Source organism: Mixophyes fleayi, chromosome 3, assembly GCF_038048845.1.
Source record: "Mixophyes fleayi isolate aMixFle1 chromosome 3, aMixFle1.hap1, whole genome shotgun sequence".
Classification (NCBI taxonomy): domain Eukaryota; kingdom Metazoa; phylum Chordata; class Amphibia; order Anura; family Limnodynastidae; genus Mixophyes; species Mixophyes fleayi.
The window spans coordinates 72548950-72621038 of record NC_134404.1 but is presented as its reverse complement, the minus strand read 5'-3'; the positions used below and the strand labels follow the sequence as shown (position 1 = coordinate 72621038).

The 72089-nt window shown below is 41.8% G+C and overlaps 2 protein-coding genes across 4 annotated transcripts in view; one reads left to right on the top strand and one right to left on the bottom strand.

The window, feature by feature from the left end:
* Positions 1-18364, top strand: part of LOC142143694 (coagulation factor X-like) — a 19069-nt gene extending 705 nt beyond the window's left edge. The window contains exons 2-10 of one of the 2 annotated variants that reach the window (XR_012689565.1): positions 2843-2913; positions 5062-5216; positions 5738-5762; positions 8340-8453; positions 12109-12243; positions 12411-12850; positions 13518-13635; positions 16616-17654; positions 17685-18364. Coding sequence is in view for 1 of the 2 variants with exons in the window: in XM_075201749.1 (XP_075057850.1) it covers positions 2853-2913; positions 5062-5216; positions 5738-5762; positions 8340-8453; positions 12109-12243; positions 12411-12850; positions 13518-13635; positions 16616-17193 (1626 nt within the window). In the remaining variant the exon portion in view is untranslated. Of the gene's footprint in view, positions 1-2842; positions 2914-5061; positions 5217-5737; positions 5763-8339; positions 8454-12108; positions 12244-12410; positions 12851-13517; positions 13636-16615 lie in introns of both variants that reach the window. The other variant, XM_075201749.1, reaches the window with a different exon arrangement.
* An 18329-nt stretch (positions 18365-36693) lies between these two features.
* Positions 36694-59464, bottom strand: IWS1 (interacts with SUPT6H, CTD assembly factor 1). 2 transcript variants are annotated; one of them, XM_075201727.1, is made up of 15 exons: positions 59271-59464; positions 56475-56587; positions 54421-56050; positions 53442-53634; positions 52671-52728; positions 51531-51631; positions 46920-47070; positions 46214-46296; positions 43494-43623; positions 42598-42715; positions 38866-38977; positions 38375-38431; positions 38041-38152; positions 37668-37797; positions 37031-37119 (listed from the first exon to the last, which is right to left on the bottom strand). In XM_075201727.1, the coding sequence occupies exons 1-14, from the start codon at positions 59302-59304 to the stop codon at positions 37669-37671; spliced, it is 3021 nt and encodes a 1006-aa protein (XP_075057828.1). In that variant the 5' UTR covers positions 59305-59464; the 3' UTR covers positions 37031-37119; position 37668. The 2 variants fall into 2 exon arrangements, with proteins under 2 accessions (XP_075057827.1, XP_075057828.1); XM_075201726.1 differs by lacking the exon at positions 37668-37797 and having other exon boundaries at positions 36694-37119; positions 59271-59463.
* Between the last annotated feature and the right edge of the window lie 12625 nt (positions 59465-72089).

Here is a 72089-nt window from a genome sequence, read left to right as displayed (position 1 = left end):
AAATTATTGGCTTTATATATGGTTAGATAAATTTTCAATCACAGTACTCATGTTGCGATTTTATAATAAATGACCAGATTTTTTTAAAAAAACTACCAGGTTATTATTGAATGATTGCTTCACACATTATTGTTAGATTTTTGTTGGCTAATTAGAAAACACTTACTTCAAATAACTTCCATTCCACCGCTTCAGATTAAAATCCTCCACCATTCCCAATCATATTATTGATTGATTCAGGAATCTATATCTAATTGTGTTTTATCGATTGTCTCACACGTGTTGATTTCCTTACATTTGACTACAATCTATTTAATCTTAAAAATCAGCATTAAAGGTGTATAAACAGTATGCTAACTTTCACTGAAACACTGAAGTCTGATATCTAGCCACAGTAACAGATTGTAAGAAACATTTTCATATATTTACAGGTATTATTTGTCACAGACATTTTGCATAAACTTAAATCAGGTATCTGAAATACACATTCAGTTTTATAATAAAAACAGTATTATGAAAATAATTTATTATACAATCATGTCCAAAAGTTTTGAGAATGACACAAGTATTGGTTTTTTACACAGTTTGCTGCTTCAGTGTTTTTAGACCTTTTTGTCAGATGTTGCTATGGTATACTGAAGTAAAATTACAAACATGTCATAAGTGTCAAAGGCTTTTACTGACAATTACATTAAGTTTATCAATATTTGCAGTGTTGACCCTTCTATTTAGAAGACCTCTGCAACTCACCCTGGCATGCTGTCAATCGACTTCTGTGCCACATATTGACCGATGGCCACCCATTCCTGCCTAATCAATGCTTGGAGTTTGTCAGAATTTGTGGGTTTTTGTTTGTCCATCCATCCCTTGAGGATTGACCACAAGTTCTCAAGGGGATTAAGGTCTGGGGAGTTTCCTGGCCATGAACCCAAAATTTCGATGTTTTGATCCCAGAGCCACTCAATTGTCACTTTTGCCTTATGGCAAGGTGCTCCAGCATGCTGGAAAAGGCATTGTTCATCACCAAACTGTTATTTGATGGTTGGGAGAAGTTGCTCTTGGAGGATGTTTTGGTACCATTCTTCTGTGTTCTTAGGCAAAATTGTGAGTGAGCCCACTCCCTTGGCTGAGAAGCAAGCCACACACATGAATGGTCTCAGGATGCTTTACTGTTGGCATGACACAGGGCTGATGGTAGTGCTCACCTTTCCTTCTTTGGAAAAGCTCTTTTCCAGATGCCCCAAACAATCTGAAAGGGGATTCATCAGAGAAAATGACTTTACCCCAGTCCTCAGCAGTCCAATCCCTGAACCTTTTGCAGAATATCAGTCTGTCCTTGATGTTTTTCCTGGAGAGAAGTGGCTTCTTTGCTGGCCTTCTTTACACCAGGCCATCCTCCAAAATTCTTCGCCTCCCTGTGCGTGCAGATGCACAAACACCTGCTTGCTGCCATTCTTGAGCAAACTCAATCCCACAGCTGAATCAACTTTAGGAGACAGTCCTTGCGCTTGCTGGATATTCTTCGGTGCCCTGACGCCTTTTTCACAACTTTTGAACCTCTCTCTTTGAAGTTCTTGATGATCTAATAAATGGTTGATTTAGGTGCAATCTTAATAGCAGCAATATCCTTGCTTGTGAAGCCCTTTTTGTGCAAAGCAATGATGACTGCACATGTTGCCTTGCGGATAACCATGGTTAACAGAGGAAGAACAATGAATTCAAGTACCACCATCCTTTTAAAGCTTCCAGTCTTCTAATTCAATCAAAATGACAGAGTGATCTCCAGTCTTGTCCTTATCAACACTCTCACCTGTGTTAACAAGAGAATCACTGACCTAATGTCAGCTGGTCCTTTTGTAGCAGGGCTAAAATGCAGTGGAAATGTTGTTTTTGGGATAAAGTTCATTGTCATGACAATAAGGGACTTTGAAATGAATTGTAATTCATCTGATCACTCTTCATGACATTCTGGAGTATATGCAAATTGCCATCATAAAAACTAAAAACTAAAAAATACGGCTGTCTTGAGCCTCTTTAATTATGAAGGTAATCATGTGAGTGAGGAAACATTTCTACAGGCTCTGCTGTACGTTTCAGTCTGCTCACTATTGTACGACACACGATCACCAGCACTTCAGCGTGTGTAAAATCAAAATGTAGGTCATATTTTGGGATCCACTGCTAAAGTGAGAATGCCCTAAATGCTCAATCTCCTTCACTTAAAGCCATTAAATGCCTTGTCCCACAGCACAAAATCCTAACCCATATTCAGCAATGATTTTCTCCATCCACTCAGTGTCCATATTCAGGAAAGAAAGCTGCCTACTACTAATCACTGCAACTGCTCAAACCTTCAGTCACCTTTCACACTGATTATGGATATAACACCCCCAAATAGTCTGCACAATGTACCTGTTGCTGCCAACATAATATCTAAGCATGCTCTTATTAAAAGAAATGGTCAACACTCTAAATGACACATGATTAACATAGCCAAATATCAGTTATTTTCTATAAAAGCTTGTAAAATGAATTTTGAGCATCAGGGATGCCAGTTCTTGCATTTACTGGAAAATCATTGCTCTTGTACATTATTATGAAAAATAAATAAAATTGACATTCGTTGAAAACATGTAAACCTGCAAGTAGATTTCACACAGCTATATAGTCTGAGATTGCTGATGGCAGTTCCTGGAAGACCACAGCAGATGAGATATTCCTGATGAAATATGTGGCAGGCATGTGCTTTATGTGTCTAATTATATGTCTCTCCAAGAATTAGAGCTAATGATAGGTCTCTGCTTTTCCAAGTAAAGTAAATGCTGGATTTAATATATTCTAGATACATCACGATGATGAGATACCTCCTGTATGTCACAGTGTTCCTGCTATCTACCTCATCCTGTTATGCAGGTATATTACATTGTTTTATAAGGATATCATTTTCTTTTTTTAAGTATTTTATACATCTAGGTTTTCACTATACCAGTTTAAAATGTATGTTTTAAATGCACATTAATGTATCATTTATCTTACAATTATAAAGTAGACGACAATAGCGGGCTGAACATTTTGCTGTTTTTTTGTATAGAAGCTTTTACACTAAACATGTAACAAAACAAAGTGGGCCTGATTCATTAAGGAATGTAAATGCTGATATGTTGCGTATTTTGCGTAAAAACACTCTGCAAATGCCAGAATCGAACCATACGCAGCAATGTCCAATTCATCTTCGAGCACAAAGGACCCTTACTACATCCTACAATTTCATGAGGGTAACGGGAGGGGTCTGAGTGTATGCATGTAGTCAATGTACAAGGCCAAGCTCGAACGCACACAGCAGCGTCAGATTCAAACTGGGCATCTCAAAGGTGCGTGTCTTTCTGTCGTATCACTTGAACCAGCTACAGGTCTGATGTAAGTGCCGATTACTAGTGATGATGCACAGATGCATGCTGGAACATGTGTTTGCAATCAGGAGCAACTGTAAAAATGCATTTTCTGTACAATAGACATTCAGAACATCCTAATAAATGTATTTTATGGGGAGAAAAAAACTGTCTTTTTTATTATGTTTGTCATTAATGACTATATTAATAATAATAGTTTTTTTTCCTTCTGTGCGTACTTTTGGGACTTGATATTCCACATATGTATTAGGTGTATGCAGCAGTGTAATGTCTGTTAGAGCGCACCTATACCCGTACTGAACCACAGACGTATCTTTACAACCACTTCTTGTTGAATACGGACCTGCGTATGCCCGAATTACGTGGTTTGTTTGTTTTTTTAAAAAACATACATTACCTTAGTTTTACGTGCCTTAATTAATCACGTCCACTGTGTCCCCCTGTTCATCTGATGCCCTGGGATAGAGAACCTTTCACAGTTTCCGGTTTGAGCTTTAGACTGTGCTGTGCTCTCTCCCAATTGTCCTCCTCCTGAGTTGTGACACAGGGGAGCTGTGAAATTTGGAAAATCCCGACCTTGTGTAGTCTGTAGCTCAGCTCAGAAGGAATCTAGCACTCAACCTACTGAGCACTCTTTGGGGCAGATTCAGTTTGACGTCAGGTGATGCGACTTGTCTCCAGAACAATATGCGCTGACTTATAATTTTTACTAAAATCTCCACTCAATTTTCCTTGCTTCCTATTGAGATGTGAGGGAAAATGAGCGGAGATTTCTGTACCATATTAGTCGTCAATCTGCGCAGCCAGACATCTATGCAGTGTCCTACAGACCATTGCGGCTATTGAATCCCCCCCACATGTATTACCAGCAATTACGGTAACAAAAACCTTGCTTATTTAAGAAGAAATAGCTACCCACAACATCACATGGCAACATGGCAGCGAGTTTATTACGGAACCTTAGCATAACTGCGAGGTTAGATAAGAAGGACAGATTAACACAGTTTGGTTTGCTAAATGCTTGGTGAAAATTGAGTTAGCCGTAAGGTGGCGCTGGATATCGCCTGGGACACAAGGGAAAATAAGAGTAGATTTGAGAAAATAATATTTTTCGATGTGTCTCCGCAGACTAATCTGGAGATACATCCTCCGAATCTGTGAATATTGCAGTTTACCACCAGACTACAAACTGAGCTTTGGCACTGTTGCTGGCATGACTACACCAATGTGGGTGTCTGCAACATCTTATGCCATTGCTGAGCAGGGTTGAATGGGCTAAACATGAAATAAATAAAATGTATTAATATAACATTGGGACAAGTGAAGCAATTATACAGTGAAGCAATTAAAATGATCTATGCACCGTGATCCTATTAATTAAGATAAAAGATCTTTACAATGTGATAACAGATAGGGAAAGATCTGGCTAGATCACTTTGGGGCCTGTTAATGCAGATGGGAGATCACCCCGGACACATGCTGATTTCAATAGAATAAGTCCTGTTGTACCAATCATATTGAGGGCAATATCTGCCCAATATACTATCTATACTGTACTACCTACTGTATAAACCACTGCATGTGTGGCCAACATTACACTGGACTATAGTCATGTACACCAATTTGAATACTTTCTCTGTGTATCCCTCAGTGTTTATAGGCAAAGAGAAAGCTCATCATGTCCTACAGAAACGTGCTAATCATTTTCTAGAGGAAATACTTCCAGGAAATCTAGAGCGAGAATGTTATGAAGAAACATGTTCTAAGGAGGAGGCTCGAGAAATCTTCATTTCCCGGGAGAAAACGGTAAGCAGAACAAACAGTACATGGCATTATATGGGGCATTATATGGATACGGGGGTTATTCACTAATAACGTGCAAATGCGCAGTAAACAAAATCAACTAATCAAATGTTAACTTTCATTGCCTACGCTAATGTGTGGGGCGTAACTATGGACTATGGCCCTCAAAGAGGGAATCTTCATTTTCTGGTAAAGTTAGATACACTATGCACGAGAATGTACAAGTAAGAAGTGATAATTTTGTTTAAGCATCATCACTTTTCAGTGGAGTGAAATTTTAATTAAAAACTGGGCTTACGTTTGGGAAACAGGGCTATTTGCACAAACCAAAGGTTTGCTTTAACTTCCTAAACTGCATTAGAAAATTGATAGCTATATTGTGATTGGTTGCTATGGATTACAGCACATTTATACACATAAAATAAATTCCCATGCGTAGTATATTTGATATATTACATTTGTGTGCTCTCAGTTGTTTTTGGACATGTTGTGATTTATTATTTCTCTTCCTTGTGCCTTTGCAGACAGAGTTTTGGTTTCACTATAAAGGTGAGTTGAAAGACCACTACAAAAGTGGACAACATAAAAACCAAAAACACTTCAGTCATTACTAATGAAATAAAAAATATAATTCAAAATGCTAATCCCAAACTGACCATAAAAGAAAATACATTGTTACACTTATAAATAAGTAAAAATACTGACGGCAATCTTCCATATAGCTCTTTGTGTCCATTACCGGAGATTACATTCAAAAATTGTGCCCTAGGTGATCTCCAATATCTTCAGTTCACTCATTTATGTAAAGCACCAGGGTGCAATTACTGATATGAAAGGGACATACTCCCTTTATAGTAATCTAAAACTATGAGGCCAATACTGCAGAACCTCACCGCCCCTTCTATAGAGCACCATGCATTTTAGGAATAGTGGATCTCTAACAGTTCTATATATGAGATAATGCAAATTGTACGGATATTAGAAATCTCCAAAGAGTTATTTGACCATATACAATCAAAAGGCTGCAGGTTTGCGTGGTTTAATACAGGTCACAGGAATCCTAGGTTATTTCTATTAGCCATAATAATTTACAGTAGTGGATGTACTATTCCTTTTTTTGCTAGTTTTACTAATAAACACCAAAGCAATGTCATCAGAACTTGCTGATTATGCAGATATTATTTGCAGGAGTTTTACTTCTTTATTATATAAAAATTATTGGTCTGTTTGTTTGCCTGTCCGGTTATGCATTCGGACACCCCTGCACCGATTGGGATGAAACCAACACAAGGTGGTCCAGTTGGATCCTGGCCAGGTATTAGGGGGGTTAGGGTCCCAGTCGGACTTCCCATTGGTGTACGCTGGGCAGAACTTTTACCCGGGGAGCCTGCTCTAAGCCTGCATTCAGACACCCTTGCACTGATTGGGATGAAAAAAACACAAGGTGGTCCAATTGGACCCTGGCCAGGTTTAGGTGGTTTAGTTTCCTAGTCGGACCCCCTGTTGGTTTGTGCTGGACAGAAATTTGACCCAAGGAGCCTGTTCTGTGCCTTCCACTGGATGGATTTGGACGAAAACTTCACAGACTGGTATCATTGGACCCCAAAAGACATACTACGCGGTTTAGGCCCCTGTTGGTGTATGCTGGGCAGAACTTTGACCAGGGAGCCTGTTCTGGGCCTTCTACTGGATGAATTTGGATGACATTTAATATAAAAACAAAAACGATACAAAAAGCCACCTCTTGGCTGTGTTGGAAGAGCTGCTAATTATTTTTATAATGTAGACAGTTACATCCAACTCATTGATTACTCAATAACTTGAAGATTTAAAGCCGGACAAAGCTAGGTATTTCAGCTAGTTGGTAATAAGTGTCTGATCTAGCCTTTGGTGGCCGAGTCCCCCCAGTTATATTTTAGCTTGACTTAGGGTCAATGTCAGTACTTCATCTAATTGAGGACTGCGATTCCTTGTCCATGGAATTTGAAGTACCTGGCATGGGAAACAAGTTAAAGGGAGGATTAACCTGGACTGGATTGTTTTTTAATAACCACCGATCTTTGGTAATCTGCTGCCACTCTGAATATGACTGTCTGAGAGTTTCCTGATAAAGAGGATATACTGTATACAGATGAATTTACAATAACTGCTTCTCTTATCTTTGTTCCATGTATTTGTGGCTGATCCTCTGGTGGCAACTTGGGATCTGTTTAAAAAGCCTCATCTGTGGGCCGGACCCATGGCTCTCAAAATCTGACCTCCTGAATTTTGTTTGCTCTTTTGAGGTCTAAAAGGGATTTTCTGGCTTTATGGCATGCTTTGACCTCTTCCATAAACTGAGACCAAAAAGGGTCTGCATCTGTCAGATTTGGAATTCAAGATATTTTGGAGCAAGGACTGCTAAACCTGTTCTGGTCAGCCACCTAGACCTGTGGCTATTGGTAAAGTAATTAAATGATTGGGCCTATTATAAGAGTTGCTCTGCTAATGGCTTTAAGTAGGGTTAGCTTGGATGCCACTCGTGAATCCAGGGAACATCCAGAATCCCCTCCTCGCTCTGCCTTGTCCAATATGAATAGTAAGGCTCAGCTGCATCCGCTATTTTATTGGATCTTCCTTAATGTGTAATCTATAGGGTCATTGTGTCTTTTTCCCCACTATTGAGGTTACTGCTGGTTCAATGTCAGGGGAAAGTAATATGGGTACATCTGGTAACCCAATATAGGTGCACAGTACCAACTAATCCTCCCTGATGAGTGTTGCTCTAAAGGCCAGCTATGCACATTTTTGGGCCCAGTGTGCGATGTACAATTTTGTTGGAGGGGTTTTACCCACTAATGCCACTGAAAAGCAGAGGCAGTTGATTACTTCAGAATCAGCTGCAATCTCTCATTGTATCTATAGTAGGTTTACCAGGTCAATGATTCCACACTGTGCAGGAAATACATGCTGCAATTGTCCTGTAAAGCATGGCTCTAAAAATAGGCAGATGAAGAATTTGTAGATCTAAGAGCACTGATATTATGTGTATTTATTGCAGGATTATATGAGATTAGTCAATATGGTATAAATAAGTTTTCTATGAGTATTTCTCATTTTAAGATAAATGTTATTCTCTCTTTTTAGATCTCAGTCCATGTAAAGAAAATCCATGCCATAACGGGGGAATCTGCCAGCAGTATCACTACACTTACACGTGTCTATGTCCCCCACGTTTCTCTGGAAGGCACTGTGAAAATGGTGAGGAACCTATTTTTCTATGATGTAAACCAGTGATTATAGAAATGTTTCCATTAAAGTAAAAGGTTGCCTGATAACAGCAGGGCCCATTTATAAAGCAGTGTTGGTAAATGAGATGAAGAAGGTAGAGTACATAGTAATACAGGTGCAATGCCCACCCCACCCAGAACAAGATTGCAGCCTAATAGTACTGATGTCATTAGCCTGGCTCCGGTGAGTGGCGGGAGATGGAAAATTATTTAAACAGTCCCATGTCACAGGGTGTTTCTTCTAGTCCATCTGGTGTGGTGAAGTGGAGCAGAGGTTTTGAATATAGTACCAGCCCCCTTTTAAATAGGTTTTTACCAATCCAATCTAGGGTTGTGTGGTTCTGGGGAATAATGACATGGAAGTGAGAGGCTCCTAGGACATATTATGTTACACTTACTGTACTCCACTTACGCTTGTCCACACATGCCAGACACTGTTGCCGCTCTCCAGGCATAAGGAGACGCAGGTCTACGATACACAAGAAGCTAGGTATGGAAGGTGCGTATATTGTCATATGCCCAACTATAAATGAGGCTCATTCTGTCTCTTTTTCTGATTGGTCAAACCAGGGATGGGCAACTTGATACATTTCTGGAGGGGGTGGGGGCATGGTAAGGCCTTTTAACCTTCAAAAGGGCCGCACATTACACTTAATCTCAGAAATAATTTAGAACAAGACATTTAACCAAAGAAAGAGACACCTTTCTGTAATAACATATGAGCAGTGCTTTTAAAAAAAGTGTTACGAGCTGTAACAAACAAATCTGACAATAAACCAGGAAGGGGCCACAGGTAGATGACAGGAGGGCTGCATGCAAGCCTATGGCCTCCTGTTACCCACAACTGGGTTAAGCCTTTCAATAAAACATTGTGCTGGTTCCTCCCATAATATTGTGCAGGTAGTGTGCCAGGCAGGAGCATATCCTCATTGCCACTATATCGCTGAGCTGAGACAGCAATCTTCTGCAAATTTGGTGCTTTGTAGATTAAATTGATTAGGGTATATTAAATAAATCTATCCTGAGAGAAAGGTCAGCCATGGAGCCTGATACACTTACTCCGCAGAGAGCCTGTATCTGAGATACTGGATGGGGATGCAGGAAGTGAAGACAATAATGAATGGAGCATGAACTACAAAGAAGAACAAGGTTGAACAGACACAAGATACTTTACAATGAAAATGTCTTAATTGATGTGGCAGCTTCCATAAAGAAGCCGTGGGAAGTGCTGCTGCTGTTGTAATAGATGGGATCACTTAGTAATTGGTTTGGGCAAATGTTCACAATTTAGAACAATCTGACCATAGTTCTGACATTTATACAGCAGGATCTTTAAGTTCTGCAACTGTATGAAAGGAATATGGGCACAGGTTGTTGTGTAACAGAAACATTTCCTTAAGTGGCGACAGTGTCGGACTGGGGCATGAAGGGCCCACCGGGGGAATGCAGTGATAGGGGCCCACTACATTGGGGTGTGGCCAACTGTGAGAGGGGGTGCGGCCAGTCGAGGGGGTGTGGTCAGCCCATGTAGGGCAACATATATATATATATAAACACACACTAAATTCTCATTCAAGCTTTAATATAAGTGGCTGGCTTATGTGATTACTTTACTAATGAAACATTAATTTTAATGTTCAGTGTATATTTATTGAGATGTAGCTGATAAATAATAAACATATGTATATACATATTTAAGAAGACCCTTCATAGCATGATTATTACTTGACTGCTTGATTAAATATGTAAAATGTAGCCACCTATAGCAGCAAGAAAATATATATATTCTCACTGCTATAGGTGACATATTTAATCAAGCAATAAACATGCTATGCTGTGAAGGGCCTTCTAGATATTTATTTATATATGATTTATGTTTTTAACGGTATAACTCTGCACAGTGAAACTGACACTCACCTGCTAACTTTCTTGTTGCTTCCTGAAGCTGCTGCTGCTGCCAGGGCCGGATTAAGACATTGTAGGCCCCTGGGCTACGGGTACTGCGAGGCCCCCATTTGTCAAGTGACTTATGCCTAATCCGATATTATTGGGAGCCCCCCAGTAATAGTAGATTGGGCATAAGTCGCTTGATAAATGTACATTTTTTAATATACCTACACAGTGGTTTCAAAATGCAATAAAGAACTACCATTAACTTACAACACTTAAGTGCCACTCTAAACATAATATCCTAGTCCCTGGAGATAACAAAGACCATCTACACAGCACCATAACCACAGACATATATGTACAATGAACACAAGTAGGGAGGATGATATAACTATGAAGGAACTATCTATTAAGAACAAGTTTGCTGGCTTCAGGGTATAGTTCTAGCAGCTTAAGCAAACAGTTTGCACAGCAACTGCTGTGGAACTACAAGTAACAGCATACCCTGACAACTGACTTTACAGTTTCCGCAGAACTACAAGTTCAAGCAACGCCTGCCCGTTAAATACCCAGCTCAGTGCTGGCATACTGGGACTTATTATAGTACCACAACTTTTGTAGCCTTTGAATTACACACCTAACAGTACCCCCCACAAGCACACTAATATCATAATCAGCTCATACAACTCACGACCATTACTTCTCTTCATAACTTTAAGTAGCTGGCATTGTCCCAGAGGATGCAGGAAACATTTAATTGCAGATATCTGCCCACCGTCACTGAGGAAACAGTCACCACCGCCTGCGCAGAGTCATGTGACACTGAGCCTCCCCTGCTTATTGGATGAAGTGTGTGATGTACCCATAATCTGACACTGGCTACCGGCAAATAGCTAAAGCCAAATTTGCCAAATTATGACTGACTTGACATCTGAACTCCGGTAAGCTCCGCCCCAACAGCGGAGGGGGCAGAGCTTCAACCCCACCAGGCCTACCCGTGGATAGTCCGGCTGCCCAGCAGGCCAGTCCGAGGCTGAGTGGCGATTGTCACCACTCACAGAGACTCAAGTATTGTGACTGTTCACAGCAAAACTTTACTTATTATAATTTTAGTTATGATAAAGTTGCCTGTCAGACACTAGAACAGGTTGTGTTCATGGTCCATCTGGCAGCTGTTAAATCTGCAGTGAGTATATAATTACATCACTAGTCATAGGGATCATTATTTTTTAAACTCTGAGAGGATGGTAAACTGCCCGTGAGTAGGTTTGGTGCTTTCCTAGGCATTCCTCTAAAACTGTCTTTTGAGCCTTCTAATATTGGTGAGGTTATGACTCCAGCTTTCAGACGTCTATGATTGTGCACATCACATGCCTATGACCCTTCATCTTACACCCTTCTTCCATTATTTTTCCAGTGTTGTAAGCCCATGTTGCTAAACAAAACCTAAACATTAAAAAAAAAAACAAAGCTAAGATTGGCATAAAAATATTTCTATGCTGTCCCCTGAACAGTGCTGCACTAGACAAGTTTGCCTTATATTGTACATATCTTCAGACAAAATCCATTTTATCTCCATGACTATCCCATTGTCCTCTGTGAAGCATTGTTAATAGATAGAGCAGGAAAGATATTTTATAGGGAGCTTGTAGAAGAAAGCCAACACTAAAGAAAGCCATGCCTACATATGTACTTATACTATAATATGGATAACTGTAACATGCCTTTATTTGCAGTGAGGCATGAGTGCTGGTATAAGAATGGAGGATGCTGGCAGTACTGCACAGATACCGCTCGGTCACTCAGCGTGATTTGCTCCTGTGCACAAGGGTACACCCTAGAGGAGGATGGGAAAAAATGTGCTAAATCTGGTAGGCATCAGCTTAAATTGTACTATTACAGGAAAAGGAGATGCAATAAACCATAATAAAGCTTATTTTCATAGATATCTATATCTATGGTAGCATACAGGCAAAGTTTGTTCAGTTGTTACTACTGAAAGCCTCTTGGCAACTATCCATGTCTCATTCATTTTCAGTTCGTTTTCCTTGTGGACTGACAGCCAGCTCATCACGCTCACTGTTAGAGCCAGACTTAGACCCTTTGGAAAACTCCTATAGCACAGAGAGTTCTCTTCATAGTACAACAGCTACTGTGCCAACACCAAGAAGCTTAAATGATAGTATAGAAATGCACCTCAGAAATGAGACTGCATGGCTGCAAGCAACGGGCAAACGTGTTGGAAACAGCACTTCTCAAAACTCAACTGGGATAGCCAGTGTCTCTGGACCTAATGAGAAAGATGGTATTCATGACATTCTTAATGGGTCTAGAAATAATATAGACCATAAGAACAGCACAGCAGATGGAAGAGACGGGATTGGAACTACTTGGAAGGAGGACGATATTGGACAAGTTGAAGACGGATCTCGGATTGTTGGTGGGATGCGCTGTGAGCTGGGCCAGTGCCCCTGGCAGGTGTGTGTACCCTTTACATTATTTTGTTCATGGATTAATTTGCAGTATTGGATAAAAAAAAACCATTGTTTTTCATACATGAAACTCCACTTGCATCAGAGACACAATTATTTATATTATTGCATAGTTACACTAAAGAGACAATTTTCTAATATCGCACTTATTTTAAAAGCAAATATTATACAACTGCAAATAAAAGCATTTAGCATAGTAAGCTATTCACACTGATAGTAAATGTTCTGGTATGTCTTCTGGTCCTCATGTTCTAGTGGATCCAGTGCTTCCTTCCTTTGTGCTATTGGGGGCAGCAGGAAATGAATCAGTCCTCAGTGTGTGAGCAGGGACACGTCCCAAGATACAGTTGGGGGAGTTGAAGTCTGCACTGGTACCATGCAACAGTCAGTACTTCAGAGTAGCTTATTTGCAGACTTGTCATTGGTTGTTGAAAAAACCTTCACCAACCATTGAGATTTTTTATGAGGTGTTATATTTATAGGTATTTATATACTCATCTGCATTGATAGTAGCAAGTAAAATCGGTAATGAAATATGCCATTTAGATAAGAAGCCGGTGAGTTATATTTTAGAGATACCATTCCTCTGTATTGCAGACTAGTAATTTGAATCCTCCTCTTACCATCTCTCTACTGTTGTGTTGCCCTTCCAGGTTTTGATACGTAATTCTCGAGACATAGATTTCTGCGGTGGAAGTCTGATCAGCCACCGCTGGGTTGTGTCTGCTGCTCACTGCTTTGAAGACATTGTTCCACATCATGTTACTATCGGTTAGTGGTCTTCATATTACATATAATGAGCTCTAGGTTGTGGTACTATAATGATTATCCTTCAACAAAATCTCCAGTAATTGTAATTTTCTTGTGCGATAGATCAGTGTATCTCAAAATCTGGTCCTCAGAGAACCCTAGCAGTGCATGTTTTCAAGGTCTCCTTAAATACCATAAATCAATAAATTTGTCAGTCATTGATGAGTATGCCTGTGCTCCAGGTACATAATATGGAAAACATGCACTGTTAGAATTCCCTGAGGATTAGATTTCTAGAAACACTGTAATAGATCATCAAAAGCTACTATCATGATAGCCATTTGTTCTGGAAATGTTTATTTTACAATTTTATCTGTCTCTATTATCTCATTTCCCCGACATTATATGCAAGTGAGAGATGCACCAAATACAGTAGCCATGCTAGTCATGGCCACCATCAGGAAGGCACAGTGAAGGGATTCTCCAATTGTTCATTGATATGAGGCGGGGAGGGGGGGGCACAGCGGTTCTCACTTTCCTGTCTGACACTATTAACAAATCAACAACCCTGAAGCTTTCTACTAGAAGTTGCTGACAGCTCCCTACAACTCTATCCCCTCTCAATGTTAATGCAGAAGAGCAGGTAATGATTAGTACATCAAGAGATCAGGCTTTATGGAGTCTATGTCCTCTAGCCACCAGATTGGGATGTCAGCTCTACTTTAGCCACTAGACTGGCAGGTCTGCTTTATATGCTAGCTCTCAGATTGCTTGTCTGTTTTGTATAGAGCACCTAAGGTAAAGGGTCCATCCTGAAGTATAGTTTAAATCTCTGCTACCATAATAAACGTACCCCTACTATCACATTCCACATGCAGCCTTTGAACCATTACATTCATGTTTTCCTACTAAGAAGTTAGTCTCTAATGAGTGCCTTGTAGGAAGCTTTTTTATTTTGATCTCTTTAGAGACATTTTTTTTGCATGGAATTTTTTTTGTTCCAATTGTGAAGTGCAGTTGGAAGTTAGAAGCTTTGATGAATAAGCCACGGAATCTAGCAGGGAAGAACAATTTGCAAATTAAACATTTTGATTCATTAAGGAACGCAAAATGTATGAACGTATTGTGCATTTTTATTAAGAAAGGCACATAAATGGGGCATACGCATGTCTGTTTTCAACTACATGAGGATCTGAAGAAATGTGTTGAATACGTGTCTAGGTGGAGTTAATGTGGTCTCAAAATAACAACATAGGGGCATATTCAATTGACGGCAGGATCCCCGAAAATCCCGCGCTGCAAAATTACCGTTAATACGGTAATGTTGCGCGTAAAAACCGTTAATACGGTAATTTACTCGCTGGATTTCATCTCGCAGCTCAATGTGCCCCATAGAGTATAACCTCCAATTTCATGCACAATAAATCACACTATATGTCACAGATCCTTAACAAATAAAATTTATTTGGATTAAAATAAAAACTTTTTTTTATATAGCTGTTTGGAACTTATAACAGCATAATTGCTCATGTCATCAATGATCTGAGAATACTATTTATTACATCAGCATACATATACAGGTAATCAGATAGTGTAATCCATAGTTCAGAGCAAATATTTATAACTATGGGGGGAATTCAATAATGTGTGACCCCTGTAGGAGCCTTGCACAATGTGCTGCTCTATAGGGTGTGAAAAACTAACAATGTCTGGTTCTGAGCATGCTGTGGCTCTGACTAGACCACTTGAATTCCTCCTTAAGAGATAGAAATGGTTGTGCGAAAGAGGAGCAAGTTAAATACAGAGCAGGGGCCTGATTCATTAAGGATCTTAACTTAAGAAACTTCTTATTTAAGTCTCCTGGACAAAACCATGTTACAATGCAAGGGGTGCAAATTAGTTTTCTGTTTTGCACATAAGTTAAAAACTGACTGTTTTTTTCATGTAGCACACTAATACTTGATAGCTTATTTGTACACTGAAATTTAAAGTTGATATTTGTGTGCTACATGAAAAAACAGTCAGTATTTAACTTATGTGCAAAACAGAATACTAATTTGCACCCCTTGCATTGTACCATGGTTTTGTCCAGGAGACTTAAATAAGAAGTTTCTTAAGTTAAGATCCTTTATGAATCAGGCCCTAGATTATTAATGAGAAGATAGACCCAAATCTTCTGTTTATAGAATGTAGAATGTAATTGTCCCTCCCTACTAACATAGAAAGCCAGTAATAAAGCTGTACCTATCTACATCTCTTCACTTGTCTCAAAGTATCTGCCAACTTTACCCCTCTGCCTCTCATCCACACTCATGATCTGTTCCCACTTCCAGTTACAGGACTTTTCTCATGCTGCATATCCTCTGTGGAATTCCCTACTTCTACAAGTCTTTCCAAACTTTCAAGCATTCCCTGAAATCTTACCTCTATAGACAAGTTTATTAAATTCCTGAACCACCTACTTAATCTCCCTACGCTATTCTACCCAAATACCACCCCTCTACACAGTTCTCTCCAAACTTACATTTATAATACTCAAACAACCCTCTGACCCCATCATACAGCTCTACTGAGCACTCTTCCCATTGCACTCTGGCTGGCTGAATATGCAATCTGCAGAACTTAACCTCATTTATTAAACTACTATTTTCCCATAGAATGTAAGCAGGTGCTGCTGGCAAATTTTAGCCATGGGGGCGAGACTCGGCTTAGCAACCTATTAGGAACATTTTAAAAAAAAAAAAAAAAAAAATGCACCCAGCCCAAGGTAGCCCAGTATAGGACCGGCCCGGGGGGTAGATACCACCCTGCCCCTGATTGTAAACTTGTCTTTGTCTGTTACGACTCGGTTTTATTACTTTGAATAAATGTTAGCAATATGTATGGTATATTCCCTGTTTATAACCACAGTTTTGGTATGTGTTCTAAGCTGGGGTTACAAGGAGGGAGCACTGTAATTCATCAGAGATATAAGATTGTACTATTCACACTTCATTTCTAGGAGATTATGACAAATATGTCCGCGATCAGGATGAGCAGAAGATTGCGGTGCAGGAGGTTTTCTCCCACCCATATTACATGGCAGAACATTATGACAACGACATTGCACTTCTTTACCTACGAAGCTCAGCAATCTTCAGTGAATATACGCGACCAATATGCTTACCTAGCCCTGGCCTTGGACGTTTTCTAACCCAAGAGGGAGAGATAGGACAAGTAAGTGGCTGGGGAGCCACACGATATTTAGGACGTTTTAGTCGCTTTTTACTAAAGGTCCGTCTACCTGTTGTCAGCCAAGACACTTGTATGGCTTCCACCCGTATGGCATTAACAGGAAACATGTTCTGCGCTGGATACAATATTGAGGCCAAAGACGCTTGTAAAGGGGACAGTGGCGGTCCGTTTGCTGTATCTTATCGCAACACCTGGTACCTGCTGGGAGTGGTGAGCTGGGGAGAAGGCTGTGCAGATGCTGGAAAATATGGTGTATACACAAGAGTGTCTAATTATATCTCCTGGATAAAGGAGACTATTATAGATACAGAGGGATTTGATGAGTCGCTGGTACAAACATTATGAGACCAATCATTGTGCTAGAATGATTTCCAGAGTTTAAAAGTACATAATATAGGTAGAAGCTGAATGATGACGATTGAGAAGACACAGAAAGGCAATGTCTGTGCTCAACATAAACCGGGTCCAGCAAGAGATGTTAAGTTAAAAAGACCTTTGAACTTCTCATACTATCAAATTGTGGGTCAATAGCATTGTATTTTGTATTTATATTGTAACAATGTTTGCCTACTACATGGTGGCAGAATATGCTCACAGTAGCACATGTGAATGTGACTGGTTCCTATATCATTCTCTGTCATCATCATAATTTATTTATATAGCGCCACTAATTCCGCAGCGCTGTACAGAGAGCTCACACACATCAGTCCCTGCCCCATTGGGGCTTACAGTCTAAATTCCCTCACACACACACAAACTAGGGTTAATTTGTTAGCAGCCAATTAACCTACCAGTATGTGTTTGGAGTGTGGGAGGAAACCCACGCAAACACGGAGCACCCGGAGGAAACCCAAGCAAACACGGGGAGAACATACAAACTCCTCACAGATAAGGCTATGGTCAGGAATTGAAATCATGACCCCAGTGCTGTAAGGCAGAAGTGCTAACCACTTAGCCACCATGCTACCCTGTCAAAATAATATTGTATTTTGCATATATGCAAAGCATAAAACAATATACAGACACAATTACACTGTATTCACAGCCTTAAACAGAAGATTGAAAGACTGTAGCACCTGCTGGCAGGGAGTTTTCAACAGTCCAGGCAGTGTCTCTTCATTACATAAACTTCCACACATGTTGTGCTGCTACAGTATATCTGTCTAATTCATGTACAATAAATAACTGTACAGCATATATACACTGCCTATGAGTGACTGCCTTCAGTATACAGAAGTGTAGCACCTGCTGGCAGGAAGTGGCACTGTGACAGCAAACAGCGCAGTCCAGAAAGTTTTTCTTGTCTACGGGAAATTGTAGTATCACCAAGACAAAACGATGTTGTGTTGTAATATCTTTATAAATGATGTACAATAAATGATGTTTTCAGATATGAAAAAATATTTAATGTAGCTTTCATGCAGAGAGAAAAATAGTCCTGACAAAATAATACATTGTCAAGAAATTGAAAGCTAGTCAATGCTATTTAATACCCATTGTCATCTCAATATAATTACTCATGACACACAGTGCCTCTGGATCATTAAAGGTAACCTATATACCACACTTGTTCGAGCATTAGGGTCTGCAAAACAAAGGGGGGAGGGGTGCAACACATTATTTTAAGGAGGGGCTCCAAATGCCGAGTACTGATAGTGTGATGGGTTCGTATATCGGTAACTGACATGGGTGGTAAAAATGGTGCCAAACGATAATTGTTAAAAAAAAAAAAAAAAAAAAGGTCAGCAATTTTTATCAAAAGTCTCCACATCTGGCCTCGGCAAAACATGTTTTCATTGTATATTGCTTTATGAAGCAATTGTAGCCACAATAGCGGTTCACATCCTTATCATTGAGTGTGTGCCGCAGACAAACACCAACTGGCGCACACTTTGTAAGAAGTGTTGTAATCAAAATCCTAATATTTTATATAACATTTTATAATCCACAATAAATAATATTTTGGGCTGGTATGAAGAACAAATTCAATATCCTTATCATAAATACTGTACAAGTCTTTGTGAACAAAAAATTGCATTATATTATTTGTGCAATAAGGATTTAATGCGTAAGGTATGAATTATATGATACTCTGTCCCAAATGTATCAAGGATGGGGATTTCCCATTTATCAAAGACTCTATTGACCTTTGATATTTCATTCCCCTTTATGGTCTATTTCAGGCTAATGTATATGTAATGTAACCATTTAATCAAATTGACTAAAAATCTCCCAGCTACTCTATAAAATATATTCCTATTAGCATCAATTATTACTTTAACTTGAGTGGACACAAAGCTGTAAAGTGCTGTTTTGCCTCCTGTTGTCTAATTGATGACTCAGGTGATTCAAGGTGCAGGCGATGTCAGAGACATCTATTATTTCTCATTTTGGAAGTGTAGGCTATGATCTAATGACCAATTACTGCCTTGAAAATCTCCAAAAGAAGTACAGCGGAATTTCATGTCCAGGAAGTCAAGAAACCAGCGGTCTATGTAATAATAGTTTTGTGCAGAGCCTTAAAAATATAACTAACACTAAATAGTCCGATTAATACTAATTTTAATAAACAGTGTTTACCTATGCTCTTTAACATTTAATCGGTCGGACCTGATTATGGGCACATGTAGAACCACATGACCAAAGATGTAGGACAACTTCCCGTTACACCACAAACTTTGCAACTTTTCAGGCATGATCTGTGTTTGATTGCCCTGAAACAGACCTTGGTTTATTAACACCATAGACGATTCGGGTCGCTCTAGAAATAGATATCCTTTGATCCCATTTCAAGAGATCTCTGATGCAAGTTCTATCTGTAGGAGATGCATATGGGGCCTGATTCAGAGTGGGACTGAAAGAGTTGCACACTAAAATTGCATATTTCCGCCCATGTTCAGAGATGGAGATGAGTCTGGAACTGAAGGAGTAGTATTTTATCTGCATTACTACAAACATACCCCTCAGACTCTTGTGTCCCACTTGAAATTATGTAATAAAACTGCTATTTTATATGTTGCAAAGCAAACATATAAAACATATAAAATGTTGCAAAGCATCATTTAATCTCTAATAAAGTAGTAAAAACTTCCAGTTATGTGTTTAAAAAAAAAATAAAAAAAAATGAATTGCAAACATTTTTGCCTGAGTGACTACTATATTGTCAATAGTCTTTGACTCATTTGCAAAACATCTATTTACAAGCATTTCGCTAGTTCTGATGATCATCATCATCATCTTCTGCGTATCTGTGATTATCCACAAATAAAACAACTTTTTCTGCCATATCTGTGTCTTTATGCCCAGTGTGAAATTGGCAAACAATTGTGAGAACGTGCCCTTTCTATACCGGGCCTACGTTAGAACACCCCTGCCCTCCCTCATCACTCGATTCAGTCGTAAGGAGTTGCATACATTCACTTCCCGAGCACATGCAGTGTAAAAAACTCAAGATACGCTATGTAAACAGCAGTATGTCTGTCTCTGAATCAGGCCAACGCCTTCCTCTCCATGGTACAGCCTCTACTGCCACGGTCATTGCGCCAAACAGGTTTAAAGCTGTCAGTGGCTACTTTTTAACTACTTGAAATAGAAACTCAGGAAAATATATTTGATACAGTTTTTTTGGAAGAATAAACTTTTAGAAAGGGAACACAATGCGAGGTGAAAGAGGAGGAAGTAGTGTGGGAAATTTAGAGCATCTATGTACTCATACTCTTCTCGATTTTACAAAATCATCTTATGTTCTTGAATGGTTCAATCCATTTGTAACCAATCATTTGTGTCACATGACTGTTTTGGAAGGGTTCCATAACAATTACATAACTTTCAGACGCTTCTACTTGGTGAAATGGTTAATGTGGAAAATGTTATAATCTGAGAGTTCTCAGGTCAGAATTCACAAATAAGGATTTTTTACCCACTGTAAAATCCACTTCTCTGAGTCCATAGGGGACACTGCAATACATTGGGGTATAGTAGATGGAATTACAGTTAGGGCACTTTAAATCTTAAATTGAAGGACAGCTCCTCTCCTATTATGCCTCTCCTGTAGGAGCCATCTTCAATTTTATAACAAAGCCCAGAAGAGAGGACCTAACTAGGCATAACAACATTCCCAGAACATAAACAACCAACAGTCAGAACAAGGGGAGGGCGCGCAGTGTCTCCCAATGGACTCAGAGAAATGTTTTTTACGGGAGTAAAAATATCCTCTTTTCTCTTATGTGCCATTGGGGAACACTGCTATACATTGGTGACATACCAAAGCTGTCTCTCCAGGGAGGATTGCTCTAAAACAACTGCACATAATACCACACAGCTAAAGCGTCCTGGGATACAAAACTGTGCAAACAGAAAAAAGACCCTAAAGGGAGTGGACACATTACATTATACAGGTGGCGGGTCCGCCGATTTCCGCTTTAAAGCTGGCATTTTCACTATTACCATTATAAATGATGCAATTTCTACCTGAGGAGATTTGTGAGTCACATTTTACATGTGCTGGTAATTAAGAGTAGGGGAAATAGTGCCTGTCTGTTAGATGGTAAGTCCAGAGTTTGTCGCCCTTATAGTCATCACTATTTTGACGTCGCTGTAAGGTGTGTCTGCATTCTGACAGCCGAATAAACCTACCACACCCCTTTTGTAAGCTATGGTGCAAGTATCCTACACTACGTGTGAAAACACATGAAGACACCAGAGAGAAAAAAGTAATGGAAAACTCCACCTATACAACGAAGGAGAAAAGGTCCAATATTGCAGGGTATTCCTCAGGTTGTATGGTAATACAGACAATCTGGTCCCACTAGGTAGAGTCACACCCACACACTACTCAAGCCTAAGCAAAGTAGGAGAGTGTGATGCAGCAAACAAGAATAGTGGTAAAACTTATCTTGTGAGCAAACTATACCAGATGAGGGAGCACTAGACAAATGACACAAGAGTATGGAAAAGGACGTCTCCGCTCTGTCCACCCAAGCCGTTCCCTCCGATAAAGGAGATCTGCTGCAGAAAGGGTTCTGACACCGTGAGTGCCACCATTCATGGCACAGTATGGAGAGAAATAGATCCCAACAGAGATCTGGCACATTAGTGCTGTGCAGACACTTGCCAGTGAACCCTGCAGGAATGGAAGTCCACTATACCATGCATAGAGCTTTACTCACCGCTCTCTGTTGCTAGGGATGTACAAGCTGTACTCTCCAAGAAAGGAGATCTGCTGCCGGAGCTAGTGCCAGTTTGTTCACAACAGAAATAATAATTACAAATGTTGCACAGTCCTTCCAGCGGACCCGATAATCTTGAAAGTCATTTTCACAGATTTATAGGTGAAGTATAAAAATAGAGAGCAAGGCTAGCATACATCAAACCCTTATCTCTGTTTGTTTGTTTGTTTTTTAATGGAACCAGCCTCACACTAGAGTTGCAAAGGCTTTTCAGACCTGCTGCAGCGGTGCTGGTCTGTGTGTCCACAAGATAATTTAGCATTACATGTGGCACAAGTAAAGTGATGCACAGACCTTCCAGTGAACTTGTAAGTAGAGCTGTTCACTGACTCCCATGTTTTGGTTTTAGATCTGGATTAAGTTTGTGTTTTGGTTTTGATTTTGGCAAAAATGCACTTGTGTGTTTTGGTTTTGGATCTCTATTTTTAAGAAAAAAATTAGCTAAAAATCACATAATTTTGCTTTTTTTTTGTTCCTTCATTATTATTAACCTCAATAACACTACTTTCAAGTCATTTCCAGTCAAGATTGACCACCTCACATGTCACAATATTATTTTCATACACTTTCGGACAAAGTCTGCAGCAAGCTGGCTGGATGCTAAGTGACATAGCAATGACACAAACACACAGCAGTTCCTAGCACACATTGCCACACAGCAGTGGCAGAAAAGTGGTGCAAGATTGAATTGTTCTTGGGCCCTCCCACCCACCCTTATATAAAATATTGAAAAGGACATGTACCATTTAACAAACCAAGGACTCCAGGCGACAAGCAGTGCCACTTTTGTGGCTGTAGTGCTTGGTTTGTTTGGGCCCCCACAAATAAAGGTGCCAATAGCTTAGCTGCCTTAAGCATAACAGTGCTGTCAATGAACTCTACATTATTAAACCATGTCTGCTCATGCTGCATCTTTAAATCTCCTTCTCCTCTATGGATACTTCCATCTCATCCCTGAAGAACTGCCAAACTTACGTAGACACAGGAATGGATATTACAACAGAAGTGGAATTGGATCTGCTTCAGACAGACTGTGACACAGAACATGTGGGCAGCATGAAATCTGTCATGTTGGAATATGGTGCATTGAACAGATATTTAAACCAATATATAGACGCAATTGAGGAGACCGTACTTAAGTTAAAACATGACCCACCGGATGAGATCCCGGATTTAAGAGACCTTGTACACTGTGCTTCAGAAGAATACAGAGGAGGCCCTGAGGCAGGACAATAAATATGTCCAGTTTAAAGAACAGCTAAGAGACCTCAGAAAACAAATGGGTGTGTCACCGGTCCCTGCAGACTAACCTTTGCGGTCACACTTATGAAAGAGAAGCAATTGAAATGATGATTGAAAACAAACTTCAGAAGGGTACAAATTGCCAAAAATTGACTGTGATCACTCTGACATGAGTATATTGGATCTTGTTCCAGACAATGCACTAAAAAAAAACATTGAAATTCACAGCAAAAAGCATGGTCATCACTGAGCTTCGAATAGACCCCAATTCCCAAAAAATTATATTATAGTTAGGTACCTTTGACGTAAAGTGCAGATTACAAACACTTTGTGCAATACTGACGAAACAGCAGCAAAGTGGAAGGTTTGAGTAATGCATACACACATCTATTTAGAAATCCATGTTTACATTACTACTGCAAGCAACATTGTTAATAAAACTGTTGCCTTTATATCGTTCAAAAATAGGAATAATAATCCTCCACAATTCTTTGGATGTTGATAGTAGGATCAGGTGGAGTTACAGCAGAGGTGTTACTAATTTTGGTCAATTATTTTACAGTATACAAGGCCAGATGTCAAAATGTTGTCTTGAGTCATCTGCATCATCAATGGGTGTCTTTGATTTTTGCAAAGCACACAACAGTATATAGCACATGTAGGTAATATTGGCACACAGCGGTAGCTGAAAGGAAAAGTGGTGCAAGATGGAATTGTCCTTGGGCCCTCCCACCCATCCTTATGTTGGATCTTAAAAAGGACATGGACACTTTAACAAACCAAGCACTTCAGCGAAAAATACAATGGGGTTGTAGAAAAAAATAAAAACCATATTTAAAAAGTTATATAAAACAGTTTTCCACTTGTCTATAGTTTAATCAAATAATTAAGGATGGGAAGGAAAAGATTCAGGTGACAGAAAGAAGAAAAAAAGGGGAGGGGGCAGGTTCAGAAATGTGCTTTCCAAAGGCATTAAATGTTATTATTTAAGGCGCAACAAGTCTGCAGTGCCGTACCCGACATATACAGAACGCAATGATCACATTACATTGTACAGAATACAAAGACCAGATTTACTGAATAAACAAATACAGATAACACGGTAATGCAGATCACATTATTTACAAAACAGTGAGTGAAGGTGATGGTAATGACCAGCGTGAAGTAGGCTTGAACGTATAAAACAAGGGTATGGAAGCAGGCTAGGAGGTACAGAGGGGTGATTAAAATAGTAATAGAGTTTACATACTAAAGGACATGGGAAGACACAAATAGTGTACTATCGATTAGGGAAGTGGGGGTGAAAGCCTAGACAAGAGAGAGCTATGAGGAAGACTGATAGGCTTGAATAAAGAAATGTGTCTTAAGGGCACACTTAAAGCCTAGAGATTGTGCCACAGCTGAGGAGCAGCACCAAATGAAGTCCAGGAGACGGGAATCGGAAGAAGTAATCAGTGAAGCAGCGGTCATTGAAAGAGCGGATAGGGCAGCAAGGAGTGTAGGTGGATATGAGGTTGGAGATGTGGGGGAGAAAAGTATTGACTGACAGCTTTAAAGATGAAGGCGAGGAATTTAAATTTAACTCTATAGGTCACTGGGAGCCTATGTAGTGACTGGCAGAGAGGGACGACAGAGATAGACCAGTGAGACAAAAATAATGCAGACAGCAACATTGAGGATAGACTTAAGAGGGGCAAGGTGGGAGTCAGGTAGGCCAGAGATAAGGAGGTTACAGTAATCAAGGCGAGAGACTGCAAGTGAGTGGATATATTCCAGAGGTGGAAGTAGCAAGTTTTTGAGAGGGACAGAATGCGAGGTTTGGAGGAGAGGGAGGAGGAGAGGATGACCCTTAGACATTGGACTTGAGTGACAGAATGGAGGGTAGCATTATTAATATAAAGAAAGCGCGGAGACATACAAGATGGTATGGCTAAGAGACAGGAGACACGGGGGATGGTTTCAGAGGAGAGGGATAGGTTGAGAAGTTGGGCAAGATGGGAGCAGGCATCAAGAGAGTGGGAGGTGGGACCGATGTATTGACTCAAGTTTGGAGGTGAAGTGCGTAGTAAAGTCGATTTAGAGCGATGAGGGAAGTGTTGGAAGGGAGTTGAAGGTGACAAAATGAAAGCCTTAAAAAAGAATTGTTTAGAGAGTGATAGGGCAGAACTCTAAGAATCGAATATAAACTTGAAGTGAAGGAAGTCAGTATGAGCATGTGTTTACCCAGAGTCGTTCTGCACTACGGGAGCATTTTTGAAGATAGTGGGTAAGTTTGGAGTGCCACAGTTGAGACCGGGACCGACTGTTTGATGGTGAAAGCCAGGGAGACAAAGTCAAGTGCAGTGATTATAGAAGGAGACAGCCTCATCGGGGAAAGAGAGTGGTGATGGGGAGAGGATCGAAAGCAGGGAGGAGGAGAATGTGGAAGGAACACCTGGTGAGAATAATTTTTGGTGATGGGGAAGGTGAGAGGGGTGTAGAGACACTAAAATAAAAAAAGATGATGGTCAGAGAAAGGGAAAGGTGAATTGTTTAAGTCAGAGGACCTGAGTCAATAAGGAGGGCAAAGAAAAAAAAAAAAAAAGGAGTAAGTTTTCTCCTGGACAAACCATGTTACAATGCAAGGGGTGCAAATTAGTTTATTATTTTGCACATAAGTTAAATACTGGCTGTTTTTCATATAGAACACAAATACTTGATAGCTTTACTTTTACACTGAAATTTAAAGTTGATCTAGGAGATGCCCTACCCCAAATATAAATCTGTTCACACATTTAAAATGTACTTCCCCCTTCAATGCAACATGGTTTTGCCCAGGTGCAGTTACTAATATTTTATGCTTTGTTCTCCTTAATGACTCAGGCCCAGAACCAGCATCAAGGAGGGAAAAGACCAGATCAAAAGAATGGCCACTGAGATGGGAAGAAGAGGAGGTCCATTGAGAGAGATCAAAGGAGGAGGAGAGAAAACTTTGGAACCAATAGGGTCTGAGGGATTGTCCCTAGGGATATTACAGTCCCCCAAGATGAAGGAGGGAATGTCAGAGGAGAGAGCCAGGTGGCGAAGTGATCAAGGAATTAAGAGACGGGACCAGGAGGACAGTAGATAACAGCAACACAGAGGTGGGCTGGATAGATGAGGTGGACGGAGAGCACCTCAAAAGGAGGAGAAAGAGAAGGAGTGTTCAGGGGGAAGAACCCAGAAAGAGCAGCAGGGGGAAAGAAGTATACCAATGCCACCACCTTGCCGGCTCCCAGGTCTGGGTTTGTGGGAGAAGGACAACCCCCAAAAGAGAGAGCAGCAGGAGAGGGAGTGACTTCAGGGGAGAGCCAGGTTTCAGTGATGGCAAGCAGGTTCAAGGATGTAGAGATAGAGAGAACACAGATAGAGGCCAATATGTTGCAGACTGACCTGGCATTCCAGAAACCAACAGATAGAGGAAGAGTGGGAAGAGGAGAGATGTGAATGAGTTTGGAATTGCAGGACTGCAAGGGTGGGTATGATTTTGAGCAAGGGCTGTTATAGGGAGAGGGGGTTGGAATTGGACATGAAAGAACCAGAAGGGGACCCATTGGCAGGTGGGGGGGGGGACAAAAGGTGGGAGAGGAGTGGAGATGGGGCTGATTTGGAGGGGTATGGATGGGAGAGGCAAAAGAAAAGAGTGATGTGAGGGATTACAGAGAGGGAAGAAGAGGGAGGGGTGGGTTGGAACAGGAGGAGGCAGAGAGAAGAGCTACAAAGGGGACTAAAGGGATAGGAAGAGAGAGGGAATGATGAGGATGGTAGCAGTGACTCCAATCAGGTGCAGAACAAAGAAAAGAGGAGAGGGATAGAGAGGTAGAAAGGAAGGAAGAGTGGGTAGAACATAGGAAGGTTGACCTAGGAAAATAGAGGGATAGAGGGAGAGGACAAAATAGAGGAGCAAATCATGATGTTAGAATACTATGAAATAGAGAATTGAGAGTATGACAGAAAAAAAGGACGGTGAGAGGTTAGAAGTGAGGCGAGTTATGGTAATCAAGGAAAAAGTGAGTGAAGGGGAAAAACTGCAGCGGTAGCAGGAGTGAAAAATGAAAAAAAAAAAAAAAAAAAGGTAATTGGACAAGCAAGTGAATGGGACGTAGTTAGGATAGTAGAGTGAGGGATGGCATTTGCCTAGTAGACCCTCTCTACTTCTGCCAATTTGGCAAAATTGAAGGTGCAGTGTGGTGGCTGTGTATGATCACTGGGCTAAGGGGTAGCAAGTTAGAAAGTCAGGGTAAGTGGAGCAAGTGTGGTTTGAAGCTGGAAATATCCTGAGGAGGACCAAAGTCCTTTTCCCATTCAATTTTGTGCTTAAGGGCAGTTCTGAATTGGTTGAGCAAAACATAAAAAAATTGGAAAAACAAATCTTATTTTAAGAGAACAAGACAAAATAAGCCATTATAACATAAGCACTCAAAAAGGGAAAGTCTCCCTTAGTAGAGAAAGCAAAGGAGAGGATGGATTTGCATATATATTTAAAAGCAAAACAAAAATAGGTCAAGGGATGTAATATCTATCCTAAAATGAATCTAAGGAGCACCAGTTTGTACCACCTACAAAAGCAAGTTTAGGCCCCATCTAGAGTTTTTCGCCTGGGTGAATATGTGAAAATAAACTGGGGTTGGAGTAGGGAATATGGTCAATTTAAATCATTTAGTACACTATTTCCAAAGAAGTCAAGATAATTTGACTAACTGGTCTTCCAGTTCAACCACAGATCTGTTGGGCAGGGGAGCATCCAATATGAATACCAGAAGGACTATACCAGAACTGGCTATTTCCGTTTGGAGCCAGCATGCAGTAGTGGGATTGGAGAGCCAGAGCACAAGTTTGCTTAAAACCATGTTACAATGCAAGGGGTGCAAACTAGCATTCTGTTTTGCACAGAAGTTAAATACTGACTGTTTTTCCATGTAGCACACAAATATCAACTTTAAATTTCAGTGTACAAATAAGCTATCAAGTATTTGTGTGCTACATGAAAAACAGTCAGTATTTAACTTATGTGCAAAACAGAATGCTAATTTGCACCCCTTGCATTGTAACATGGTTTTGTCCAGGAGACTGAAATAAGAAGTTTCTCCAGTTAAGATCCTCAATGAATCAGGCTCTTAGTCTTTAGGTTTAATATAGGGCGGAAGGAACAATCTGGCTTGAGAACCAAGATCAGGTTATAGTAGAATCCCTGACGTCTCTGGCTTGCCGGAACTGGGCAGATGACCCCTGCGCAAAGAAGAGAAGCAACACGGTGTAACATTGCTTGTCTTCTTGCGGGGTCTAGTGGTAAGGAGATGGCAAAGAACCAACAAAGGCCTCGACCAGAGATCGATCATATAGCTCTTTGTCACGATTCCTTGAATCCATCGATCTGGAGAGAGCAGTGAAGAGTAGAGAAGCTATCCACTGCTTCTTGAATAGCTGCCGACACCCACCCACTCCCGCGGCAGTGAGGAGGGTGCAGAGTCAGCCTGCCGCCTTCTCCGGAAGCTTAGGTGCGAGATGTCTTGTGTAGAATGAAGACCTTACTCTATGGGAGTGGCCTCTGGACCCAAAGGGTCTGCCTCTGCTTGCCTGACCTCTAGCAGAGAAGCACCCCACCGAAATGGCTGTTAAAAAGAACTGAACCGCTGTAACAGTGATTTAGGTACATTGACCAGGAGGAAAGAACTTTTTCCACCTGTAGCACGACATATGATGGTGGTCTAATTCCAGGCCAAAAGGGAAAGAACCGAATATAGAAGGGCCTTTAGCGATCTTTTGGACTCAGATCCTGGGAAGCCGATGCAAAGCCACAGAGTCCGTCTAGCTACCACAGCTGAAGCAGACACCGAAGAGGACATTGAGGCTGCGTTTTTAGCGGCCTCATATAGGTAACCTGAAGCCTCTTTTAGGTGTAGAGCGAAGGGTAGCAGGTCAGAGTCCTGTAACGATTTGGTCAGCTCATGCTTCCATAGCTCTGGCAACCCATGCTGATGACAGCATGGGTCTTAAGGAAGCTCCCACTGCCATGTAGATGGATTTTAAAATCCTTACACTTTGCGGTCAGTAGCATCCTGAAGGGAGGATGTGCCCAGAACTGGTAGAGTGGTGGTGCACAAGCTGTGTCACCAGTGTCCACCTTTGATGCCTGCTCCCAACGGAGCAGGCACCAAAGGATTCGTGGCCATATACCCTCTACCCGCCTGTAAAGGGTATACGGACAATAATCTCTTTGGTACTACTACCTCGCGGTCCAACTGTGATCAAGTTGATTCCGCACAAAAGGGAAGCAGACCGAGCGTCTCTTGATTATTATTTTTTTTAACAGACCTTGGGGGCTTGTCTATGTCTAGGAGGTCCAAGCCCTGCCTCACTGCCAGGACAAAATCCAGAATGTCCTGGGTCCTGTGAGATTCATCCAGATCCTTGACCTGTGGGGAGTCTGAGGACAAGGGGGAACTCTTGTACGAATCAATCTCCCTGAATCAGAGACCTAAAGAAGAGGATGACTTGCCCCCTTTGCTGCTTGCTTTTGGACAGAGGTGGTCTTGGAGAGTCCAAAAATCTGTTCAATCCGTATATATGCCCTTAACTAAGGATGTGGACCATGCAGGACCACCTACAGGGGGCCCTTGGAGAGCAAGAAATAATGAAGGGCCAGCCGGTCCTAAATCTACACTCTCAGAAATTGCTTGTGGCAGTACCATTTAAGGGGTCCCTCCGCTACCGATGTAGAAGGTGAATCTGCAGCCAGCACTGGAATTTGTGCCGGATTGCCGAGAGAAGCTGCACCAGAGATGCCACCGACTGTGCCAGAGACATCATCCACATCGGTTTCTCCGCTAACTGCAGGGCACTACCCTGGCTTGGTGTACAGAAATTAAAATCAAGAATGAGCGCTGATGTGTCACCAGAAAGCAGCCCAAGTTAACATATAGGGAGCCACCTGCTCCCCAAAGACATATAGCAATAAAAAAGGGTAACTCACAGCGCTGAATGGTTCACATACATAAATGCCAGCATCTAACATGGATAGCTGTAACATCAAAAATATACATAGAGCAGTACAGTCTCAACATATTATGGAGATAAATAGGATATCTATCAAAGGTGATCCCTCTTCCACAATGTGTTCTGGGTGGCAGATTAATGGATAACCACGTGTGGGAATCCCCGAAGGGTATGTGCTTACAAGATGGTTTCTTTAAAATCTGCACATCAAACAAATTACTGGTGAAGAATACGAGATCCTCACAGCGGAATAAAAACAGCAAATGGGTATTAAAGATAGATTCAAAGACCCCCACGACAGACAATTCTCAAAGCTGCAACATTCCTCCGGTAGTCTTAAACGATAGTCACCCCTGTTGAATCAACGCGTTTCAAATCCAATGGATTCTTTATCAAGATAAAGATATCTTGATAAAGAATCCATTGGATTTGAAACTGCTAGCAGTAAAAAGTAAGTCCAACTCCTTTGGCACTTAATCTACACTCAGGAGCTACAGAGGTTTGCAGAGGGGAGGGGTTTGTCAGCATCATACAATTAACAGGTTAACTAGTCAAGTGCCAACTCCACTCTCCCCTCATACAACCCCATGGTAGCAGTGTCCCTCAGATTGGATGAAACAGAAGATTAGTTATAAAAAGCTCCCAGGTATTTACTATGAATCTCCAATTAAAATGTAATTTTGCACTAATTTATGTCTATTTTTATCCCATATATGGAAATAAAGGGCTTCTGACTGGGGAATTTCATATAGTGATTTGTCGGAAGGGGAGTTTAGGACCTCAAAGTAAAACAAAGTGATCATTTGTAGTCCCTTGTCCATATTTATATATTCTGTATAACAAAAACAAAATAAAAGAAGCAAAAATAAGGCAGGGGGCAGCAAACGACCATGCCTAGTACCATTACCCACATCCCACATAAGAGATCAGAGAAGGAGCAGTTTATGCCTAGTTTAGCTGATAGATTTGCATATAGTGCCCTAATGCAAACAAGGATATAACCTCCAATAGGTTTCTGCAAGGTTGCATGCACAAAATGTTATGGCCTTATCTTGAACATACCCCCAACAAATTTTCAGAATAAGAAAAAGAAATGGGAAAAAAAAATAAAATAAAAATAAAATAAAAAATAAAATAAAAAGATTTGTCTATTTTGCAGATACAAGGTGACTGCTGCAGATATTCTCCTTCCAGAATGGGAAAATAAAATGTTTACCTTTGAATGAATTAAGCGAGAAGGGATTGCTCCATTGTGAATGAACAGACTAACAATTTTATAACTCTCAAATATTAAAAAATCTGCTTGTCAGCAATAATTCCCTCGGTCATTATTGCCATTTAAAGATTTGTTTTGAAGCAATCTCCAGCAACTCTTTACCTTCAACTCATCACACAACAAATATGAAATGCAGCACTGAAGACTTTATTGGTACGCCACCCTCCTCTGTATAAATAAAAAAAACAAAAAGAAAAAAAAAAAACAAAAACGCAAATCCAGTCTTCATTTGGGCTGCAACTTTCATACCTAAATAAAACATTTTATTGTATTTCTCTGGTAAGGCTTTCTACTAGATTTTGGAAAATGACTGCCAGGATTCAAATCTATTCAGCCACAATAGCATAAGACAGGTCGTGCATGGATTATGGGCCTGGCTCTCAGTCGTCGCTCTAATTTATTCCAAAGTTGTTTGATGAAGTAGAGGTCAGGGCTCTGCTCTGTGCACGCCAGTCAAGTTGCTTCACACTAAAATTAGGAAACTATAGTCCGATAGACTTTGCTTTATGCACAGGGGCATTGTCATGCTGAAACAAGAAAGGGCCTTTCATTTGTTGCCACAAAGTTGGAAGCATACAATTCTCTAGAACGTCATTGTATGCTGTAGAAGATTTTCCTTCACTGGAACAGAGGGTCCCATGCCACACCATGAACAGCCCAAACTATTATTCCTCCTACATCAAAATTTACAGTTGGCAGTATGCATTCAGAAGGAAGAGTTTCCCTAGCATCCGCCAAACCCAGATTCGTGTGTCAGATTGCCGGATGGCAAAACACCAGAACATACATTTTATATAATATTTATATAATATATATATATATTCCTCACAGTAGAAGAATCTCAACAATAAGTTGATAACTATGTGAAGGAATTAGTAAATATTCTTCAGAAATATATTTGTACAGATATGTGTAAGGCACCATGTCTAGGGCAGAGTACCCGCAGATAGAAAGCAACCTGACAGACACAGTCTACTGTTGATAGAGAACAGCCTGTCAGTCACACACAGTATACACTGCTGATCAGTAGCAGTGATACCCGTAGTACCCACAGATAGAGGGCAGCCTGTCAGTCACACACAGCCTATACTGCTGATCAGTGCTTGTGAAGTAAAACTGCTCAGGAGTTTCTTCAACTGTCTACTGTCCAGTTCCATGAATTGACTTAAATGAACAGACCAATTTGTGAAGGGGGAGCAGTTCTATCAGAAAATAACCATGCTCCTCCTCAGTTTTTATATGTTATTATTTAAAAAGAAACAGACAGGCCATAAACAATCACAGCACAGAGATAATAGTATAACCACGTTTGTTTTGACCCTAGCTAATGCCTAAAATGCCCTGGCTAAAACAGTATGGAAACTAAACTCTGAATAAAATTATGTCTCATAATCATTGACTGAACATGCATGCAAAATACTGTCTCCATTAACTTTAGATCCTTCTATAATAAAACTGTATGTAGAGAATAAATATATATATATATATATATATATATATATATATATATATATATATATATATATATATATATATATACACACACACACACACACATACATACACAAGTTAACCCATGCATGATACTCATGCATTCTAGTCAAATCAAGCTACTTAAGGTCTAAAAAAGGTTCTTGTCATGCATTTGGGCCTAGCCCAGGCCTCCTCAGGGGAAGAGCGTTACTTCCCGACGCAAGCGCCCTTTTTAATGTGTGTTCATGAGGTAAAATTACCTCACGAAAATGAGTTTGACCCCTCAACTCGTAAATTTAGCATTTACTAGCCCTCCCACGGGGGGGAAGGGGGGATGATGGAAGTTAACCGACTTCACTATTCTAATTTTTTTGTCAACTAATGACAGTATACCAAATTTCAGGTCAATTGGATGAGCCCTTTCTGAGAAAAGAGTTTTTTCCACAAACACACGCCGCTAGGCTTTTACTTTTATATATTAGATAATGCTAAGAATTTAGTAGGTCAGTGTATAACTCCGCCCAGCAGGTGGCGCTGCAGCTTGTTTTTTTTTCCCACACACAGACTAACACACGCCGCTAGGCTTTTTTATTATAGATACACAGTCTTCTCTCTATTACCACAAGGAGCCTCATTAACTAGTTATTCCCTAGTGGGGTATGTAGATGCTTTAGAGCAGGGGTAGGCAACCTGCGGCTCTCCAGGTGTTGTGAAACTACAAATCCCAGCATGCCTTGCCACCTAACTGCTGGTTATCTACTGGCAAAGCATGCTGGGATTTGTAGTTTCACAACACCTGGAGAGCCGCAGGTTGCCTACCCCTGCTTTAGACAGTTTCACACTGTGCACAAATAGCCCCCTGGGGGTAAATGTATGAAGCTCCGGGTTCTTCAACACCCGCGAGTTCGGCGTCTTCAGCGCTTTAAATTTAAGCGCTGAAGACGCTAAACTCGCGGGTGTTGAAGAACCCGGAGCTTCATACATTTACCCCCTGGTCTCTTTACCCCACAGATAATTTGACAGGTATTGTGAACAGGTAAAAAATTCTGCACAAGAATTCTTGTTCTTATCAGACATTTTTTTATTTTTTTTTAAATACAGATTAGGCAACTTTCACACAGAAAAGTACAGTAAAATAATTACTAGTTCTGACTCCAATAGCCTCAAAACAGTAATATTAATATCTGTGGTAATAATAATGTAAAAGTGGAAGATATTGTATAAAATCACCTAAGTGCATATAGAGTCTAATTATAACCCTATATGCCTTTTGTAAACACATAAAACACATATATATATATATATATATATAAATATAACTCTGCTGACTTATATCACAAAACAACTGTGGTACTTACTGCAATTGTCAATGAAGTGAAGCCAGCAGCAGATGGATTCTCCATCATTTCAGTCAGGAGTCCTCTGAGGTAAACTGTAGCTGAATTTTCCCGCCTTTGGAGTGTACCAATCAGCAGGGGGGGGGTCTCCTTTACACTCCCAGCACTGGTGTTTTCTTTTTTTTTTTAAATATATATCCCCTATGGGGTACTTAGCTGACACAAGGAGGAATTGTGAGAGAAGCCAGCAGCAGTAGAACTCTCTGAGGTGCCTCTGAAGTCCGACTGCAATGACAGGGAAAGGTGCGAATATCTCCCGCTCCGGGGCGTACCACTGACAGCCGGAGAATCTCTCACTCACTCCCCGCTGTCTGATGGTTCAAACGCCCATAGAAAGCCTCCATCAGCTCAGGCTGCCACACTGCGTTGTGCTCCTGTATCAATGCCCATTCGGGATCCTTCCTAGGGCTCTATGAGATCCAAGTCCCCCCTCCGCCTCAGCGGGGGACTTGGTATTTCCCAGTATGTCCGGTCCTCGGATGGAGTGCGGCACTCTCTGCCTGTGGCAGCGCCGGACCCGTCGGGACAGTGCAGTTACAGTCGCTTAGCGCTGTCACTGCTCTTGATCAATAAACACCACACTGAGCTTTCTTTTTAAATATTCTTATTCTTCTATTTTTTTTTTTGAAAGGAAAACGGAGCATTGCTCCATTTTGAAACCTGTGAGGAAAAAAATGTTAAATACATCCATCCTCACCTACGCTCATACCAATAATCTAATAAAAATAATAAAATCTAAACCTAAGCAGCAAGTACTGCTAAGCAGGATTAAACGCAGGCCATCTCCTTGGGCACTTGAACAAAACGGAGGTCTGTGGGATTGCAGAGGGGAGGAGTCAGCAGCAAACTTTGTTGTTAACTATTTAAGTGCCAACTCCATGCGCCCTCATACAACCCCATGGTAGCAGTGTCCCCCAGAGTGAATGAAGGAGAAATATTTTTTGTACTCACAGTAAAATCCTTGACTCATTTGTCATTGGGGAATACACAACTGAGGTATAGGTCAGTCGAAGGATAGACAAAGTAAAACTGACTCCTCCCACTAAGTGCATACACCCCTGGCATGACACTAGCCAAATCTAATTTTGATTAGGAGGCAGACATGGACCTCCTTTTTTAAAGCTCTATAGTCACCCTCCTATCTAAACAGATGGCATGGAAGAAATCGCACTGTCCCTCACTAACCCAGGAGGGTTCCCCTAATCCAGTGGCATTCTAAGCTTATAACAAGCAGAATTGGGCTTCTTTTTTTGTGAAGTTGCAGGTTTTTTTCCACTGCCGCGGGTAGCTTGTTTTTGGGCTTGGACACGTTCTCAAAGTCCTCAGACTGCATAATTGTTTTTTTTTTTCCCCGTTACCATTTTTGATTGGTGCATTCAGGTTTTTTTTGTGGGCGGGTTGTGCAGCGAATTCCTCCAATGAAGTGGCGCTTTGTGGGTGGGCGGAGTCAGAGGAGGACGTGGAATAAATCACAGGAAGACGGATCTACAGCAACCTACTGAAATAAGTGCTGTGACAGACACACGATCGCTGCACTTATAGCAGGTAACACTGCTAAATAACACCCTCCCCTCCCATTCAGTAAGCTGCTCATGTCAGAAGTCTGCTTTCAGAGCCCTATTTTATACTGTTATATCATGGGGCTGTGTGGTATAGACATACCAGTGTCCTAAATTACAGCATTTGCTTTTTCATTTGCCACATCAGTGTATAAATGTGTCCTCGTGTTTATAAAGGTTTTCTAAATGGAGATTCAGTGTAGAAATTAGTGTTATAGAAAAGGACAGTCCCCTGTAAGTTGGGTTTTTAGGATTGGTTTGGGCTTGTTTTACACTAAGCGGTTGCTTGTTTTTCATGTCAGAGTTGGCAAACCTGATTCTAACCTAAGTCTGAGTTGGAAGAGCCAACAGCATGGAAGATATAGGTGCACCTCCTCAATTCAATGCTGTTCAACCTATTCTACCCGAAGCTCCATTTATTATCATCACCAGTCCAATAATATCATGATAGAATCAGGCTGTGCGAGTGACCCTTCATCATCACTATCCACCAGTTATTTTCAGAACAACTAGGTCTAGGCCCTATACACTTATCCAAAACTTTAATGGGATTTCTATAAATCACACATACCTTTCAAGCCTTTTTTTCTGTTTATATTGGAACCCATCTTTCGGATTTAAAGACAGGCAAAGCTCTGAACAGTCTTGAAACAGGGTTAGAAAAACCAAGATAGAATTTTATTGTCCAAAATTCAGACACGGAGGGTGCGAAGAGAAATTGATCTGTACAAACAACAGCATTAAATACAGTCCAAAAAAGGGCCAGTGAGAGGCATTAACTGGGTAAGCAGGGGGACCAGGTCTTCCTGCAAGGCATAGAACACATTTACAAGGGGGATACTTTAAAACTATTGCAAAAGGCTCATAAGAGTCCAATTAAATGATAGCAACAAGATTAGCTCATTGAGAGTTCCATCACTATCTAGATACTGTGGAAGGAGCAGTGCGTGTCACAATGGCATCTTATTCCCCTCTATGCTGATTTTAACAGCATGGGATGAGCGGCTCTTCTTACGAATGTCTGTGAACTTCCTCATTTGTTTGTCCAATCGGCTCACACCTTTCTTTGTGCTTCCCTGGTACTAAAAAAGAGAGAAAAAAAAAAAAAGGAGTAGAACTTGAAAGTGGGTTTTTACATTTTGCAACCAAAAGGCAACATTGACTACAACAAAACTGATTTTTCAAAAGAACATGCAAGTAAGCACCTCCTTACTGCAACCTGTAGTGCATGCGATACTAGCGACAATCTGCAGATCTACTTGAAAATACCCAAAGTCAACACACACGTTGTGGTTACGTCAATATTTACAGGTTGCACATCATTACATAGGAAAGCAAAGTTTAGTAGTATGGAAAATGGTTAACAGTTGTGCATGTAAGCCTGAAATCTGACTAATGAGCATCACTGTCAAATAAACAGAATGGTTTTGTAACCATTATCTACAGGCTTTTTGGCTGTTAATTTGGGTGCATTATTTTGCCTCAAGCATAAAATTCAACAGCTTAAAGTAGTAATGTTAGTGAGAAAGGATCATACTTGAGAAGCAGAATAAGGTGCATGCAGAGCACACCCATTGTCTTCTCACACTAAGAGGGGTTAAGTGAGGACACTTCAGGCAGAAACCCCTACATCAAAGGGGCATCCTGTTCCCCTCAATGCTGAATTTGACGGCACGAGTGGTTTTAGTGAGTCTTTTCTGCTCAGCAAAACGTCTTTTGTGCTTCTCCAGACGTGTTACGCCTTTCCGAGTACCTCCAAACTGAACCAGGATCCCACCGTATTACGCAACAGAACAGAGAAAAAGGAGGAGGAAAGGAAGGGCACAGAAGGTCGTAAAGAAATGTGAATGGAAAAACATTTACATAGAAATCATAATCCCAACTCAAACTGAAACCAAAATACTCAAACTAAAGTAAAATTGAGGAGAATGGTTATGAGAAAGAAAAACAACAACATGACAACAGTTAAATGTCGTCACTGGATACATTCAGCAAAAACTTACCCGAGATGACTCCATCTCCACATTCCACTTTGGACGGACCACATAATCTTTGTTGGAAGGTAGTGGAACACGAGCACGAGCACAGAAACCTGGGTCACCTGGTCGTAGTGCCCTAAAAAAAAAAAAAAAAAGGTGATGTCAGCTTAAGCCAAACTGCAGCCTAAGCTAAATTAACATTGAAAATAAATAAAACTGCCTTTAACTATCTTGACTATCCAGTGTTTTCCATCCACATGCCTCCAATCCTCTAAGTGCAGAAGACCTGACATTCCATGGGATCATAAAATAATTACGAAGTAATAAAATAACACTAAAAGGATGCAGCAGTACATACTTCTCTTCCCCGGTCAACACTTTTTCCAGGTCCCTGCGTGGTGTCTGTCCTCCAGAACTAAAGCACAAAGGGTACAAAAAGGATCATCAAAACAAACACTGAAAATACATTTTTGAATTTTTATTTCCTATTTTAAAAATACACTAATTAAAAGCGTATGTGCCTGAAACAGATATGTTTTTGTGAACAAGTTTATTGATATTCCTTACTCAAGTACAAAATTAACACTTCATTTCCTTCACTAAAATTGCTTCTACCAAACTTATATGAATGTGCTGAGTGTTGCTCTCAAAGTTTACAAGTTTTTGTTTTTTAAACATTTAAAAGAAATGCAAACAACTGGTTGTCTTACATTAAGATGATTTTGGTAAAAATGTATGTAGTCTTTTGCAAATTTAATATTTCTACTTTAATGACATGTATGCTGCCAGTTAAGCAACATCTCCCAAGACAAAAACTTACTCCGAGTTGTGCTAATGGGTCATTTTTACCTGCTCAATCTTCTGCGCTGTGGCATCTGTTCCAGATCCCTCTGCTCTCTCTCCTCTCTGGTCATCCCTTTGAAGTTGGAGCTCAATCCAAAAATAGGCCGTGACCATTCATCTGAAGGTATGAAATTTACAAAATGCAGTAACAGCTAGAATGACACGGTACAATCTTCTATGCTTGCATGCTCTCTAAAGGTCCTTTGAAAGTGCAGTACCTGCATCACACTGCAGGCATCACTTCTGATTCTGACAATACCTTGCTCTTTGCAAAGAAGGCACAATGTCGGTGTGGTGAACAGCTATGTATTTACAACTTTATAATAGCACACTTAATTCAGCCCTCGCTGTCAGTATCAGCCTACGATGGACCTCATCACAATCGTCCCTTTTTAAACTGACCCACTATCTACAAAAAAGTTCTCACAGCCCAGCCTTTCTCTAGGAAATCGCACTTCCATGAGGACTTCCTCCACTTCAAATGAATTTTCTCACCTCCTACAGTTCTGTGCTCATTCTCGCTCTAAACAGAACTACTTCAAATCTCTAAGTCCCTCACAATACTCCAATTCCTGTTACCTTTTCAACACCTTCAACTCCCTGCTCTGCTCCTGCTTCCTCCCTCATGGCAGTTTACTTTGCCACCCACTTTACCTTCAAAATAGAGTTCATTCATCATGACATCTCCTCTCTTTTGTCTCCCTTCCCCAGACTTCCATAACCACACCCTTCTTCACCCTTTGGCCTATCCCCCCCTTTCCCCATTTACTATGGACATAATCTTCACTGTTCCCTCTTCCTCCCCTACTTCCACCTGTCTTCTCATCTCATCCGATCCTGTTCTACTGCTGCCAACTCCCACATAACCACTTCAACCTAGTCTTCTCCTCTGGTACTTTTCCTCTTCATTCAAAGAACATCTAGTCTCTCCATACTCAAACAATCAAACCCTGCCCCTCTCCCCAACAACAGCCCTATCTCTCTCTTCCATTTTGCCTTCAAGCTTCACGAGTTGGGTTGACTACAACCGCATCACCACCTTCCCCATCTCGATCCAAGATCTGCTTCAATCTGATTGTATTCACATTATATCCCTTTCTCAAAGTCCATTTGGAGACAAAGGAAGCATGCGGTATAGAGGGGCGTGCAAGAGATTGAGCACTTAAAAGGAAAACCTAAGCTCCTTCCTCTGGGCACAAGGAAAGGAAAATAATCTCTACATCTGAAGATCGCTCAAATCGGAGTCTAGGGATGAATATATATTCATTTAGATGAAATCTTGATACCACCTTTGCATGGAATGAGTGCTTACTATCTAAAATCACCCTGTCACCACGAAAGACAATAAAAAGGAGATTAGCAAGAGAGACCCTGGCTCCGAGAGTCTTCTCGCTATGGAAAAGGCTAGAAGACCAGTCTTCATGACTAGCGCCAATCTTCTCTGACAAAAGAATGACATAGTTGAAACCTGCATGTTTAAGGAACTAAGTTAAATCATTCTTTAGTCCTCCTGTAAAAACTGAAGCAATCTCTGCAATTTAAAGGAACATGTAGGCAGACCTTTCTTCTCACAAAGAGATGTGATCTTCCAAACTCTATGGTGTTTTTTTTTAGCTCCAAAACATTATTTGCACAATTTCATTCCTGAGGGAATCACCTTCCCTGAATACGGTACTGCAGGGTCCCGCGCTTCCAACCTCTGGGCGGAAACTAGACAATATTTTTGGTAAATTAAGAGTTACCGTGCCATTCTAAAATTCCGGTCATCATTGGCGAGTGATCCTGGAGAAGTGCAGAAGAATCTGCATTAATAAGAAGGATGTCCAAATATGGAATATTTACTCCACTGGCTCTCAAGATTCTTGACATCCTTGATAAGCCAAAGGGAAGAGTCCAGAATTGATAATGCCGAGATTGGACTGCAAATCTGAGGAGACACTGGTGTCACTCCCAGATTGGTACATATAAATAAGGGTCATTGGACACCAGAAACGTGTTAGTCTCCATGCTGTTTATTACTGATCTCAGCAACTTGAAGATGGAGGTTCAAGTCTTTCATTTTCAAAATTGGTCTGAGTGTACTGTCTAGGTTTTGGTATAGAAAAATGCTGATGTTCTGGGAAAAGGATGATCACTCCCAAGGAGAGCAACGATTAAAGAGAAAGACCTTACTAGGGGCCATTCAAATTGTTTATGGGAAAACCTGTAGTTAAACACCATCAGGGGGTTTCAAAAGATCTAAGATGTAACCTCAATTGTGATTCCCCTCACCCAGGAATCCTAAGTGGTCTTGAACCAGTGGTTCTTGATTAGAAGAACACAAGCACTTGGCACAGGAGATTCCAGCTGAGCAAAGTGCCCGTCATGCAGACTGCTTCTTTGTTATAGCTTGTAACACTATGCCAACAGCAACTCCAAGGATCTGCGCATATTACCAGCAACGCTAGTCACGGGTCCCACTTTCTGGAGCTCGGATTAGTGAGCAGGGGTAAGAGGTTCCCCCCGTAATGTGCTCAAAGTATGTGAGCAGCCTGACCAAAATTAAAAGCAACAATTTCTAAAATGAAGAAATTAGGCATTAACCATCAGCTGTCATAGGCAGCACAGTTTACAAAAGTACCCTGCTTCTATGGGCACTTTGAAGCAACTGACACCTTCCTAATGTGGGATATAGAAGGGGGAGGAGGTACAACTCATCAAGTTTTCCTAAAAGTGCCCAGGTTCCTGCATCCTTGTACCCCATGGTTCCAGTGTCCCTCAATAGATGTATGAGAAAAGGGAAAAGACCTGCTTATAAATTGCAGAATATGTTCGTTATAATGAATTGAGCAGTTTGCCTTTGCCACTCCACTGACATTCGAAGACACGATCTTGGAACTTTACGACTTTTGGGATCCGGAGATCCAAGATGACACAAATAGAACTGTCCTACCTACACATAACAAAGATAATATAATGGGTCCATTCCACATTTGGGTGCATGATGACCAAAGCATAAAAGAGCTACTATAAGAATTTGGCCAAGAGGAAAGCTACCAAGAGAGGCAGCAACTAGGCACTGTACATAAAGGGTTACCCCTCGTATCAGTGCATAGCCCAGCAGGCAGTGGATGTCACAGGGCTTCCTTGGCCCATGCAATGACCAACACCTTTCCTGTAACACCAGAGCTGCAACCTCAGTACAATGGAGAGCAGTCATTAAAAAGGGCAAAAGCACCACTGACACTCTCTGCCTCCAGATAAAAATGTACTTCACCAAGAACACTCGTAGCACCATCTGAGGCTCAGCAGTAAGGGGCAACTGACTCTCCTCTATACAGTCAGATCACAATTAATGGAACAAAGGCTCAACAAGTCTAAACTAGATTGGTCAGTCAAACACTTTCCCCAGGAGCTATCCACTTTATCTGATTCCCTGATGATGTGTGATAGCATAAGAGGACTGCAAATGGTGGAAAGTTTGCACTCCCCCCTGTTGGGCAAAGCCTAGGACTTGTTTCCTTTCAGTAAAATTTGGCAGAGTCATTAAACAGAATACAGGTCAGACAATGTTCATACACCCCCTCCTCCCCCTTTGAAAAGCCAATAGATTATTTTTTTATTTTTTTTTATTTCTTGAAGATGCCATCTCCCTAGTGCTATTAGTCACTGCCCACCAGATAGCCGACGGAAAGGGAAAAAAATATATAAAATCTATGTTGATCCTGGACAGCATGCAGATAAAGCTAATATACGTACTGATTAGCTTGCCAGCAATATCCTTGTTCGGTCGTGACTCTTTGGGATGCTTGTACAAATACATAACTGCTCTGCCAATGCCGCTGTGTTTTAAAGTCTCCTGGCTCACACTGGGAAGCTAGGGGTAAAAAGCAAAAACAAAACCTATTAAGCAGAACAGGAAAAAAATGTAAAAATATGACAGAGGAAAAGGATAAAAACAAACAAACCAATAAACCCATCTCACTGTAATTATAACCAATATATCAGTGGGGATAACAGGACAAGAGATTGCACATCTTATATTTCCATTCTAAAGCATAAACCACTAAGAACAGGGATTATATCTTGCATAAATGTATCATACAACAGGTTACATGTAAAGTGACTGAGTTCTCTTGAGTGCCAAACAGATGGGGTCTCCACTCAACCAATTGCATAGGGTGAATCCACCTGGTCTCGATGCATTCATATTTTACTACAGTATTTCTACTTGTGCAATAAAATCTCATGTGTCCAATAATGTCGTTAACCAATGCTTTAGGCCAACGTAAGCAATTTTACTATATATTGCTGGGTTGTTATATGAACAAGTCTCTAATATTAACCCAAATATAAATACCCCGGGAGGCCAGCAGGGGAGCAGAGAGATCAGTTCTAATAAAACAACATTTTACATTAAGCTCTGTATTCTGGGATATTCCCACAGGAGGTGCCAGATGAAGCTGTACCTTCACCACATTTAGGACAAATTTGTCGCTGCTGCAATGTATATAATAAAACTTAGGCTTGGGGAGTGCTAAGCACTCCAGAGGTTCTTGCTCTGCACAAAAAATTCAGCCTTATTTTAGCCATTTTGTCCACCAAGACGAAGAATATGAGAAGTTGGTCTATTTTTATTGCTGGAGTAATATTACCTCTTGTAGTATCTTCAGTAGCTCCTCTCTGATTTTTAGAGCAGGCAAGCTGCGATCAGGGAGGGGAGTGAGCCACTCTTTTATGGCAGACATGACACCACTGTCAATGAAGGTTTCTTTCAAATCTTGCCTGTTGGAAATTAATGTCAGACAGTTTAGACTTATGAACTAACAAATTAAGACTTCAATTCTGTCAAGCAGATAAACATACAAATGAAGTTGTGGACACCATGTTTTGCTTTGACACACTTAAATACAGATATTAAAGCTCATCTTTATTTTAACACCATAGATGTACATGTATTATTATTATTTGTATAGCACCAGCATATTATGCAATGCTTATAACATTTTTTATATAGAAAACGGTTATTCACACAATTCCTAAAACCAGAAAGGCTAAATTCATATATATTTACAAGTCAGACAGACAGGCACTATCTCAAGCATATTAAACAGTTTAATGAGTGAGTAAGAAATGCCATGGACAGTTTGTGGAATGTCAGAGGCAATTTTGAAACGTCATACCACTGACCTATATATTGGCAATATATCATATATCCTCCCTCTCCCTTCTACTTCCTATACAACCAAGAATTCTTTTGGCTTTTCCCACTGCCTAAAAATCTGCCACTAGGGGAGGGTTCGTTCAGACAAATATATGCGTAAAATTTTTGGCCCAAAGTCGCCTTCTTGGAACAAAGACATTGATCTGTAGAACCTGGCAAAAGTATGGAGGACCAGGTCACTGCCCAACACAACTGCTCAACTGAGGCTCCATGAATATTTGCCAACTTTCTCAAAGAAGATGGAGAGGGCAGAAACCTTGAGAGACCAATTTCGTGTCATCTTGTAAGGACAAAACGCATGCTAAATTACAGGTGTCTACTCCTTTCCATTCACACCAGACTATGTAGGCTTTCCACACTCTATGGTAACTTTTTAAGAAGACCGGTTTCCTGGCCTTGATCATTGTCTATATGACCTTCTTTGATAGTCCCGTAGCTCTAAAAAACATGGTCTCAACAGCCACGACAGTAAAGCAAACCAAACTATTTGTTGGAAAATGGGCCCCAATTTAGATAGTCTTCTCAGTCTGGTGCTACAAAAATTACCGGGATACCCTCTTCCCTTGGCCTTATTTAGTACTCAAGGAAGCATGGGTATTGGAGGGAAGAGATCACCAGTCAGAACTTCCATTGAACCATCCTGGAGTTAATTAGAAATGTTTTTGGATCCCTTGTTCTTACACAGTTAAGAGCTACTTTGTGGTTCAGGCCTCCAGTTAACACTATCTCCACAATCCGGGTGAAGACTGTCGGATAGAGGGACCACTCCCTGGGATGAATGGCATGCCGGCTCAGGAAATTAGCCTCACAACTGTCCACCCCCTGGAAGAATACTAGTGAACGCTGGGACATACCATTCCCTCCAGCGTAATATATTAACTAATTGCGTAATCGCCAGAGGGTTCCTGGTGCTCCCCTGGTGGTTTAAATATGCCACTGCCATGTTGTTGTCTGACTGTATTTGAATGAGTCTACGTATCTTCTTCAGAGAAGTTGAACAGAAACCTGCTATCCAGTTTATGAGGAGAGAGGAACTTATGTCACAGTTGAGGTGATCAGAAGCCTGCAAGTTCTGGTGGGCTTTCCAGTCAGCAAAAGCCCTTCAAGAAGGAAAAGCAGCTCCCCGTTGGCCCAGTATTAAAATGGCACTGTCCCCTTGTTGGGCCAGTAATAACATGGCACTGTCCACAACAGAGGTCACCCTGCCCTTCTTGTCCTAGTGCTGTGCTTAACGGAGGTCAAGCACTGTCTCTTATGCAGAACTCTGCAGCTGGGGTGGAAACCCCCACCCCAGCTTTCAGAGGAAGAGACCGGGCTCTCATTGCTACAACAGCTCGCAAAATGCAGTTTAGAAAGGCACAATCGATAAAACTTGATCACTTGATGCAACCGGGCCCTCACTTCTCCCCAGCTGACCCCCTCTGAAGCCATCTTAATAAAAAGACAGCTGTGGCAGACAAGGGAAGAAACGCTTATATGTGCATTCATTGATTTAACCATACTGTAAATAAGGTTAAATAAATGATATTAAAGAATTTTACCACAGTATCCAGCAGAAAAAGTATTTCCTATTAAATAAAATAGAAAACACTGCAGAGTTATCAGTGAAAGGGTATATAGTAGGGGAGTTTTAATTAGAATTAGTGCCTACTCCACCACACTCTATACACCAGGGCTAGCAGTGTCCCCAAAAGTGGAAGGAGAAATATACAGTGCAATTGCTATAGTGAGTTAAAAGCAAGGTGATGCATCTGATCTGTTTCTACATCCTTGTGTCTTGTCTGCTTAACCCACCATAGAGTTGAAGGTGAACACCCTTAACTAGAAAACCTAAAGTATTAGTTAACAGCTGTAACATCTCTATGCACTTTTCAATGCTGATGGCCTTATCTGTGTGGAGTCTGTATGTTCTCCCTGTGTTTGCATGGGTTTCCTCCAGGTGCTCCGGTTTCCTCCTACACTACAAAAACATACTGGTAGGTTAATTAGCTGCTAATAAATTGACCCTAGTCTGTGTGTGTCTGTCTGTGTCTGTTAGGGAATTTAGACTGTAAGCTCCAATGGGGCAGGGACGGATGTGAATGAGTTCTCTATACAGCGCTGTGGAATTAGTGGCGCTATATAAATAAATGGTAATAATAATATTCCTACTTTTTGAGATGCATTACTACAGTGGGGAGGAGGGTTAACTTCTTCAGTGCTGGCTTCTTGTTGGAGTTGAGGTTTCTATCCTCCTGTAACAAAAAAATAAAATAAAATAAATTCAGTGAATCTAAATCAATGGTAAAAAAATATTTAATGCTTAGGGACAGATTCAGTTAGCTCTAAGGTGCCAGAGGCCTTGATGTCCAACTGTGCACCTTGTCGGTTAATACGTACAGAAAGGTCTGCTCATTTTCCCCTTACATCTCTATAGGATGTGAGGGAAAATGAGCAGCGATTTTAGTAAAAACTCTGATGCGATGTGTCTCCACAGACTGTTCTAGAGACATATTGCATCACCTTGCGCCCAATTCAATATGCCCCTAAAGTATCTAGTAAAACTGCTAAACAGGCTACTGACTAATCTAGGAAATCTTGTGGAAAGTCGTAAAAAAAGAAAGTGAAATCTCTATACTATACCCAAGGACAGAGCTTAGATATAGCACTGGAACTGCAGTCCTGGCAGACCTAGAATTCTTTTTGAAAGAATTGGATGTTGCTTTATGCTATGAAAACTTTTTCCCTGAGGATTTCAGTAGTACACAATACAAGGAGGAACTCATTCAAATAAGGGTTCAGAAACACAACAAAAAAACAGCTATATCTAAGAGTTGATATATCTACTTCATAAATAGATTTCTAATAACCAACTCACCTCTGCTGCCTCAGTCATTTTCATGATCATTGCGTTCACTACATCATCTGCGTCACTTATAAAAGTGCCCCCATCCCGATTCCGCCGCCTCTTACCACTCATGGTTTTCTTCCTCTCTAACATCATTTCAAAGTCCGATTTAAAATCGGTCCTAAACAGGGGGAGAAGAGGCATTGAATGCACAATGAAATTGGTAAAACTACACAAATTTCCCACTAACCTTTGCATACTAATGAGTCGCTGCACATAAAACAAAGTTTAAGTCTTTAGTTAAATTCTTTTCACTTAAATGAGAAAATGTGACTTTAATACTTGCATTAAATGCTGTTCTCCAAGTCCAATGAGAAGGTGGGGAGGAAAGGGGGGGGAGATACTGGAAGCGCTGTGGTATAGAATGGAGCAAATGAGCTTGCACCACTTTCAAAATTCCTTCCTAAAAACTCAAGCTCCACCCCTTCTATACCTACTGGGACTCATCAGTATTTACTAATAAGTGTTCAGTGTCCACCATTGGACTCAGTGAAAAGGATTTAATGCAAGTATAAAAATCCCATTTTTGCTTTTATCCTATGGGGACGCAGGAAAAGCTGGGGATATTTCAAGGTGGCACTTAAGGGAGAGTACGCTCAGAAACCGGAGCGCAGAACCTTATGTCCAAAACTGACATTTTTAAACATAAAAAGAGAGAATTTTTATACTCCCAATAAATCTTGGGGACTCACCTACCATGGGGTTGTATGAAGGGAGCATGGAGTTGGCACTTAACTAATTGTTTAATTTAACTTGCTGACAGACTTCTCTCTGCAACCCCCTGTAGCTCCTTAGTGTGACTGCCCTACCTTGGGGCTTTATAGTTAAACAACCTAAGACCAAACAGCAGAAGACCAAACAGCAGAAGACCAAACAGCAGAAGACCAAACAGCAGAAGACCAAACAGCAGAAGACCAAACAGCAGAAGACCAAACAGCAGAAGACCAAACAGCAGAAGAAGGGAACGCAGTGTCCCCCAGATGGAATCAGAGAAACGGATTTATCATAAGTATAAAAATCCTCTTTTCTCTTTCATTCAATCTGGGGGGACACGGTTACGAAGGGGACGTTCTAAAGCAGACCCTAAGGGAGGGACCTCTCCGATAGCCGGGCATGCAAAATACTGCAGCCAAAAACTTGCAACCAGGGACGAAAAAAACAATAAATTGATAAAACGTATTTTGATTTAATTTGTCGCGATGAAGCAGATGAAACCTGGACCTATTGCCATGTTTAGGATGTCTGCATACCAGACTCTACGGGGCCAATCGGGAGTCATCAGTATCAACAAAAGCACTCCTTGCCTGACCGCCTGGAGAATTCAGGGAAGCTATCAGGATGGAAGGGAACAGGTATCCCAAGAGGAACTCCCACCGCACGGTCATGATGTCCACCGCAACTGCAAGGCAGCAGCTTCGGTGAGACACCATGAGGTCTATGTTGGGTATTCCCAATTTCTAGATCAGCGACTGAAAAACCTCCGGATGTAGAGACAACTTTCCCCGGCAGTACTGTATGTCTGTTGAGGTAGTCTGGGGACGAAGACTTCTGCCCAAGTCAATATCTGAGCAGCCACTTACATGGCTCCGGAACTTCTGGTACCGCCCTGCCTGTTGACATATGCAACAGCCGTCGGACTGGAGTCGAACCGGAGACTCCTGGAGGAGTAACTGAGCTCCCTGTACAGCCAGCAACAAAGCCTTTAATTCCAAAACATTCACCGGCAGAGAGTCCTCTCGAGCCAACCAATGGCCCTAAAAGCAGAGGCGAAGTACCATGGCACCTCAGCCATGGAGGCCTACATCAATGGCGATTATGGTCTAGAACAGTGATGGCTAACCTGTGACACTCCAGGTGTTGTGAGACTACAAGCCCCAGCATGCTTTGCCAGTAGATAACTAGCTGATAGCTGGCAGAGCATGCTGGGACTTGTAGTTTCACAACACCTGGACTGTCACAGGTTAGCCATCACTAGTCTAGAACCACAGGGTAAAGGACCTGCCCATCGTCAAGTGATCCTGCACAAGCCACCAACAAAAGGAAAGACATGACTTGGGTGACAACTGGATCATCTGGTACTCCAAGTGGAGAGGGGAGCCCAAGCATTTGCTCAAGAGATCCCACTGGAAGGTGCAAGAATGGAACCTCCCATGAGGGAGTGTCTCGAAGGTGGAGACCATTAGCCCCAGAAGCTGCATGCAGAGGAGCCTGTCTTTAACAGTAGGTTGTTCAGGTAAGGATCAATTCTCATCCCCAGGAAATGTATCAGAACGGCCATGACTGCCACGATCTTTGTAAAGACCCTTGGCTCCGTGGAGAAGCCGAAAGAAAGCACCCGGAACTGATAATGTGAGTTCTCCACAGTAAGCCAGGGAAGGGACCGATTGTCCTCCCGGATGGGCACATGGAGGTAGGCATCTCAAATACCGATGGAAGCCAGGAACTCCTAACGCAGCTGCAAAGAAGGGGGGTCCCGTCAGGTCTGCAAGCTTATCTGGGAGCTTGGACCCTGGACGCCTTTGTGGAGTAAAAGGCTCTGTCCCTCTGGGAGTGGCCCTTGGCTGCAAAGGGTCTGCTCCTGGATGACTGACGTCGAACTGACGAACAACCCGAAAATGGCTGGCGAAAGGACCCAAACCTTGGTACCCATTGTTTAGGAACATTTACTGGGAGGAAGGTGCTCTTACCTCCTGTGGCCTAACAGATGATTTTGGCTAATTCTGGACCAAAGAAGACTGAACTTGAGTAGGGAAAGAGACTCAAGGGACTTTTTCGACTATGCATCCCAAAACCGCAACCAGAGGGTCCTGCAGGTCGTAATCGCCGATGCCAAGACTGATTATGAAATTGAGACTGCGTTTTAAGCCGCCTCAAAGAGGTATCCCGCAGCCTCCTTCAAATGCAGAGCCAGGGGGAGAAGTTCTGAGTCTTGCAAACATGCGACCAGCTGGTCGTACCAGGTCTCCATCGCTCTAGCGACCCATGCAGTGAACAGCATGGGTCTGAGCGAGGTGCCCGCCGCAATGTAGATAGACTTGAGAAAGCCCTCTACCTTGCAGTCGGTGCCATCTTGAAGGGCCGCTGAACCCGGCACTGGAAGTGTATTATGCTGAGCCAACCTACCCACAGGCGAATCAACTTTTGGAACCTGTTACCAGCAGGCCAGTGCTTCCACTTGCAGCGAAAAAAAGGGCAAGGAATCTGCGAGGTATGACAAATGTATGATCCTGCTGTTTCCAAGCAGACTATTTCCGCAAGTTCTGCCGATGGCAGGAAACGAACAACCCGTCTATTTCTGCATTTAAAGAGACCCAGGTCAGCCGACCAAGGTTCTTCTAAGTCCAAAAGATAAAAGGCCTGCCAACCGCCAGTACCAGATCCTTAGTGCCCTGATTTCTGGAGGGTTCCTTGAAGTCCCCCATCTGAGAAGTAAGATTCTTGGAGGAGCTTACCCTCTACCTCAATCGATCCCTTTGAATCGGAGGCCAAAAGGAGAGAATGAGTGGACCATTGTCGCTTGTTTCGTGGCACCAGAGGTCTGGGCGAGTCCAGGAACTGATTCAACCAGTCCATGCCCCTAACTAATGACGAGGACCAAGCAGGATCCACTTTAGGAGGACCCCGGAGAGAGGGAGAAGATGCAGGACCAGCAGGGCCCATGTCCGCATCAGTTGCAGCCAATGCCAGTACCGCCACAGACTAATGGAAAGGGAGAAGAGGGGAGAGCCGCAACAAGTGGTGGGATCTCTGCTGGACAGGCGAGCAGCTGAACAAGTGCCGTTACAGACTGTGAAAGCGTAGCTGCCCATACCAGTTCCTCCATCTGGGGAGGTGCCATACCTTGGGCCTGCTAACCCAAGGCCCCTACCTCACAATCTGAACAAATCTCCCTAGGATCCTGCAGTCCACTGGAAAGTTTTGCTTTATAATTGGAACAGGTTAAGTATTTTACTTGGGGTGATGTTCCCTTGTCGACCACTGTCCTTTTAACAAGGTAACGATTGCAGCAATGCACCTGCTACTGGTAAGTAAAAGAGGCAGGAAAGGTAAAAGTCACACAAGGTTTTATTCAGAATGAAAAATTGCTGACTTCTACAGGCCTGTCCTCTGGAGGTATGACTCCTGGCCTTCCCTGAGGGACAAAAGAAGCAAAACCTGTGACCTCTAGGAATTAAAAGTATCCAAGCTCCTAAACCACACTATTTCCCAGGGATTCCAGTGTCCTCTATAGGATGAAAGAGAAACCGAGATTCCGCACTAATCTCTAATAGTATAGTGAACTGAAAAAACAATGAGGCAGTGTAGATGACATTATGGTGGTTGGGAGCAAGACATATGCTTACAGTTTTGTACTACTGTGAATACTATAGTCAGAAAGTTGTTAGGAATATTTAAAACTCAGCTGGGAATGCGACTCAATGGAAAATGCCCCTATGTTTAAACCCATATCAAATACCTAAAGTCCACAAAAGGTGGCAGTTGTTCATAAATATATGAATGCAATTTTTAATTCTTTATGTACTGTGGCTCAACCACCATGCCCAAGCACAAAAAACAAATGGGGGGAGGGGGGAAACCTACATTTTACCAGAATTCACATCAACATCAGAGTCCGAATCTGCAGCCGCTGCTTGCTTGTTGGCCACTGTCTTTTCACCATCCAAATCCTCTTGGTTAAATCCCTGTAAAAAAATAAACAAAAAACATGCAACGCTATGAGTCCTGTACACCCATCTCCTCCCGTTAGATAACATCCTTTGCAACTAAACAATTTAGACTGATTTCAAGGAAATTACAAACAACTGGATGCCTTCATACACAACTTATATATTTTATAGTTAGTGATAATTATTTTAACCTTAAGAAATTATATTGACAAAGTCAAAAGAACGTCATAGTGAGCAATGAACAGACAGTAATTTAACAGTATTTTTGTCCGAAAGGATAAAAAGGTAAAAGTTGCAGATCTTTTCCAATGTGCTCAGAAAGGTGCCGCTGAACTTTAAATAATGTGCAGCAATACACAGGTGATCGTGATTAATTAGTTTGGACACTTCAGCCTGCATATTTGAATTTACATACACGTGGCTATCATACAGTCCATCACATAGCGAGTGATTTAGAGAGGATGGCGAGCTGGCCACTCCACCCCTGTATGTATGTATGTATGTATGTATGTATGTATGTATGTATGTATATTATTGTTCTTACCATCTTGGACAACCTCATCATCATATACATTTGTGTACATATTTTATATGCGATACAAATGTTAAATAAGTTTGTAGGTACTAACGATATAGTTATATACATAATTTATTTTATTGATTTTATGTTAAATAAATGTTTCTTAATGATTATCAGGAATCTGAGTGTATTGTTTAATTTTTATTTCATATAACCAAGGTGACTGGTGCTCCTTATTGTGTTGTTTTTTTTAGGTTTAATAATATTGGAAGGAGTTGCAACCTCCATCCATAAGGAACTGACTCTCACTGGTTTTTTTGTCTTTTTAAACTAGCAACTAGGAGATTTGGTTTTTCTTGTTTGTCAATGTTATATAATTGAGGCTGGGGAATTCTCAAGCCAGCTGAGTGGATTAGAAAAGTTTTTAGCATACATTAGTCAACATCAGTTTAAAGGGTGCATTATACATTAACTTGTAGACACCAATTCAATAGTAAATTGTAAACCAGTATACCACAACCAAACTTATCTTACCGTAAACTCCTCTTCCTCTTCATCACCAGATTCTCCAAAAATATCTGCAATAAGATTTCTGAGGAACAAAATCAGAGCAAATATTTACTTGAACAAACATACATCACAATATAGTAAAAAAAAGGTTTGAATTCTGTCACATAGGGATTTCTGTCATAAGACTATTATGGCACTAAATTATAGTGAAGGGTTCTTATTCTTGTGCTATGCTAAATCATCTCACTTTTGAGCAAGGGAAATGTTATAACTTTGAAAAAAAAAGCCACGCAATCATTAGAAATAGAAAAAGTATGCGATGGCATGTGGTGATGTAGCTATTGCTTTATGTTAAGCAGTTTTATGTATATCTATACAACTTGAGAATTACCATGTTTACAGTAAATTAAGAGGGGGAAAAAAACACTGCACGTATTAAAAGGTCCTCTGAACCCCAAACTTGAAATGTTCATATATAAACCATAAAATGTAAAATAAATTAGTGTTACATTACATGTTCAATAATAATCTTTACTAATTCTATGAGAAAATGTTCTATATGCACTAACCCATTTGGGTGTATTTCAAATAGATATTGTTCTTATTTTCCTCATATTATACAGAATAAATCTATTATACTGTATTACCAAAGATATTTTTGACAGGCAGGACAAAACACAGATATTAGAGCTAGCACATTAGCTGATTATCCATACCAATGACCCATCTATTCTACATAATGTTACTCAAGTAATACTGAACATTTTTTACAGCAAAAATTTTGAAACAACTTACTCCTCCTCATTTCCAGATTCACTGTCACTACCAAACAGCTTCTTCTCTGCATTCTTTGGTTCTTCCGTGGTTTTCGCCTCATCCTCTCCTTCGCTGTCAGAAGACACTGTCTTCCTCTTCGGGGGCGTTTTCTTGGAATCCATGTCACTGTCAGAGTCATCCCCATCTGAGAGGATCCGGCTCTTTTTACTGCCTGTGTGATAGATGCAGAATGATCAGGGACTGAGCATGTCCAACAACCAACAAGGCTCATTGATCTCATTTTCCCCATACGATGGGTTCCATCAATGACCAGGGAATCTTTATTTGGCACTAAAAGACGACCAGGTTGCTATTATGACGGGATCCTTGTACCCTGGTGTGTTTTACCTTTACTGGCAGTTATGTATTGCATCATGGAGCACTTTCAAAACGAGTCATGTGACACAAGTGGGTGGAGTTTTTCCTCAATACAGACATACAGTCTTAAGTGAACGCAAAAAGCGCTTCTTGCCTTTGGCCGCACAAACCTAAACCACATGACACACCATGGTGCATTTATAACCATGTAAAACGTTTTTTAATAAACTATAAATATTGGTCCAAAACCAAGGGAGCCTATAGAGAAATAAGTGACATTTATCTGTGAGAATCATTATTTTGCACAGGTGAACCCTACACCGGTTTTAATAAAGGTCCTCCATATTACACTGTATACACTTGCAATGGTGCTGCTTATTATGGTTTTAACCTGGTCGCTGACCAGCAGGCTACTTCAAGAAAGATACCACTATACTTAAAACTGGGTGCTTCAATGTGTATTTTCATTGAAAGAAATAAATACAAATTATAGTATGTGGCAGTAAACAAGCATCCATTAACTTTTTTTTTTTAAACATATTTGTATGAATTTTTGCAGTCATAACATTTGCAATCAATGTTTCAAGGTCATTGACACAACTTGTACAAGACTAAGACATAGTGTTCTGTATTTTAATACCTGGCTTATCAGCTGTCTCATCTTCACTATCAGAAAGAATGTTTTTTCTTTTTGACACTTTCTTGTCACCTTCTTCTTCACTGTCTGAAGCTTTTCCTTTTTTTGGACTCTCGTTTCCACTATCATCACTCCTGGAGCTGCGCCGTAGCAACTTCTTTTTCTTGGTTGTTTTTTTTTCCTTTTCATCATCGCTATCATCTGATAAAATTTTTCTTTTCATCCTTGGAAATTCATCCTCTGAATTGTGGGCTGCTTCTTTAGCAGGTGTATCATCTTCAGAGTCACTGTGCACTGGTATGGAGGGGCGCTCATCATCAGAATTAGCCAGTCGCTTAGCAGACGATTCATCATCTGAGGCACTGGCTTCTTTTTTGGGAATATCATCTAATCCACTGTTGGGTCGTCTAGCTATGCGCTTAACAGGGGTCTCATCTTCAGAGTCACTGGCCGCCCGTTTGGCAGGGGCCTCGTCTTCAGACTCACTGGCCACGCGCTTGGCAGGGGCCTCGTCTTCAGAGTCACTGGCCACGCGCTTGGCAGGCGTCTCGTCTTCAGAGTCACTGGCCACGCGCTTGGCAGGCGTCTCGTCTTCAGAGTCACTGGCCACGCGCTTGGCAGGCGCCTCGTCTTCAGAGTCACTGGCCACGCGCTTGGCAGGCGCCTCGTCTTCAGAGTCACTGGCCACGCGCTTGGCAGGCGCCTCGTCTTCAGAGTCACTGGCCACGCGCTTGGCAGGCGCCTCGTCTTCCGAGTCACTGGCCCCGCGCTTGGTAGGCGCCTCGTCTTCAGAGTCACTGGCCACGCGCTTGGCAGGCGCCTCGTCTTCAGAGTCACTGGCCACGCGCTTGGCAGGCGCCTCGTCTTCAGAGTCACTGGCCACGCGCTTGGCAGGCGCCTCGTCTTCAGAGTCACTGGCCACGCGCTTGGCAGGCGCCTCGTCTTCAGAGTCACTGGCCACGAGCTTGGCAGGCGCCTCGTCTTCCGAGTCACTGGCCACGCGCTTGGTAGGCGCCTCGTCTTCCGAGTCACTGGCCACGCGCTTGGTAGGCGCCTCGTCTTCCGAGTCACTGGCCACGCGCTTGGTAGGCGCCTCGTCTTCCGAGTCACTGGCCACACGCTTGGTAGGTGCCTCGTCTTCCGAGTCACTGGCCCCGCGCTTGGTAGGTGCCTCATCTTCCGAGTCACTGGCCACACGCTTGGCAGGAGCCTCATCTTCTGAGTCACTATTAACATAGTTGGCTCGAGCTTCATCTTCATAGTCACTGGCTTCATGTTTACCTTGAGCTTCATCTTCAGAGTCGTTACCGTTTCCTTTAGTAGGCCTATCCTCATCAGAATCGCTGGCTGAATGTCTAGATCGTACCTCTTCTTCAGAGTCACTCACTGCTCCTTTAATAGGAGTACCATCATCGTCACTGTCCTTTTGTCTGGGTGCCTCATCTTCTGAATCACTGGCAACGTGATTATGGGCTCCTTCAGTCTCAGAGTCACTGGCATTGCGATTAAAACTATCATTCTCCACATCACTGGAGTTTCGCCCCTTATGTTCATTATCGTCTGAATCATTGACTTCATTATCTGACCCACTGCCTCTGCCTTTCGTGTCTTCTTCAGCATCACTATTGTCATTCTGAAATAAAAATAATTGACCCAGGAAAATATGATAATCGCAAATGACGTAGTGATAATTTTCTATTTTTTTTAAATATCAGGATTATTTAGCACACACGGTAAACAAATTCCCCCAGAATGTATTATATAAACAAAGCCTGCTTAGAAACACAGCAAAAAGGTATCCTAGTCAGTCACTGGACGTTCGAGCTGTCAATGCAAGCCCAAACACTTTTCCAATGCCATACATGATCATCATAGTGTGACCATGATCAACAGGATTAAACATGTGGAGTAAAAATGGGGAAATAAAAAAAGACCCCAAACAAAAATACCAGTTCTGAAACAGAAAATGTTACTGTAGCATATATGGCCCAAAGGTAAGGGTACATACTATTAAGATAAATAAATCAGAAATTTAGCATCATGATACATATCCATACCTCATATCGATGTGCTGGACTTTCATCACCTGATCCATGCAGTTCATTATCATTTCCCTCATCATCAGAACCAGAGTCCCGCTCATCTTGAACAGGGGTTGCACCCCCATCGTCTGCAACAAGAAGGTAGTTCAGTATGTTTAGCCCAAATATCAGCAGTTATTAGCTATACCAGTACAACATAAGATTACTTTCTTCATTTTATTGCCTGAAATCCAAGCATGTAGCATCTCAATAGAGCCATGAGGTCCCCCTCCCCTGGCACCTCTGCCATGTAGCAGACACTGAATGTCCCCCTTACCCGTTTAAGTGTATTCTCCAGTTCTCTAAACAGTAAGCAAGACTAAGATAGTGCATAGGAACACATTCAAACAGACAAAACATGTCTTACCACCTAAGTCCCAAAGGCTGGGTGCAAGGGATCTGACCCTGTGGTTCTAATAGATGCTTATTTAAAATAAAAATATTGCATTGAACTACGTAGAGGGAAATAAGATACAACTCAGTGATTGTCACATGGGGTGTTGGACCAAGTTTACATTTAAGCCAGTCATGACACACTTGCAGCCCTGTAGAAACTGCTCTCATTTTCCCAGCTCTTATCCCTCAGTGAAAATATATATTTTTGGTTTCATATATATTTATATTAAAGAAGGGGTGCATAACATGTGGGTTGGAATCCCAAATGAGGTTCCAGAATCTGTTTTGGAAGCCCCCAATTATCACATATGCAATACATTTTATTGGATCCCAAAAAAAATGGCACATGTAAACTGGGGGTTCTAGCCAATTACAAAGCGAAGCTACTGTAATAGAGAGTGAAATGCACAGAGCTACCAAACTACCCCAGTTTACAAAGGAAATCATGTGTTACATTTTCTCACTAGCCGCCACCAGATTACTAGGAAAGCCTTCTTATGTAACATTTTTGACTATATAAACTGTTCCCAGTAAAGCATGTTATTCACATCACGCACTCTAAGGGGCCAATTCAATTAGCCCCTAGGTTCTTAGTAGCCCCAGGTGCTGTGTTTATACACACAAAATAGGCAATTACAGTAATGAAAACTTTGCTTATTTTTGCTTGTGGTAACAGAGAAGCAAAGATAACCACTCATGATGCTACTACGGCACCTTGCAGCTAGTCAGATTATGAACGCAATTAAAAATGCACTATTTATGCTAACGTGATTGACTGTTACATAAACACAGATCTATCAAGCTGGGGAAAGATGTATGCCTTTAGTAAATCTCTGCCACAGAAAGAACCTCATAGGACTATTCACTTAGCAAAGTCTTAAATTAAAGAACTGCTGTGGCACATACAAATAACACAATAAAGGTTCAACTTCAAAGGGGCACTACCACCTTTTATCAGGTTTTCACAAGTAGTAGGTTTTATAAAGGGTATAGAAAAAAAAAACGGGAAAAAAAAAACCCAAGGGAAACAGTAGATATTGTCAGTCTCCAACAAAAACAATAATGCCCTATATACAAATGCACTTATATAACAAACCATATAGGCAATAAACCATGTAGGCAGCAAAGCTCATCTGAATAGGAGGTTGTAAAGTAGTGCAGCTTTAAAAGACAATTTACTACGGCTATTGACTCTAAAATAAAAACAAATAAATTAAAGAAATCTTGGATACTACGAAAGTAAAACTTATGCACTGAACAAATCGCATTGTAGGAACTGAATGTTGCACCGAGTGCAGAAAGATGGCCACCAAATGACTTCTGATAATTGGCAAATATTCTGCAGTAAATGACTGCTTGCAAACCACACCAAACAAGGATCATCACAGCAATGAACTAAACTGAAGTGAACCCCAAAATATGTATACATACAATATAAAACTACTTTTTGCATATGTCAAGAAAGACATTTTATCAAGCAGTCTATCACTTTGACTGTCCCTTTAAAGCACAACTTGGAATTCAAGGGATCTTCTCTTATTGGGGTTTTACTTCATTCACAATGTATATCCAAAAACATAAGATTAGCAAATAAAAGCATAACCTATTAGTGTGTTTGCTGACTGTAGTAAGCCATATATAAAAGTACTATAGGCGTCTGAAATGAAACTGCAGGTAAAACAGATAACGTAAAGAGGTTGCTTTGGTATCTCATTCAGATAGGCAGGCAACATCTTCAATGATTTTGCAGCAGTGCACAACTAAAGCACATCAAATGTAGAACTTACTGTAATAAAAAACCAAAAACATTTTCCAGTGGAATTTCAGTACTGTTTATTCTGATAAACACTTTCCTGGCTGAGAACTACAGCAATCATACAATGTACCGTAATACCAACACAAAAAATTACCAATAGTAAAACGCTAAGTAAATATATCATTCATAAATCATAAAAACACATCAGCACATAAATACGCAGCTGGGTGCCTGCCATCAAACTAACTGACACCAAATCATAAGTTTGCTTATAATGGTGACAGATTTCAAATATTAGGGGCAGGAATCTGAACATTATATAAATCAATAGGACACAAAAATAGAAGCCTCGGAGTTCCCTTTTCTTAGAGCTTAAAGTGACCATTTGTATTGTATCACACGTCTGTACATCTACCTGTGTGAGGACTACACCTGGCCCCACTGCAGGAGCTTAGAGATTTGCTGTTTTGGAGAAGCAGCTGCTGGTGCCTAGCAATGTATGATCACTGCGTGTCACAGTGATATTCCCGTACTACAGGCGCTCTAGCAGCACACAGCCGGCCATACAGTGTAATGCCCCGCGTGATATGGTACTCCGCCCCCCAGCACCGGTTATTTACCTGAGTGCTCTGGGCTGTAATAGTCGGCCTCCATGGCTTGGCTTTAACAAGCCTTCAGCACTATAGACCCCCCGAATCGCGTTGCTCAGGGGGAGGGGGGAGCAATCGTACTCTCCCAGTAGCTCTACTTTCCCGTATAGCGCAATAAGGAAAGTACTAGGCCGCGACTAAACCGGGATGCGCCTGCGCGCTAGACTGATTACGGAGAGGGTCAGTAGAGGAGAAGAGGCTGGGTCATGACGTCACATACTGGTCACGTGATGCGGAAAGCTGCGAGGCGGGAAATGAGAGACGCGTATTGTTGTATTCTAGACTCATAAATGTTGCACAGTCCTGTAACACCAGGTTACATATATTTACAGCTCATACATACGAGTATGTCGGTGGATATTGCTACTGACCCACATCAACTGCCGTCCAAGGTGGTCTGTTTCCATTCTCAATCCACAAATCACCTCAAGCTATCTTCCATCGCTACACCTGACGTAGTGCTCTATGGCCACACAATTGCCACTAGCTTCCAGCCATAGTCCTGGGGGACTTCCGCCCACTGCCAGTCCCAAATGAAAAATGTGGCGCAGATCCTTAGTGTAGAACAGAGTGCATTCTAGGGTGGGGGGCAAGTTAAAGTGGGCAGTGTCAGACTGGGACATGAAGGGAATATTATTTTTTTTTATTATTATTAATTTTTATTTATAGGGCGCCACTAGGTGTCCATAGCGCCGTACAGGGACAAACAAAATTACAATACGATGTGTGACAGTACAGTACAGTAAACAATAAGCGCAGTAACTCTGAGCTCAAAGTACAGCTAGAGGTGAGAGGGCAAGGTCTGCCAACGACGGAGTCCAAGAGTGAAGGCAGGGAGACCCCCAAGGGGAGAGGTGACGCGGGGTGGAGGGCCCTCGAGGAGGAGGGCTAAGTAGCTGGAGAGCAGAGTTCTTCTCCATCCATAAACCCCAGGATCCTTTTCCCGGCTTTACAACAAGCCTGTAGTCCTTCAGCCACTCACTGCTACTACAGACAGAAATTCAACTGGGGTTTTAAAAGCAGTAGGTTCGGATACTTGGTGTAATATACTTGTTTTCTTATGCCATACCAGTGACTTTCACACATCCCCCTTTCCCTTGTTCTGACTTAGGAGTCTGAACACTTGTAGTCCATAAGCAGGAGACGCAAGACAGCGCATCAGCGTTGGCTAACTGTATCGCATCTATGTTTCACTGTAAACCTAAACTCCTGTAAGGTTAGAAACCATCTTGTAACTTGGGCATTTTGGCATTTATTTGTAGACGTCAGCTTTAACATTTGTAGACATCCACTATTACAAGTCTACCCAACATGTAATACCTCAGAGTAATGGCCATTTGATAACCAATGTTTCCTTTTCTGCAATACAATAGCGTACCTGCTCTCATGCTCATTGAGCTTTCTACTCAGATATATTGTCTTCTCCCTCTCTGGTTTGGGACAACTGGTTTGCATGTGTATCTCTCTCCGCCATGAGTGCCTCGTCTCCCCCTTTGTGTGTGCACCTACCCCTACATCTGAGGCATCTGTCTACAAAACAAAATATTTTGTAGACAGATGCCTACATCTGTATTTTGTAGAGAGGTGGTATTGGAGGCCAAATGAGCGAATTAGTGCCCCAAGAGAAGAGGTGTACAGTGAAAAAAGGAAAGGGCCAAGAACAGAGCCTTGTGGGACCCCAACAGATAATGGGAGTGGAGGGGAGGATGTGCCAGAGGTAGAAACGGTTCGATAGGTAGGAAGTGAATCGGAAAAGAACTGTGTCACAAAGGCCAATGGAGTGAACGGTGTGTGTAGGAGAAGAGGGTGATCAGTTGTGTCAAAAGCAGCAGAGAAGTTCAGGAGAATGAGTATGGAGAAATGACTCTTAGATTTTGCAGTAAGTAGATGATTGATCACTTTTTTGAGAGCAGTTTCAGTGGAATATTGGGGGCGGCAGCCTGCTTGCAGAGAGTCAAGAATGAATTGAGAGGAGAGAAAGTGAGATAGGCATTTACACTAATTTGCTCAAGTAGTTTGGAGGCAAAGGGGAGGAAAGAAATAGGGTGGTAGTTGGGGAGAGAGGCTGGATCGAGAGATGGTATCTTTAGAATTGGTGAAATGAGTGCTAGATGTTTAAATGAGGATAGAACTGTGCCAGTGGAGACAGACAGGTTGAAGAGTTGAGTTAGAGGTGGGCATGCAGTGGAGGAGAGGGAGCAGAGAAGTTGGCAGGGAGTGCAGAGACTTCGTCTTTAGTTACTGAAGAGAATGAATTAAGGGTGGATTGGGCAGTATAGGTAAAGGTGGGTGGAGTGAGTGGAATTTTGCATGAGGAAATATCTTGTCGCATGGTGTAGATTTTGTCTTTGAAATAGGTGGCACAATCGTGGGCTGTGAGGGAGGAAGGGGGAGGAGGTGCAAGTGGGTAGAGAAGTGAGTTGAAGGTGGCAAAGAGGCGCCGTGGGTTAGAAGACTGGGTGGATATTAGAGATTTGAAGAAAGTTTGTTTGGCTATTGAAAGGGTAGTGCTGTAAGATGAAAGAATGAATTTATAGTGGAGGAAATTGGGATAGGAATGAGATTTTCTCCAGTGGCGCTCTGCAGTGCGGGAGCACTTTTGTAGGCAGCGGGTCAGTTTGGTGTGGCATGGTCGGGGTTTGCATTGTCGGAGACTATATGTAGTAGCTGGAGCTGCATTGTCTAGGGCTGAACTAAGTGTTTTGTTATAGAAAGAGGCAGGTTGATTACGATAGGACAATATAGTCATTGGAGAAAATAGTTGTTTTAGTGAAAATGAGAAGTTGATTGGGGTAAGAGTACTTTCGTTGTGTATGTGTGGATTTGGGTGCAGGGGGGAGGGCATGAGGCAAAATAAGGCTGAAAGAAAGGAGACTGTGGTCAAAGAGTGGGATGGCTAAATTGGGGAAATTAGAGATGGAGCAGTAGCACAGTGGGTGGGAGATAAGGTCCATCAGAGTGGGTGAGACTAAAGGAGGAAGTAAGTGAAAGAAGTTTAGCGGCAAAAGAAACAGCGGGATTATCAATGGGAATGTTGAAATCGCCTAGTATCAGATTAGGCAGGTCAAAGAAAAGGAAAAAAGTGAGCCAGGCTGCAAAGTTGTCAAGGAATTGGGAAACTGGACCTGGGTGGCGATAAATGACAGCAACAGGAAGGTGGAGAGGATAAAATAGACGGATAGTGCGGACTTCAAAGGAAGAGAACGAGAGGGAAGGTTCAGAAAGTATGACTTGGAAGGTGCAGCTTGGAGAAAGTAGAATGCCTACTCCACCATCTTGCCTGTTCCCGATTCTGAGAGTTTGGCTGAGGGAGAGTACCCCATAGGAGAGAGCAGCAGGGTAATGTAGTGTCAGAGGAGGAGCCAAGTTTCTGTAATGACAAGAAGGTTGATGGTTTTAGAAATGAAAAGGTCATTGATAGATGTAAGTTTGGTACAAACAGATCTGGCGTTCTATAGTACACAGGAGAATGGAAGAAAGGGTAGTGGAGATATGGGGATAAAGTTAGAGGGATTGGAAGTGCGTGATGGATGAAAAAGGTTTGGAGAGGAGTGTGAGCAGATAATGGGGATTGTACGGGGTCCAGGGTGAGGTGAGATGTCACCATCAGCCATAAGAAGGAGCAGGGTGAGAAAGAGGACATGAGAAGAGGATTTGTGGGTGTAAGGTTTATTTCTGTTTATGTAGGCTGGTGGGTGCAGGAGACAAAGCAGCTCATGCGTACTGACTAGCGAGGAGGTAAATACTGAAGGAGAAATTATAATTGGGGAGGGAGGAATAGGATGATGGAGAAAGAAGAAGAGTTTGGAGAGTAGTATGGTGACAGTAAATAGGAGAGACTGTAAATTCAGTAGGTGCATGATGGAGAGATGTGAATGAATGTGTATTAGGTAGGGTAGGTAATGAGAAAGTCGAAAGGAACAATTGATCCAGATTGTCTGGTGCAATGGAAGAGGTGAAGCATACTTTATCTCCCCCTGGCTGGGGTTAATGGAGTAGGCAGTTTCTGCTGCTCTGACACAATGAGTTCCAAGAGGATGCATTTAGTGAGATGCAGAGGGTCTAGCAGCCGGTGATCACCCAAAAGGCTCTCGCTTGTTTTTTTTTTTATAAAGGATAGCCTCAATTTTATTCAACTGGGGTGTAACCAAACCTCTTCCTATGGTAAAGCCCAGTTACTAACTTCCATCACAAGGCAACACTTTGTGGGCCTGGCAGTTAGCCCTGCCTTTCCAAGTGAGTCCAATACTGCTTGTGCTCTATCTAAATGAGAGTCCCAATCAGAACTGAATTACAACATCATCCACATAGGCCACTGCATACTGTCGTGGGGATTCTACAACTTATTCATTGCACGCTGGAAGGTTGCTGAGGGCCCCATGTATTCCAAACGGCATGACTTTATATTGAAAGAGCCCTTCTGGAACACAGTAGGCTGTTTTTTCTTTTGCATTGTTGCTCAATGGTACCTGCCAATAACCTTTTGTCAAATCAAGTGTGGTGAGGTATCTGACTGTTCCTAACCTTTCTATCAGCTCAACCAGAAGGGTGCATGGGGTAGGCGGCGAATTTGGACAGCGTTCAGCTTACGAAATTCGTTACAAAAGTGTATGCTGCCATTTGGTTTTGGGATTAGCACTATGCGGCTGGACCACTGTTAAACTCTTTTATAACATCGACTTCTAACAGGTTTTTTACCTCCATGGAAATAGCCTCTCACTGGGCTTTGGGTTTCCTATATGGTTTTAAGTTGACCTTGAACCCTGGTTCTGTAACTACATCATGTTTTACTATGGTGGGTCAGCCGGGTAGCTCAGAAAATACATCCCTGTTTTTTATGATGAACTCCTTAGCCTCGTTCTTTTGGGCCTTTGACAGTGTCTCTAATACCATTACTTCAGGAATTAAAGGACATTGAGTCATTGGTGGGCCCAATTCAGCTGCCAGGGCTAACCTAGCCTTCCAGGGTTGTATTAATTTCACATTGTACATTTGCTTAGGTTTTTTTTCCCCTGGCTGATACCCTTTGTAGTCAGCCTACTTCATTTTTTCCCTGGTCTCAAAATGGGCTCTTCCATTTGGCCAAAAGTTTACTGTCGACTGTGGGCACCAGAATCAGAACTCTGTCCCCTGGGATGAAGGTATGTACACTGGCATTCCTATTATACACCCACTGTTGAGTGTGTTGTGCCTGCTCCATGTGTGGTGGCCGAGTATGATGGGATTCCCTTACCCTGTCCTCCAGACACGAGTCAGGTTCTTTTTTGGTCGGATATCCGGTGGTCAGGAGATAAATTCTTCAATGAAAGGGACAAGGATTGGACAAATAACTTGGGTTTATTATTAATGCGGTAAAGATAATTTTGGTAAGCAACCGCGCCACTGACCCCTTCAACTCAATGGTAATGACAAAATATTAATTTGATCAACATAGAGCACAATAGCATTTAACATATAATAATAAATCAATTTTCAGGTAAATCACTTAACATTAATATTCAACTAAAACATTTGGTGCACCAATATTATCCCTGGTAACGTTACCATATTTTACACTCAGTCCTGGGCTGAACTGTGCACAGGAATTTAGTAGAAGTGCTGCACGTGGTTGGGGCCCATAAATTACTTTTTCACGCCAAATAAACTGATGATGTTTTGTATTACACAGTCTCTTTTGTGTATTCACAGACCTCTTTATTTTCTCTCCTCTCACACTGTTCTCAGTACATAGCTCAGTCTGTTTAGTGTGATGTCACAGATCTCTATACTGCTTATTTGTTTTCAGTACTTTCCTTTTTACTCACACCTCTCTTTGGCTCACTTCTTATCTTCTTCTCTTCTTACACTTACTTCACTTTTAATCTGCTTATAGATCACTTTGTCCGATTTTCATTCTGTCCCTATTTTACTCTCTCAGTCTATGCAGACACAGGGATCTCTCTCCCTCAGAAGTCTAGAACTTTCCTCATCCCACTGCCTTCTGGGAAGTCACAGTTATTACCAAAGTTAGTGGACTTGTTGCTATGCCACACACTCCTCCTTCCTGTCACCCCCGGCAACCACCAACCACTCCCAACTGTCACTTCTCCCTCAAGAAAATATTTTTTTTTTAAAATCTTTATAAACACTTTTAACAATTAACAAATTAAAAACATATAGATACACCCCAGGGTACTCAGATTTTGGGGCACCACACATGTGCTCCCTGACAATGGGTACCACTGCAGCAATCCGGTCTTGCATCTGAGACACGTGTTCAATGACACTTTTATACTGATTGGTTTGCCCTTTACACGTTTATTTTGCCACATCTAGCAATCCTCTAGGGCGTCTCCCATATATATCAAACGGAGAAAACCCTCTAGAGGACTAAGGAACTTCTCTAATGGCCAGTAACAAATATGGCAACAAATAATTCCAGTTTTTCCCATCTCTGTTTACAACTTTTTTGAGCATGATTTTTAAGGTTTTGTTAAATCTTTCCACCAAACCATCAGTCTGGGGATGATAAACTGAGGTCCTGAGGAGAGAGACTTTAACCAATTTACACATTTCTTCCATGATTTGGGACATGAAGGGGGTGCTTTGGTCAGTCAGAATTTCTTTAGGTATTCTGGGAGCATGATACTGGCCTGAGTTTTAACTATAATTGCTGACAAATGTCATGGTACCAGTATATTTTATTTATTTCACTCATTCAATGTTCTTTAAATACAATGCAAAGGCTAAATATGTAATGTGTGAACAAGTTTAACTGATTTTTTTTTCTCTATGAAGAACACCCATGTGTATAAAATCCTTGAAAAAGCAGTTTTTGCTAGGAACATAAGTTGTGATTATCCACTAATCAGAAATAAAACTTCCCATCATCCAGTTACAAGATACAGACAGGTTGAGATTGAACAGCATTGACTAGACTGATCATGTGACTGGTTTACATAATAAACTGCTATTATGATGTCACTCAACCTGGGTATAAAAGTTAGCTCTTGGCATTGAATAGTCAGTTATCAGCTGCCTGTGAACAAGTGTGCACTGTATATTTTTACTGTATATTTCAGTTGGTGCCTCTACTAGATTTTACATTGCATTGTGTAAGGTAAGCTTATATTATAACTGTAAAAAATTGTTCAGTTTATTGATAAAGCTTTAGGTTTGGGCTAATGTCATGGAGATCTAAGGGCCAAAAAGTGCAAAACTCATAGGAGTGTACCAATCCTATAATGTGTTTTTATTAATAAACACCAGAAGATCTGTGAATGTGTCTGATTGTCAACTAGCCAGTAAAAATGGAACGGCGTCAATGTTGTTAATAGAGCAGACGCATAACAGAGAGAGGAATGGTGGTCAGTTTTACAGAAAAGAGAGTAACCATAGTGTGTCTGTAAAATAAAAATATAAGGCTGGAGGTGGAGGGACGTAGCGCTATTTAGAATGTGATTAGTATCTGATCGTACTTCCTAACTGTCCCTCTTACAGGGAGAAAATAAGGAAGTTTTTGTTTTGTTACAGGCTTTAAACCTATAAGTAACAAAAGACACATATACTGTAGGTGCAAATTATTCTGCACTTTTTTCCTTTCTACATGCTGAAAAATTGCAGAATTATATTTTCACATTAACAACTCATTTTGGAAAGTATAAAGGAACTTAATAGTCAGATGTGATTAGGTAATTCTACTTGTGTATTTACCTCAAATAAATGATTTTGTATTCATAAGAAGCCTGTATATGCATTTTATGTTTCTATATATGTTCAATAAAACATTTCTGGATGCAATGTTCTGTAAAGAGACCAATTGTATACCTCCCAATTTTTTTAAAAAAGTGAAACTAGGACAAAATAAGCACTGCCCATGATTTTCCAAAATACCTACCAAATCCACCCAATTACACCCAGATTCCCACCAAGCCACGCTCAGGATCAGGACTATACTCAGTATCAGGAGCTACACACTTTTATTGTGTATTTGTAACGTGTGACAGTTGCTGTGCTGCTTGTTCTGCCAAGATAAAATGAGATATCAACCTTACATCATAGTACCTGCCTGCAGTCCTGATTATCCCAGGACAGTCCCAGGTTTTAAGCACCAATAGAGGTGTGACCTCAACCAAAACGAGCATGCATATACCACCCAACTTTGACGCATTACAGAGTAGGACATCCTTCACTATTTCAAGACATATATTTATAAACCATACCTACTCACTATATTATTTATTCTATTGCATGCTGGCTAACCTGTGACCCTCCAGCTGTTGTGAAACTGCAAGCCCCAGCATGCTTTGCCAGTAAATAACCATCCGATAGCTGGCAGGGCATGATGGGACTTGTAGTTTCATAACACCTGGAGAGCCAGTGATTGGCCAGGCCTGTTGTATTGTTATTGGTGGCATGCGGGTGGCAGTTGGAGATGGCAGCACGTTAGATCAGGTCTGTGTCCACCTCCCACATAATCATATTCCCACAAATATAAAACATCTAAATACTTGTGAAGACAGTGGGAAATTATTCTGGGGATGCCAAGGAGTGTAGCCAAGGACAAGGCCATACCATCTCCATTCAGCTACTGGACCCAGTGAATATAACTCATTGCTGGCAAATGTCATAGTACCAGTATATTTTATTTATCTTACTCATTCAATGCCCTCTACATATAATTAAAAGGCTCAGAAGGCTATATATGACCCATCACATATATCTCATGTTAATTATGATTTCTTATCACAATGATAAGAAATGAATTAATGTGACAATTTATTAAAATTGATAAGCCAGAATAGCAGCTGCAACAGGAGCTTGTCCCAGGAAATAATCTATAGTAAAGTGATTGCAATAGTGATCACTTTACGTACAGGTTCTTATGGTCTTGCACAATTTGCGATAGGGAAGAGCACGAAGCCTGCCAGGAAGGGATCCCTCTCCTGCAATGTTCTCCCCATAGGATAGCATGGCTAATGGCATCTTCACATATCGTTAGCTTTCGGGGTCAAGCTTCAAATTTCAGAGTTTGAAAAATAGAGCATTTATAAATTGTTACGTTTTTTGATATAGCTTTAGGTGTTAGCTAGAATTACGGAGATCTAAAAGCTAAAATTAAGATTTTTACATTGCAATTAAATTACTGGTATTCTTATAATTTTTCTTTTTATAATTAGAATTATTCTACTCATGAGATCCTTGAATCATCTTTGTTGATGTGGTCATACACACTGCAATTTTACTTTCCAATTAGGGCGTTTTATATACAATTAGTCAAAAATTGCAAAGCTAATAGGAGTGTACCAGCCCTAAATTGTGTTTTTATTCATCTTCACCAAAAGGTCTGTGAATGTGATATATTTGCCAACTACCCAGTAAAAATGGAACGGTGCCAATGTTGTTAATAGAGCAGACGCATAACAGAGAGAGGAAGGGTGGTCATTTTTACAAAATAGATTGTAACCATAGTGTGTCTGTAAAATAAAAATATGAAGCTGTTGGTGGAGGGACGTAGCGCTATTTAGAATGCAGTCAGTATACTGAACGTACTTCCTAGCTTTTACTGTTACAGGCAAAAAATATAAGGAAGTTTTGGTTATTTTTTGTTACAGGCTTTAAATCATGCATAAGTAACAAAATAAACAAACCAACAGTTTTTCTTCAACTGGGCAATACTTGTCCAGACAGGGTCCTGATGTGACGTGTTACTGTGTGCATTCTGATAACATGGACGTTTTTTGATTCCGCTAAAAAAGTGTTTACAATTTCTAAATACAGTAAAGAGGTTTTCATCTGTGGGAAATAATTGAGTAACATACTTTGCAAATTTGCTTCACTGTACAGACTCAGTATATTTGAAGTTGTAATGGCTTTAAATGCAAAGTGTAAATAAGGTTTAATGTCACACTTTTATAAGCTCTCTTTGCAGAAAATTAAAATGAACCTTATTTCCTTGAAACATCACCTCACTTGTGCAGCATCAGTATGTAGCGCCTGCGGGGAACAGGACAGACGCACACAGATAAACTTACCTTACAAATGGTCACCTCCAGTCCGCTTCCGATACACCCCAGCCGTCGTCCGATCTCAGCAGATCAGCAAACGACCCTCTGTTACCTCCAACCACTTCCCTCTACGGAAGAAACTGGAATTACAGCTGTGCCTACCAGGAAAGGGCTGTCCGAGACCACGGTAATGAGCGAAGACACTCTAGTCAAGCTCGCTTTCCGCCACCTCGTTTTTCTCTTGCCAAGGTGCGGGGGAATACATGCACTTGAGACCAGGAGCAGTCCCGCCTCAAGTACCCCACTCACCCCTCGGTGAGGGCCTAACCGAAAGGGGGAATCGAGCACTATACTCACCGGGACACTCCCACTTCCGGTCCTGTTCTCCTGCTCCTCCCCGACACCTGTGGGCGACAGATAACACACAGCCTCCCTCTACTCTACCAGTGAGGCTAAGATGTACACCCACAAAACGACTTAACTACAACAGGCGACCCGACCCTAACAACTCTCTAATGGCCGGCAACGCAACTAGAATAAACAACTAACACTAACTCAGTGTGGTGTACTATCGGGGCCTACTCACTGTACTCTACGGCAAAACACCAGCCGGTGTTCACGGTCTATTCCAGAGGGCTGTTCCTTGCACCCTCACCCAAGTCGTACCAAGAAGACTGTCTTCTTGCTATGGGGTCACCCACGGAATCCTAAGGACCGGCTGCGCAAGGCCCGAAAGAGGCTCACTGGAACAGCACACCAACCTGAGAGTCGACTTCCGCACGGAATAGGCGATCGTCACCACCGGAACCGCGACGACTGCCTCCACCCAGGCGGAACACGTATCCCACTCCGGAACCGCCAGAGAACCTGCACGGAACTATGGACTGGGACACTCAACCAGAACCACGGGCCGCCCCTGGAACTCAATTGAGCTGTGCCGCACTGCCAGTGAGGTACTCAATCACCACCTCTGGAAACCAGCGGAACCCCAGGGACCTACGGGATGGGAAAACTACGGTGTATTCTTCCCTGGCTATGTGTAAGCTTGTAACTACATGAGTACACAGCTGCTAGCTAACCAGCCAGTTACTACAGCACTAACAGGAGCCTTCTGCTCTACTGTTACCTTCTCACCTAGTGTACTCACCTCACACACACGGGACCACACCCTACTTGTTCAGGGCTCTCACGCCACTGAATACAACCAGGGCCTTATGCCCTACACCATGAGCCTCTGCCCAGTTGACTCCAGAGCCTTGTGCTTTGCCTATGGGCCTTAGCCCCCTCTCTACCTTGGGCTCTGAGCCCACTCACTAGGGCCTTGTGCCCTTCTACTTTTGGCCTCTAGGCCACTAACTAGGGCCTTGTGCCCTGTTACTAACCCCTGCCTGACTAGGCCTTGTGGCCTTCCTAGCTATGGGCACTAGCCCACTGTCTAACTAACTAGGGCCTTGTGCAATTTTGACACTTTTGGGCTACCAGCCCACTACCTATAATGGCCTTGTGCCCACGGGCCTAGCACCCGACTGTGGCCACGGGCCTTATGCCCGACCTAACGCAGAGTATACTTACCTGCTCTGCGCAGGATACTCAGCTTGGTCTCGCTGTCTTCTTTAACGGGGCTTCCAGACCCTCCAGCCGCCGTTGCCTCTTCTCCTCTTCGGCGCACTGTCTCCCGCAGTTCTCTGGGCAGGGGCGTTCTCAGCCCCTGCAAGGGTTCCCCACCGGCGTCTCCACGGCTGTTTTCTTCTTTTCTGGGCGGGGGCGCTCTTAGCCCTGACAAGGGCTCCCCGCTGACGTCTCCGGCAGTGATAGACAGTGGCAGGGTAGCTCCTTGCCCTGACAAGGGCACCCTGCCACTTCCGGCGTCTTCTTTTGCTTGATCTGCCGCTCTGGACGTCCCATGACGTCCTCTTCTCACTGCGCCGATGAACTTCTGGCAAGGTGGCGCCGGCCGACGGCTTATATACTCGCCGGCGCAACGTCATCACTGGGCGCGGCGGCGGCCGCTGATTGGCTCGCCAAGGCGCCAATCTTTCAAACGGCCGGAGGTGAGCCGTGATTGGCTCACCTATCCGGCCGCTGATTGGCCAGCGGAGAAAGGTGAGCTCTAATTGGCTCATCCTTCCTCCGCCGACAGGACCTGCGGAAAAGAAGATATACTCACCGCTGGATCGGTGAGTAGCCCCTTTTCTTCTCTTTCTTTGCCCTCTTCATGGGCACAGCAGCCAGAGCCATCTTCAGCCCCTCCAGGGTAGAGATGGGCGGGTCCGGTTCTCCGAGAACCGAACCCACCCGAACTTTGGGTATCCGAGTACCGAGCTGAGCAGCTCGGTACTCTCCCGCCCATTCCGAATCCAAATCGAGCCCGAACGTCATTGTGACGCCGTCGGATCTCGGGGCTCGGTTCTCGCGATACGTCAACATTATAAATACACGCCTCCACAGCAATCCATCGCCATTTGACAGAGGGAGAGAGCAGGGTGTAGTCATAGGCTAATTAGAGCAGGGACAGAGAATACAATATTGTTCTTGCAATTGCTCTAACCAAAATCACTAGTGCAGAGAGGAGGATAGAGGTTTATTATTTTTTCTTCATATTTGGCACTCCCCAGCGCTTTTGGGGTGTCCCCCATAATTGTGCATAAATATTTCTGGCTGTCAAAAGTCATATCTGTCAGCAGTATCTACTAAATAATTTTTAGCACTCCTCAGTGCTTTTGGGGTGTCCTCCCTAATTGTGCATTAATATTTCTGGCTGTCAAAAGTCATATCTGTCAGCAGTATTTACTAAATAATTTTT

What these genes read in the sequence shown, in the direction of transcription:
- IWS1 (XM_075201726.1), bottom strand. Translation starts at nt 59,304, where the DNA reads ATGGAGGCCGACTATTACAGCCCAGAGCACTCAG. An exon ending in GATGTGAATTCTGGTAAAAT is followed by an intron (nt 47,071 to 51,530) that starts GTAGGTTTCCCC and finishes CCCCCTGTTTAG; the next exon opens with GACCGATTTTAAATCGGACT. An exon ending in GTAGTAATGCATCTCAAAAA is followed by an intron (nt 43,624 to 46,213) that starts GTAGGAATATTA and finishes AATTTCCAACAG; the next exon opens with GCAAGATTTGAAAGAAACCT.